The following is a 72089-nucleotide window of genomic DNA, read 5'->3' as shown; positions in this document are numbered from 1 at the left end:
TTGAGGTTAGGAGTTCAAGATCAGCCTGGCTAACATGGTGAAACCCCATCTCTACTAAAAATACAAAAAATTAGCCAAGCATGGTGGTGCGCGCCTGTAGTCCCAGCTACTTGGGAGGCTGAGGTGGGAGAATTGCTTGAACCTGGGGGGCAGGGGTTGAAGTGAGCTGAGATTGTGCCACTGCACTCCAGCCTGGGTGACAGAGCAATACTTAGTCTTAAAAAAGAAACACACACACACACACACACACAAAAACAAAGATCATTACGGTCATAGTCACTGTTGGATCCTGAGTACCTAGTAGGTATCAGGTGCTCCAGACCCACTTCTGCATCTAGTCTCCCAGCCCCCAACTTACCACCTCTGAGGAGTTGTTATTTGTTGGTTTTACTGCAGAATGCTATTTTTCCAGTGGGTAAAGCTACTGTAAGTTCAAATTAGGCTCTTAGGTTTGCTTCCCTCTGGTACTCTATTCATCCTTTCCTGCTGGCTGCAGAAGGGGTAATCAGACTGCTGGTCTACCTCTCCCTCCAACAGCCCCATCGCCACTCCATCGCATACAACCCCTGGCCCTGTCCCCATCTCCTGTGGCTGGTGTGATGTCAAGCAGGGAACTCTGCCTTCTCTTCTCTTGGTTGTGCCAGACACTCTTATCTCTTGTATCCACTGCTCTACTTGGAGGAAGGCTAAACCAACAGATTGGTTTTGGGGCCTTGCCACTATTCCAGACTCATGGTGGGGGCGGTTACTTTCATTTTATTTGCCATTGCCATTGAGGTTTATCTGTCCCACAGGGATCTGTGTGTAAGACTTCCTATGTTTTGGGCAGGATTCAGGTGTTCTTGGGGCCCTTGGCCTGGTACTGTCAAGGGCTCATCTTAGCCTGTATCTGATTCTTTACCTTTCCCATCTTCTAGTGGTCCTGCTGGGTCTCAGCATCTTTATTTGACAGATGAGGCAGCAGGTTCAAGATTTGCTGGATTTCCCTAAATGGGAAAAGAAAAAACAAAAATGTAAACAAAACAAAAAATGTAATTTCAGCATTTATCAGCACTATAACAACTATGAGGCGGCCTGGGGCAGAGTTAATGATGGGGCAGGGTTGTGAGTTTGGATTGTTGGGAGAGGCTTAGAAGCAGCAAAGATCATTCTGGCTCCAAGTTTATTGCATCCTGTGTTGAGGGCACAACAAACTGATTTAACTCTCAGCCGTGTGATTCAATCAACGAATATTTCTAAGAAATTTTATCCACCCACTATACAAACCATGCTTGCACTTATGAAAACCTTCTCATTCCATGGACATTTATATTTCTGTGAATTAAAAATTTAGGCTATATTTGCATGGGCTAAATAAAAAAGAATCATGTCATTTACCCAAGGTGTAGTTTTCCAAGATATTGTAGCTTGATGTCAGAGCCCAGTGTAGATTGTAACAGGAGCAAGTGGAGGCCCGAGCACTTACAGCTTACAGAAATGCTCAGTGATGGAATGGCTCCAAGAATTGCTTTGACATACTTTGCACATTTGCACACACTGTTAGTAGCCCATTTGGTGCCTTTGCGCAAATTAGGAAAACATGCTCCTTTCTCCAGTGATGTCCCAGGCCCATGCCCAATCACAGGGCTCGGTGAGCCCAGGGTGGGCTGTATTTCAGGTATCCTTGGACAGGGCTTGTCCACAGCTCTATGACAACCTCTTACCTTCCAGGCAATAATAATAATTCCCTATCTTCCCGTGATGCCTCAAAGCAATTGCACAAATGCCATGTCATTAATTCCCGGAGCAATCTTGAGTGATGAATGGAGCAAACATCCTTATCCTCATTTTAGAGTTATGGGAGCAAGGTATAGAGAAATTAAGTGACTTCCCCAAAGCCACACCCATCCTAGGTGATTCTGACTAGAAACAGAGGCTTCTTGACCTTTCACTGTATTTTTCTAGTTCATTGAGCATTGTGCAGGCCACAGGCATGCATCCATTCATTCATTTAGTCATTAGCCATTCAGGATTGCAAGTTCTTGAGGGAAGGAGCTTTGCCTCATTCGTCTGTGTGTTCTGCAGACTTATCATATTATTTGACATATACTAAGCATGCAATGAGTGTTTGTTACATGAATGACAGAAAGCATTGGTTGTTCTGCTTGTGTTGTTACAAAACGTGTTCTGTTAATACATGTGGCTGCAAATAAGGACTGTAATGCTTCGCCACGTTTTTTACTGTCAGAACTGTGGGTGTGGTCAGCATCATCTAAACCCATTTGTTGTGCTGCAAAAGCCAGTTCCTGGCTGAATTGGTCAAAGCTCCATGGAAAAGGGAAGAAAGCAGGTGAACGCCTGGACTACTAAATAGACCTGCAGTTCTGAGAGGCTGCTTGGAAAGTAATGAATTACACTTTCTGCCACCTTCAGAAAACTGATGTTATTGAAAGAATGAAACCACGGAGGCAGTATCTGAGAACTTGGGCTCCTTTTAGAGAAGATGTATGATCACTGAGGTTTTAGGCAGCATTCCCCCCTGCTTATTGCCTGATAATTTACCTATCATATCTGTCAGCTCCTTCAGAAAACAGAAAGATAACCTTGGAAGGCTCAGAATAAGCCAGCTCAGAACCCTCCCCCTGCCATTGGTTGGGTTATTAATAATGTTTAGTTAGAATCTTTGGAGTTTCAAAGAGGAGGAGACTTGACTTTTCAGAGTGTCCTCAACAACGTGAGTTCTTCTTTGAAGATGCTTGCAAGATCAAAGGTGAAGCATCAGAGTTCATTAGCCAAATGGGTGCAGTCAGTCCTTCTAAAAATGAAGGGCCTTTTGTGACTAAGTCGCAGTCAAAATAGCGAAAATCGCACCCAAGTTTATTTTCCATAGGTCTAAAAATATGGGGAACCAGTGAGTTACTCTTATGCAGCTCATAATAATGTCATAATTGAACGATCTATAAACGGCATTATGCAAAGGAACATGGAACAAATGCAGCTGAATGCTCTTCTATTGGAATCTTTTCTTTCTCACAATTAAATGTCATTATGAGGGATTCTACTCTATTTTATATGTAATCAGGACTTGTAAAGTCTCAATATAAACAACATTTTTATTTGATCAGAGTTCATTATGAGAAGCACTACTGTATAGAAAAATGTCTGAAATTACACTTTGGACTAGAAGTCTGAATTTACTAAATGGAAGGGAAAAAATGGCTGCCTCGCCAAGCATGCATACCTTTGCAATCTGGTGCATTTCCTTATGTGGCCTTGCTCAGGCTTATAAACCACTGGAATCAATTTCTTTTAAAAACACGTTTTTCAGAAACTTATTACGCACTTTAGAGATATATTATATACCTTCAGCAGCAAAAGAAGAAAAATTACAGGTGGAAAAGCAGCCCATTTTTTTAGCAGCTGAAAATGATGCTGTGTACTAGTCACAGGGGAACAGTAAAAATTACACTCCGACAGCAACAGGGCAGAAGCCCACAAAGGCACAGCCGAGCGAGTGGCACAGCTAGGGAGTGCACTAATAAATCAAGATAATTCTCTGCCTGCCTTGAACTTAGACCCGGCTACAATTCACTGGTACAGCCGGAAAAAAAAAAAAAAAAGTCTGTTAGTGGAATTCAGCTTTACTGGGGGGACGTGATTAGTCACTGGGCAGATTGAGCCTCGATTGCATCTAAATGGTCCACTTTATGAACCATTTATCTTCTGCTCAGACCATTTTCATTACACCAAAAACTGATGCTGAGCCACCAGCTGTAAGATACAGCCTGGCGAAAATTAATAACCTTTTTTTCCCCCTTCTGCAGGACTCCTGCATATGTGAGCAGGAGCATTTATCCCTGTTTTGTTGCTATTTGCATCCCAGCATCCTGGCAGTCTTTCAATTTTCTCAAGTCTCTTAGCCTTTGCCCCCTGTTTCGCTTTTGCAACACAAACAATCCATCCTGTGCATTTAAAATTCTCTTAGCGCCCTGACATCACGATATAGCCTTAGAGCAGGGAGCAGTTTACACAGAAAGGGCTCTTATTAATTCCTCTGTCCTGCCTTCCTGCTAAAATATAGGGATCTTGAGATTACTGCTGGGTCCCTTAAAGACCATTTAGAGCTGTGCAATTTAAAAAAGGAGACCTTTATTAATACCTGCTTAGGCTACTGACTGCGGGGAGGGCAAAGGAGGTCTGGCTGTGATGGAAGATAGTCTCTTAGTGAAGCAGAGTCACGTGACTGATAATTCAAGGCAGCCTATTGAGCTTTGCGTAGCCACTGAGATATACGCTGATATGATTACAATAACATACAATGAAATTATGGAGTATTAATGGTGCTTAACCACTGTTAGGCATTAAGCAGAATTAACATGAATCTTTTTCTGGGCAGACATAGTTTTGATAGGACTGATTAAGAATTTTGGCTATCTAAGGAAACTCATTATAGTATTAATTAGGATACAATGAGCCCAAACTGTGTTGTTTTGGCATATTTCTGCAGGGGCCCACATGTTTGGTGAGAAGCTTGGAGCTCATCGCATCAGCCCTGGAGTTGTTGGACGCCATACAACTTTTGTTTTCTCAAACAGATTTTGAAGTGTCGTCTGTCTTTTTCCTCTTTTGAAACATGCTGAAACTATTTTGATAACTAGTTTTCTTTATTCATCATGAAGGCCAGCCTGTCACTAGAACTGCTAATAAGTTTATAGAAAAATATTTTATGTCTGCAGGCAGATTATGTGATTTTTTTAACTCTTCAAAAGAGATTTGTTTTTTTTTAATCTTGTAAATTTTAGGCAGTAGAGGGAATGGGCACCTTGGTTGTTTTAGGGGGAATGGGCACCTTGATTGTTCTACATGTGTGACTATATTACATTTTACAAGTTTTTTTCTTCAATATTTAACATGTGATGGAGCAAATAGGGTAAATACTCCTTTTCCACTACAGCCTGCATTTGGTAAGGAAAGAGACTCAAGGTCTCTTGAAATCTCTTTGGAGTCTTGAGTTGGTTTCCTCTGCTGGACCAGATGCTCAGCAATGACATTTTAGGAAATGCTTCTTGAGAGAGACTTTGGTGGTGGGGACTTGAGGTCACAATGAGTCCCTGACTAAAAGGAAGATGAACAACAACAGTTGTGGAGCAGCTCTTCCCCTTTCTCAGCACAGGTGTGTGGAGCCCACCCTGCAGCCAGGACTGTGGTGTGGCTGTCTGCTTCACTTTGATGAGCTCCAGGCTCCCTTGCTCATCTCTGTAGTTGCAACGAGCCCAGCTGATCTGCATCAATTGCTGTGATGGCCAAATGGAACTGATGGGCTGTGTCCATTCATTTTGTCTAGACATGGCTTCAATTGACCAGCTGGGTGTGCGCGGCCTGTTCGCCTGACAGCTGCTAACTGTCAATGGGCCATATGTAGCCATGGGAAGTTGCAGGCTTTGGAATGCTCAAGGGCACAGACCAAACTCCTTAGGGAGAGAGTTCTTCCACAAGGATGAGTGGAGGCTCTGATGAACCCACTCTCAGCAGTCTTCCTTTTCAAAAACTTCTGGCCGAAAGGGCAGTGGCTAACCCCAGTTAAATACCTTTGTGACCAAACAACCATTGTCAAAACTTTACAAAGTATTAATATCTCACAGCGAAGGAAAGCCCAGGAGACTTGACACGCGTTCCTAAAATCCTTGGTGCCTCTCGCCTTGGAGGCCTCTCCTCAAGTGTCTGGATCTGGCTTTAAGTTTAGAAGTTGAAAGAGTGAAAGACAACTTTCTAGCCTCTTAATACAATAAGCTACTTGAAGTTGTCCACAGGGAGAGAATGTAAAAGTACAGCTATTCTTTAAAAAATAGATAATTACAGCATGAAATTTGGGGATGCGAAGTAAGCATTAACATTGATCTTGCTTTTTTTGTGCCGATACTTTTCTTTAGGTAAACTTGACGAAACATGAGGGCACTCCCAAAGAATGCCTCCTCTTTGTATCATAAAATATGACAATTGAGGAATTGCCTTTGAGAAGAAATGTTTATTACATTTTAATATTTGTATTAAAATAGTGCATAGTTATGATGTGGCATTTAGAAATCTATATAGCAGCAACACTAGAGGTGCCAGAAAATAATGCTTTTTCAGGTAATGACTTTCTTTGCTCCCACCACCAATAGGAGATTTCTACCCATGCTAGGAGCAGTTAACTGGTAGTAATTTTGGTGGCCAGACCTTGATGAATACCTTGGTGAATAACAAAGAGATAAGAAGGACCCAGGGAGATACAGTAGAAGCAAATTAAAAACAATAAATTGAGCCCAGTGTGGTGGCTCATGCCTGTAATCCCAGTACTTTGGGAGGCCAAGGTGGGCAGATCACTTTAGGTCAGGAGTTCGAGACCAGCCTGGCCAACATGGCAAAACCCCATCTCTACTAAAAAAAAAAAAAAACAAAAATTAGCCGGTCGTGTTGGTGGGCACCTGTAGTCCCAGCCATTCAGGAGGCTAAGGCAGGAAAATCACTTGAACCCAGGAGGCAGAGGTTGCAGTGAGCCGAGGTCGCACCACTGCACTCCAGCCTGGGCAACAGAGAAGGACTCCATCTCAAAAAAAAAAAAAAAAAAAAAACACCAACCAACCAACCAACAAAAAAAAACCCAAATGAATTGGACACGGCTTCATCTGACTCAGAATATGAAGATAACAAAAGCAGGCTGGGGATGGTAGGTGGGGCAGGATGGTGGTGTCTTCCTCTTTCCATATTTATGCATGCGTGTTCCACCTGTTCTTCCACAGAGGCATATGCCATTTCAGCAGGGTCCAAGGGCCATCACCAGCAAGGGCTGGACTACTAGAGACGTCATGGAAGGTGACCAAACACTCCCTCAGAGGCGTGGCCGGTTCAACGTAGAAGCTGCAGGTAAAGCAAAGTTCTTTGCTGGGGAACTGTTGGGGGTGGCCAAGGGCACTTAAAGGGGGTGAAGTAGGAGAAGTTTCTTCCTTTTGCTTCTGGAAAAGTGTCATTTTATTGCCTCCATGAAAGCATTAGGGTGAGGGCTCCTACCTGTTATTTATATATGCCCATTTGAAAACTAGATCTTTACAGTCATTCTTGGAAACCATGTGTGAGTTAGAGGCGACTCTCTGAAATTATGAATCAAATAAAATTAAATCCTTCCTATGACAGGCATCAACTCAGTAGCTCGGTAGGCAAATGCCACTTTGGTCAATGTTTATACTGAGTTCTTGCTACATTTCAGACACAAGGCTATGGTCTGGAGATACAGAGAACAGATAAAATTTTATTGTTCTCAAAATGACCAGTCTAGTAGGAGAAGAGACCCCTATATCACTAATCACTACACCATAGAAAAAGTACCACAACAGAGTTAAGTAGAGGGGCTCGTTGAGCATATCTGGCAGACAATCGGTGAGGCCGTAGGGTCAGGATGGGCTTCCAGGAGGCCTCAGGTGGGCTGAGGGGGAGTCTGTTAGGATTACTAAGAAGGCCCCAGGCAGAAGGACCAGCACGTGCACAGGCAGAGTGCTGGGGCTCTGTCACCCTGATAGGAGCCAACAGTTCTGGGTTGTGGAGGGAAGCAAAGCTCATAAACGGTGTTCACCCAGAGGAGATGGGAGTCATGAGGAATTTTACAAAGTGGAGAGACATGCTCAGATGAACGTGTTAGCTTTCTGGGAGCTGCGGGGTAGAGAAGGCAGTGTGCTGGGAGGATGCAGTTGCATTTCTTAACTCCTTGTTGCCACCAGGACTCCTGTAAAATGCTGTCTTTTGAAAATCATGCTATCAGCTCAGCCCTCTCCATCCCTTAGCTTTTATGTCCTCCTCCCCTTGTCCACTGAGGGCTTTCGTCTCTGCTTTCAGCCTTCTTTTCATCTCTGTTTCTCCCAGCATACTGGGGGACTATAATAGTCATACTATTTAACATTCCTTCCATCAACCCAAGCTTCTGTCCGATCTCATGATCCTCCCACTCAAACCTTTCAGTGGATCCCACAGTTTGCAGAATGGCACTGGCAGGATATCCACAGATATTCATGATTTCGTCCCTACCAACCTCTCTGATGGTGTCTTCTGCTTCCCCAGTGCAGCATGTCAAGATGCTGGGACCCTGGGTCAGGTAGAAGCAAGAGTCATGGCTGAGCAGAGGCTTTCTGTTGTGTACATTATCTGATAATAAACACATATGGGTTAGTAGGTTTTTAGGCAGAGTCAAAATGTTCTTGAATCCAAATTATCCTCATCAAAATTTTAGATACTCATGCTTAGGAAATACAGGGTCAACAGATTAAAAAAAATAGTGTGAATAAATAAATGATGGCAACATTGCTCTTAAAAAATAAATGTTGAATGAATGAGTAAATAAATGGGGACTTAATAAAAGAGGAGAGTCCAGTTAAGAGTCATTTAATAGCCTTAAGAGAGAAAGAACGAGGACCTGAATTTAATTTGTGTCAATAAAGTGACATGAAATTAAAGTGGGTATTAATTTGGATTCAAAAATTTCTTGTAGATCAGTCTGAGCATGGCTCTATCACTTTGAATTTTTTTTGCTTATCCATATTGATACTGGACTTGATGGTGTGATGGTGTGGACTTCTTATCATCATGTACTATATTGCTATGAGACCATCTGGAAGATTTCTGCCCTTTGTGCAAAGCACACTGTTTCAGTCTAGGCAGGCTCTCTGGCCTGTGGAACACAGAAGCAGTGCTCTGTAGAGGTTACAGTTGAGTTTGTGGAAGGCCAAGGCTGCTGAAGAAAAGAACCATTTCCCATTGCTTTTAAAATGTGAGCATCATGTCTGCAAGAGCATAGGTTATACATCAGTTCTAAAGATGGAATAGTGTATATTATAAAAACTAACCTTGAAAGGAAAAGGAAAAAAATAGAAGTTGAGAAGAGAGTTGCATTTACACAGACTAAAGGGGAAAAGCAATTTTGGTTTCCAAAAGCCTGAGGATTTCTGGAAGTTCTTTGAGACCAGAGACCATTTCCCACTTGGTATTTGGCATACTGTAGGTACTTGGTAAATGTGTGTGTGTGCTTTTTTTTTTTTTTAAAGAAAAACATTTAAAAGAATCGAGAAATTAAGATATATAAAAAGTTCAGAAAATCAACCAGGCGCGGTGGCTTACTCCTGTAAATGCCCAAATTTTGGGAGGCAAAGGTGGGTGGATCACTTAAGGCCAGGAGTTCAAGATTAGCCTGGGCAACATGTCAAAACCCATCTCTGTTAAAAGCACAAAAATTAGTTAGGCATGGTGGTGCGTGCCTGTAATCCCAGCTACTTCGGAGGCTGAGGTGGGAGAATTGCTTGAACACAAGAGGCAGAGGTTGCAGTGAGCCAATATTGTGCCATTGCACTCCAGCCTGGGTGACAGAGTGAGACTCTATCTCAAAAAAAAAAAAAAAAAATTCCAGAAAATTATACATTATTTAACTTGTAGGTAATTTTTAGATTAGTCTGACACAAAGTGTGCCTCATTCTCCAAAATCTAAATTGAATAGTTTTACATTTTAAGTTTATTCCATAATATAAGGAAAATAAAAATATTTGTGGCCATTCACTTATCAAACATTAATGTGCCAAGTAGTGTTTTGGATGCTGGGTGGAGAGAAAGCAAATAACAGATCAGCAAAGGCCTGAGGCCTCTCCCTCTAAAGTTCACCATCCATCACATCTATGGTGACAGTGAATGTGAAGAAGCTAATATCCCCCTTGACACCAAAGCATAGCATAAGGAAGGTGGTTTAATACAGGAGCATGGCATATATTTTGCTTACTCTACTCTTTGCTTCTCCTTAGGTTTATAACTGCAACAGTCTACCCTTGGAGATCATACCAGCATTTATTTCAAATCAATGTTGAAAATTAAATGGTAATCCTCAAGGCGAGGGGGGCTCCTCCATAACTATCACTTCCTATTGGAAATCTTTCTTTCATGTTTCTGCTTAGTACTCAATCCAGGGTTTGAAATTAATTAAAAGATATCCTTTCTCTAATCTTTAGATAATTAGCTTCAAAGATTTTCTTCAAAATGTTGTAATAACTTCATCTTTTATGTGTAAATTCAGAACTGTTCCTATCTGGACAATAATAATTCAGTAGTAGTTAGCAATTGAGGGAAAGGAGTGTTTTGTCAGTAATTTGAGTGGTTGGGTTTCAGTCATGAAAAATAATTGTTTATTGTGAAACATTTTTAGACTCTTTGTACAAGACTAAAGTTTGGGTAAAGAGCTCCATACAAGTAGGAATGTACCATATAATTTCTGGATGCCCATACTATGGAAGGAAAACTCCAGTCCTAGATAGGATATAAATGTCTTTAATTATAGAAATTATTGCTACAAAATGAAAGCTTTCTAGTCATCTCTTGTCTATCTTTAAGAAGACAAAATAAGAAAAATAGCTTATGATTACAAGAAAGATTTCACAGAGGTGTAAGTTCAGCCTCTAGAAGGCATTTTTTCTTAGGGAAGATATGAGGAACTAAATATGGCTCAAAATTCTTTGACATTCCTTCCTTTGAGAGGCAGAGTGTAATTCCTTCCCCTTGAATCTGCCCTGGCCTGATGGACCAAATAGAATGTGGTAGAGGTGACACTTTGGAACTTCTGAGGCTAAGTCATAAGAAACCTCTCTGCTTCTGCCTAGGTCTCTGAGAACAGTCATTTTTGGAGCTTGAGTTTTCAAAAGCCTGGTTCTCCCAACAACACCATGCTGTGAAGAAGCCCAAGCTAGCCATGGAGAGAAATTGTGTGGAGAGATGCGAGACTGTGAAAAAGAAGCCTTCAGATGATCCTCCCTGATATGGTCTGGCTCTGTGTGTCCCCACACAAATCTCATCTCAAATCGTAATCCCCATAATCCCCGTGTGTCAAGGGAGGGATCTGGTGGGAGGTGATTGGATCATGGGGGAGGTTTCCCCCATGCTGTTCTCATGATAGTGAGTGAGTTCTCACGAGATCTGATGGTTTTATAAGTGTTTGACAGTTCCTCCTTCACATGTTCTCTCTCACCTGCCACCATGTAAGACATGACTGCGTCCCCTTTCACCATATTGTAAGTTTCCTGAGGCTTCCCCAGCCATGCAGAACTGTGAATGAGTACATTAAACCTCTTTCCTTTATAAATTTACCAGTCTTGGGTATTTCTTTAGAGCAGTGTGAAAATGGACTGATCCACTCCCCCAGCCACATCTACCTGCAACTATATGGGACCCAAGTGAGAATCACCTAATTGAGCTGGTCAGAGCTGAGAGATAACAGCTAATTGATGGCTCATACCACCAAATTTTGTGGTGATTAGTTATACAATGATAGATAACTGGAATAGAAGGTACTTAAAAAACTTGGAAAAATTCTCTTGGGAGTGGCATTGTAAAATATCATTATCTGGAGATTATGAATATAAGAAACAATATCTGACTCAAATAGTTAACATAATTTTTCTTATCTGGGGTCACTTAGATACAGTGCTCATGACCTAAGGTGATAGCCAGCCCTCATTCCTGCTCTTTTGCGCTATTTTTCTCCAGCTGACTTTCTCCCCTCCATTTTCAGATCATTAATTTGTTATGTTTATTTTGATTTTATGAGAACTATTTCTGAAAAAAGTGTACTACAGACTTATTCATATTAAGTCAAATGCTTGCTTGGGCTTATTGCTTTGATCTCTATTCATCTGTTGTGTCACTAGGAAAATTTTTATTTATTGTCTGCCGGGTGCTAATCTCATGTGAATCACTATCAGAATACAACCATACACAAGGCAGTCAGAGTTGGTGCCAGTCTTATAGGGACTTGCTGTCTAAAAGGGATAGACCTAGTTAAATAGGCAGATGGCTTTTGCCCAGGTTAAAGTCTAAAGCCAAAGGAATGTATATGTAGCTGTAGAAGTTTAGATACTTGAAACTTAGACACTAAAAATTTTATTTTGGACCCAGACAGCTTTCCTAAAATCTGAATATTATACCTCCTCCTAATATTTGCTCTTTGGAAAGGCTCCTACTTTTCTTAAATTTCTTCCCAACCTGAGATGCTATAGTTTTGCTTCTGAAACCCATTCTATAGCCCCCAAGGACAGAAAAGATGGAAGGCTTTGATTCTCCCACCTCATCCAGTCTACTTAGCTCTTTGACTGTCAGTGGGGTCTAGAATTGCCACCTAGTCATCAAAATCTGTTTAACAGCTGCTGCGGAACAACCACCATAATGGATCCAGAACAAAAAGAAAATCAGGAAGCTCGGAATCTAATAGGAGACAAAGAAAAAGCAAATGGTTATAATATAGAACAACAAATGCTGTGGTAGAAATCAGGTAAAAATGCTAAGGTAACATCGATATAACAACAATAAGATGGCAAATCATGCAGCCATTAAGGTGACATTTACATATAAAGATTTGATAAGTGACAAAGATGGTCTTCTGAATCAACGGGAAAGAAAGGTTAATAAAAGATACTAGGAAGATGGCCGAATAGGAACTGCTCCAGCATGCAGCTCCCAGCGAGATCAAGGCAGAAGGTGGGTGATTTCTGCCTTTCCAACTAAGGTACATGGCTAATCACACTGGGACTGGTTAGGCAGTGGGTGCAGCCCACAGAGGGTGAGCCAAAGCAGGTGGGGTGTTGCCTCACCCGGGAAGTGCAAGGGATCGGGGAACTCCCTCCTCTACGCAAGGGAAACCATAAGGGACTGTGCCATGAGGAATGGTGCACTCTAGTCCAGATACTACACTTTTCCCAAGGTCTTCATAACCCACAGACCAGGACATTCCTTTGGGAGCCTACACCACCAGGGCCCTGGGTTTCAAGCACAAAACTGAGTAGCTGTTTGGACAGACACTGCCCAAACCGAGCTAGCTGCACGAGTTTTTTTTCATACCCCAGTGGCACATGGAATGCCAGCGAGACAGAACCGTTCATGCCCCTGGAAAAGGGGCTGAAGCCAGGGAGCGAAGTGGTCTAGCTCAGCAGATCCTACCCCCATGGAGCCTAGCAAGCTAAGATCCACTGGCTTGAAATTCTCACTGCCAGCACAGAAGTCTGAAATTGACCTGAGATGCTCTAGCTTGGTGGGGAGAGGGGAGTCTGCCATTACTGAGACTTGAGTAGGCAGTTTTCCCCTCACAGTGTAAACAAAGCCACCCGGAAGTTGGAACTGGGCAGAGCCCACTGCAGCTTGGCAAAGCCACTGTAGCCAGACTGCCTCTCTAGATTTCTCCTCTCTGGGCAGAGCATCTCTGAAAGAAAGCCAGCAGCCCCAGTCAGGGGTTTATAGGTACAACTTCCATCTCCCTGGGACAGAGCACCTGGGGGAAAGGGTGGCTATGGGTGCAGCTTCAGCAGACTTACACATGCCTGCCTGCTGGCTCTGAAGAGAACAGCAGATCTCCCAGCACAGCACTTGAGCTCCACTAAGGGACAGACTGCTTCTTCAAGTGGGTCCCTGACCCCTGTGCCTCCTGACTGGGAGACACCTCCCAGCCATGGTTGACAGACACCTCATACAGGAGAGCTCTGGCTTGCATCTGGTGGGTGTCCCTCTGGGATGAAGCTTCCAGAAGAAGGAACAGGCAGTGATCTTTGTTGTTCTGCAGCTTCCACTGGTGATATTCAGGCAAACTGGGTCTGGAGTGGACCTCCATCAAACTCCAGCAGATCTGCAACACAGGGGCCTGACTATTGAAAAGAAAACTAACAAACAGAAGGGAATAGCATCAACATCAACAAAAAGGACATCCACACAGAAACCCCATCCAATGGTCACCAACATCAAAGACCAAAGGTAGATAAATCCATGAAGATGAGGAAAAACCAGCACAAAAAGGCTGAAAATTCCAAAAACCAGAACGCCTCTTCTCCTCCAAAGGATCACAACTCCTCACCAGCAAGAGAACAAAACCGGATGGAGAATGAGTTTGATGAATTGACAGAAGTAGGCTTCAGAAGGTGGGTAATAACAAACTCTTCCGAGCTAAAGGAGCATGTTCTAACCCAAAGCAAGGAAGCTAAGAACCTTGAAAAAAGGTTAGATGAATTGCTAACTAGAATAATCAGTTTAGAGAAGAACATGAATGACCTGATGGAGCTAAAAAACACAGCATGAGAACTTTGTGAAGCATACAGAAGCATCAATAGCCGAATTGATCAAGGGGAAGAAAGGATATCAGAGATTGAAGATCAACTTAATGAAATAAAGTGTGAAGACAAGATTAGAGAAAAAAGAATGAAAAGGAATGAACAAAGCCTCCAAGAAATATGGGACTATGTGAAAAGACCAAACCTATGTTTGATTGGTGTACCTGAAAGTGATGGGGAAAATTGAACCAAGTTGGAAAACACTCTTCAGGATATTATCCAGGATAATTTCCCCAACCTAACAAGACAGCCCAACATCCACATTCAGGGAATACAGAGAACACCACAAAGATAGTCCTTTAGAAGAGCAACCCCAAGACACATAATCGTCAGATTCACCAAGGTTGAAATGAAGGAAAAAATGTTAAGGGCAGCCAGAGAGAAAGGTCAGGTTACCCACAAAGGGAAGCCAATCAGACTAACAGTGGATCTCAAGGCAGAAACCCTGTGCCAGAAGACTGTGGGGGCCAATATTCAACATTCTTAAAGAAAAGAATTTTCAACCCAGAATTTCATAACCAGCCAAACTAAGCTTCGTAAGTGAAGGAGAAATAAAAACCTTTACAGACAAGCAGATGCTGAGAGATTTTGTCACCACCAGGCCTGCCTTACAAGAGCTCCTGAAGGATGCACTAAACATGGAAACGAACAATCGGTACCAGCCGCTGCAAAAACATACCAAATTGTAAAGACCATCAACACTATCAAGAAACTATATCAACTAACAGGCAAAATAACCAGCTAGCCTCATAATGACATGATCAAATTCACACATGACAATATTAACCTTAAATGTATGTGGGCTAAATGCCCCAATTAAAAGATGCAGACTGGCAAATTGGATAGAGTCAAGACCTGTCGGTGTGCTGTATTCAGGAGACTCATCTCATGTGCAAAGACACACATAGGATGAAAATAAAGGAATGGCAGAATATGTACCAAGCAAAAGGAAAGAAAAAAAAAAAAAACAGACTTTAAACCAACAAAGATCAAAAAAGACAAAGAAGGGCATTACATAATGGTAAAGGGATCAATGCAACAAGAAGAGCTAACTATCCTAAATATATATGCACCCAATACAGGAGCACCCAGATTTATAAAGCAAGTTCTTAGAGACCTACAGAGAGACTTAGGCTCCCAAACAATAATAGTGGGAGATTTTAACACCCCACTATCAATATTAGACAGATCAATGAGACAGAAAATTAACAAGGATATTCAGGACTTGAACTCAGCTCTGGACCAATCGGACCTAATAGACATCTACAGAACTCTCCACCCCAAATCCACAGAATATACGTTCTTCTCAGCACCACATCACACTTATTATAAAATTGACCACATAATTGCAAGTAAAGCACTCCTCAGCAAATGCAAAACAATAGAAATCATAGCAAACACTCTCTCAGACCACGGTGCAATCACCTTAGAACTCAGGATTAAGAAACTCATTCAAAATCGCAAAACTACATGGAAACTGAACAACCTGCTCCTGAATGATTACTGGGTAAATAACAAAATGAAGGCAGAAATAAATAAGTTCTTTGAAACCAATGAGAACAAAGACACAACGTACCAGAATCTCTGGGACACAGCTAAAGTAGTGTTTATAGGGAAATTTATAGCACTAAGTGCCCACAGGAGAAAGTGGGAAACATCTAAAATCAACATCCTAACATCACAATTAAGAGAATTAGAGAAGCAAGAGCAAACAAATTCAAAAGCTAGCAGAAGACAATAAATAACTAAGATCAGAGCAAAAATGAAGGAGACAGAGACAAAAAACCCTTCAAAAAATCATTGAATCCGGGAGGTGGTTTTTTGAAAAGATTAACAAAATAGACTGCTAGCCAGACAAATAAAGAAAACAGAGAAGAATCCAATAGATACAATAAAAAATGATAAAGGGGATATCACCACTGATCCCACAGAAATACAAACTACCATAAGAGAATACTATAAACACCTCTACGCAAATCAACTAGAGAATCGAGAAGAAATGGATAAATTCCTGGACACAAACACCCTCCCAAGACTAAACCACGAAAAAGTCGAATTTCTGAATAGACCAATAACAAGTTCTGAAATTGAGGCAGTAATTACTAGCCTACCAAACAAAAAAAGCCCAGGACCAGACAGATTCACAGCTGAATTCTACCAGAGGTACAAAGAGGAGTTGGTACCATTCCTTCTGAAACTATTCCAAACAATAGAAAAAAAGGGACTCCTCCCTAACTCATTTTATGAGGTCAGTATCATCCTGATACCAAAACCTGGCAGAGGCACAACAAAAAAAGATAATTTCAGGCCAATATCCCTGATGAACATTGATGCGAAAATCCTCAATAAAATACTGGCAAACCAAATCCAGCAGCACATCAAAAAGTTTATCCACCACGATCATGTCAGCTTCTTCATTCCTGGGATGCAAGCCTTGTTCAACATACACAAATCAATAAACGTAATCCATCACATAAACAGAACCAATGACAAAAACCACATGATTATCTCAATAGATGCAGAAAAGGCCTTTGATAAAATTCAACATTTCTTTATGCTAAAAACTCTCAATAAACTAGGTATTGATGGAACGTATCTCAAAATAATAAGAGCTATTTATGACAAACCCATGGCCAATGTCACTGAATTGGCAAAATCTGGAAGCATTCCCTTTGAAAACCGGCAAAAGACAAGGATGCCCTCTCTCACCACTCCTATTCAGCATAGTATTGGAAGTTCTGACCAGGGCAATCAGGCAAGAGAAAGAAATAAAGCGTATTTAAATAGGAAGAGAGGAAGTTAAATTGTCTCTGTTTGCAGATGACATTATTGTATATTTAGAAAACCCCATCATCTCAGCCCAAAATCTGCTTAAGCTGATAAGCAACTTCAGCAAAGTCTCAGGATACAAAATCAATGTGCAAAAATCACAAGCATTCCTATACACCAATAATAGACCAACAGCCAAATCATGAGTGAACTCCCATTCATGAATGCTACAAAGATAGTAAAATACCTAGGAATACAACTTACAAGAGATGTGAAGGACCTCTTCAAGGAGAACTACAAACCACTGCTCAAGGAAATAAGAGAGAACACAAACAAACGGAAAAACATTCCATGCTCATGGATAGAAATAATCAATATTGTGAAAATGGCCATTCTGCCCAAAGTTATTTATAGATTCAGTGCTATCCCTATCAAGTTACCATTGATTTGCTTCATAGAATTAGAAAGAACTACTTTAAATTTCATATGGAACCAGGAAAGAGACTGTACAGCCAAGACAATCCTGGGCAAGAAGAACAAAGCTGGAGACATCAAGCTACCTGACTTCAAACTATACTACAGGACTGCAGTAACCAAACAGCATGGTACTTGTACCAAAGCAGATATCTAGACCAATGGAACAGAACAGGGGCCCCAGAAATAATACCACACATCTACAACCATCTGATCTTTGACAAACCTGACAAAAACAAGCAATGGAGAAAGGATTCCCTATTTAATAAATGGTTTTGGGAAAATTGGCTAGCCATATGCAGAAAAATGAAACTAGACCGCTTCCTTACACCGTATACAAAAATTAACTCAAGATGGATTAAAGACTTAAACCTAAGATCTAAAATCATAAAAATCCTAGAAGAAAACTTAAGTAATACCATTCAGGACATAGGCATGGGCAAAGACTTCATGACTAAAACACCAAAAGCAATTGCAACAAAAGCCAAAATAGACAAATGGGATCTAATTAAACTAAAGTGCTTCTGCACAGCAAAGGAACTATCATCAGATTGAACAGGCAACCTACAGAATGGGAGGAGATTTTTGTAATCTATCCATCTGACAAAGGGCTAATATCCAGAATCTACAAAGAACTTAAACAAATTTACAAGAAAAAAACAAACAACCCCATCAAAATTGGGTGAAGGATATGAACAGACACTTCTCAAAAGGAGACATTTATGTGGCCATCAAACATATGAAAAAAAGCTCATCATCACTGGTCATTAGAGAAATGCAAATCAAAACCACAATGAGATACCATCTCATGCCAGTTAGAATGGTGATCATTAAAAAGTCAGGAAACAACAGATGCGGAGAGGATGTGGAGAAATAGGAACACTTTTACACTGTTACTGGGAGTGTAAATTAGTTCAACCATTGTGGAAGACAGTGTGGCAATTCCTCAAGGATCCAGAACCAGAAATACCACTTGACCCAGCAATCCCATTACGGAGTATATACCCAAAAGATTATAAATCATTCTACTATGAAGACACATGCACACATGCATTTACTGCAGCACTTTTCACAATAGCAAAGACCTGGAACTAACCCAAATGCCCATCAATGATAGACAGGATAAAGAAAATGTGGCATATATACACAATGGAATGTTACACAGCCATTAAAAAAGGATGAGTCCATGTCCTTTGCAGGGACATGGTTGAAGCTGGAAATCATCATTCTCAGCAAACTAACACAGGAACAGAAAAGCAAACACTGCATGTTCTCACTCATAAGTGGGAATTGAACAATGAGAACACATAGACACAGGGAGGGGAACATCACACACTGGGGCTTGTCAGTGGGTGAGCTAAGGGAGGGAAAGTATTAGGAGAAACACCTAACGCAGATGACGGGTTGATGGGTGCCACAAACCACCATGGCACATGTATACCTATGTAACAAACCTGCACGTTCATGCATGTATCCCAGAACTTACAGTATAATTTATTAAAAAAAAAAAAAGATACTATGACAATTAGGTACTCCTTTTGGGATAAATCACATTGAAGTCTCAACTCACATTATATCAAAAGACAAATTCTGGAGGAATTAAAGAGTGAAACTTACACAAATATCATTATGAACATCTACTTGATCTTTGAATGGAGAAGGACTTAAAAACAAAAAGGATCACTAAGGAAAATATTAATAAATTTAGTTACACAAAGACTGAATAATTGCATGGCAAAAATATATCTTAAGAAAAGAAAACACTGGAAAATCTTTGTAACAAATATAAAAGGTGAAAGTTTAGTACCTCTAATATATGAAGAGCTCATTGAAATGAAAAAAGAAAACTTCAATAGATGATTGGCAAAGAAAATGGAAAGATAACACTCAAAAGAAAAATATAAATTGTTAAATAACAAGTAATGTTCAGTTTTACTGGCAATCAGGCAATCATGAGATTATAGTTTTAATTATCTAAAGTTAGCAAAATTAGTAAAGATTAAATAATTTATTTTTTAAGAGACAGGGTCTCACTCTTGCCCAGGCTGGAGTGCAGTGGTGGAATCATACTCACCGAAATCTCAAACTCCTGGGATCAAGTAATCCTCTTGCCTCAACCTCTGGAGTAAGTGGGACTACAAGCATGCACTGTTTCCGCAGCTAATTTTTAAATTTTTATGTAGAGATGGGGTCACTTGGTTACCTGTGCTAGTCTTGAACTCCTGGCCTCAAGCAGTCCTCCCACTTCAGCCTCTCAAAGTACTGGGATTACAAGTGTGAGCCACCATGCCCACCCTATGGAATATTTTTTAAAAATTTATTTGTAAGTACAGTAAAAATACATAAAATTGATCATCTTAATCAGTAATTGATCAGTAGTGTTAAGTATCTTTACATTTTTTGTGAAACAGATCTCCAGATCATTTTCATCTTGCAAAACTGAAATACTATACCCATTAAACAGCTCCCGCTTCTTCTCTCCCTCAGCCTCTGTTAATCACTGTTCTAATGTCTGCTCCTATGGATTTTGGTACTTTAGGTGCCTCGTATAAGTGGAATAATACAGTATTTGTCTTATTGTGGATTGGCCTATTTCACTTAGCACGTCATCGATGTTCATCTATGTTGTTGTATGTGAGAGATTTTTCTTCCTTTTTAAGGCTGAATAATATTCCATTGCAGGTATATATCACATTTTCTTTATCTTCTTATCCATCAGTGGACATACGGTTACTTTCACCTCTTGGCTATTGTGAATAATGCTGCTGTGAACATGGTTATGCATATATCTCTTGGAGATACTGCTTTCAAGTCTTTTGGTTATATACCTAGAAGTGGGATTATTGGAAAATATGGAAATTCTATTTATAATTTTTTGAGGAAAGAAGTAAGGAATCTTATGATGTTTAATTCTATTATAACCTCTTATTGGTACAGATATGCTGCAGGTGGAAGTACAAATTGGCATCCCCTTTCTGAAAGGCAAATTAGCTGCATATATAAATATCCTTAAAACTATTCATGCCATTTGTCTCCCTTCTCAATGAATTAGTCACAAGGAAAAATCATATATGTGGATAAGGACTCTACACATCAATGTTGATTGCAATGGCAAATAATATGAAATACATGAAAACAATCTAAATGACCGTATTTAAATGAAACATGGTAATGTGCACGATGGGATATTACACAGCTATTTGGAAAAGATGTTTTGATACATTCTTCATGTAATGGAAATGATTCTGATATAGTATTTAACAAAAAAGTAATATACATAATGCTGCCTACCATATGATCTAAATATTTTTAGAAAAATGGACTAAAAAGTTAACTTTTTTAACTGATTGGTGAACTTATCGATGATTTTTATTTATATCTTCTTTACATTGATGTGTGATGCATTTTCAAAAATTTCCAAATGGGTTTGTATTACATTAATTGTCAGGGAAATACAAAATAAAAGTTTCATATTTACAAATAATTGTTGTGGATGGTGAAATGCTTACTGTAAGAATTTATTATCAAACATTTATTCACTTCCATTATATATCAGACATTGTTCCATGTGCTTAGGGTTTGTCAATGAACAAAATAAAGTCCCCCCCACCCCCCACCAATGTGGGGCTTATATTGTAGCAGTGGGAGACAGAAAATTAACAGTAAGCATATCAAATAACTGAGTTATACAGTATATTAGGATGATAAGAGTGTTATAGTAAAAAGAAAAATAGGATAAGAAGGATCAAAAATCAAATAAAGCAGGGGTGTGGGGGTAAGGGAGACAGGTTGAGGTGTTAAGTGGTTGCAATTGGCCTCACTGGGAAAGTGACATAGGAGCAATGATTTGCCAGTGCGGAAATTAACCATGTGGATACCTGGGGAAAAGGGCCTCTTTTTACTGCCAGAGCGAAAGCCCTCGGACTAGGGGTTGCAGCTGGGGGAGAACAGGGAAGCCGAGATGGGTAATGCAGGGTGAGTGATGGACAGTGTAGTAGACAAGATCAGAGCGACCCTTGCAGGGGCCCGGGACAGGTATTAGCAAGGTTTGGTGGCCATTGCAAGTACTTTGGTTTTTATTCTGAATGGAAACAGGAACCAGGAAAGGGTTTTGAACAGATAATTGACTTCTGCTTTTAAAGGCTTCCTGCGGCCATTGAGGGGCTTTTAGATGGCAGTGGCAGGGACAGACACTGGATGTCTAGCAGAAAGCCCGATGTGGTGACGTGGGTAAGTGTGTGGCAGCTCTGCCATGGGGCCAGACGTGGAAGCTATGAGAAACTGGGTCATGAATACATTTTAAAGGCAGTGTGGCAGAATCCCTGATGGGTTGGATGTGGGTGTGAGAGAAAGGGAAGAGTCAAGGATAGCTAAGAGTTGAGCAGTTGGGAGGACGGAGTTGATGTCACATGTAATAGGGAGAACAGCAGTTGGGCAAGTGCTGCCCAGGCCACCCCAGAAATGAGAGTAGAAGCAGAAAAAGGGAAAGGACTGTGCCTGGAGAAGTCACACATGGAGACATCTGGGGAAAGAGATGAAGAAGTCGTGTGGACTGAGAAAGAGCCAAAGGGAGGTGGAAACCCAAGAGACGGCAGGGAAGCACGTGCATCAAGGAGGAGTGAGTGATCCACTGTGCTCCACACAGTTACACCAAGTACAGTTGGATTTAACCATCTGGAGAGCATCTATGGTGGTGGGAATCTGTGGAAGTTCTCTTCTGACAGCTTCAGTTTTCTCAGGGAAGTAGGATGGGGAAGCAGGGAGTGCCGGCTGCAGTGATTTTCTTCTCAGGCGTTCCAGTTAGCATGGTGAGAAGAGCCATCAAGCAACTTTTTGTGTCTTAATTCAATGGAAGTAACATGTCTTAGGGATTGCCATGGGCTGAATCACCATGTAACATTCTTCAGATGTTGAGAGGCACTGATACCTTGCTTGGCTTGAAGCTGGACAGTAAACAAAATGGAAAGTCATAAACTCCTTTCTCTAAGTTTAAACTTGTAGTTTTCATGTAAGTGTCCTGTTATTTCTTTGTTTGTTTTGTTTGTTTGTTGTTTTTTTTTTGAGACCAGGTCTCACTCTATCACCCAGTCTGGAGTGCAGTGGAATGATCATAGCTCACTGCAGCCTCGACCTCCTGGGCTCAAGCAATCGTCCCACCTCAGCCTCCCAAGTACCTGGGACTACTTGTAGCTGGGACTACAAGCATGTGCTACTGTGATTGACTATTTTCTGTGGAGATGGGGTCTTGCTGTATTGCCCAGGCTGGTCTTGAAATCCTGGCCTCAAGTGATTCTCTTGCCTCAGCCTCCCAAAGTGTTAGGATTACAGGTAAGTGCCAGCATGCCTGGGCCATCCCTTTGTATTAATCCAAAGTTGTCCCAGAGTAATAACATTCCTGACTTCATTACTAAGAGACAGGGAACACAGGCCACCAAATATCTCCTTTATCATTAATCTGACATAGAGGGATAAATGATATCAACCATTCAATATAAGCAAAACCACAATTTTCTCATACTTAATAAAAATGATAAGATTTTTATAGTTCATTAGTTTAAACCAAATTTGCTAATCTGATTTGATAGAAAGGAACTGTGTAAGAGATTAATATAACGGACTAACGCCTCTAATATAATTGAAGACTCTAGGATTTTCACATCATATTAGTGACTTCCATGTTCTTTGTGTAGTTTTCTGATGGAATTAATGCCAAACGCAACACACAAACTGCTTCCCTGTATTGGCCGGAGGAATTTTCGTAAAATACTAATACATAATGAGTTTATCATCTTTAAACATTGTTTCAACACATTAAGTGTTCTGTTTTCCCATGTTTAAAAGAAGTCACACCACAAAAGACGATGATTTTGCCTTTTTCTTCACCAACAAAGTTGATGTCCCTTCAAAGTTGAGAACACATACAGTTTGAAGACCCCTGTCATTTTCCACCAGCCAGAAACGGTGCTCACTGTGCTGACTCTCATATTCTTTTACCCCGCCCTCTGACAGTCAGACCTGTGAGCCTGCGAGCTTTATGGCCAGGGTCATTATGGAATTTTTGGTCTTCAAAAAGTATTGCTTTTTAAGAACAGAGCTTATTTGTCCAAATAGTGGTGAAAGCTCTGTTTGGGGAATCTGATGGGTTTGCTCAATGAGTGGCTTCCTATTATTGTTAGGCTCAAGCCTCAAGTCCCCGGCAGAGCCCAGGAGGCAACTGGTGTGCTGGGCGTGGCTCATCATCCAGTCTCTTTTTTTTTTTTTTTTTTTTGAGATGAAATCTCCCTCTGTTGCCCAGGCTGGAGTGCAGTGGCGTGACCTCGGCTCACTGCAACCTCCGCCTCCCGGGTACAAGCGATCTCCTTCCTCAGCCTCCCGAGTACCTGGAACTACTAGCCTACCACCACGCCCGGCTAATATTTTGTATTTTTAGTAGAGACAGTGTTTCACCATGTTGGCCAGGCTAATCTCAAACTCTTGACCTCAGGTGATCCACCTGCCTCAGCCTCCCAAAGTGCTGGGATTACAAGCATGAGCCACCGTGCCCAGCCTGAGTTTCCTATCTGGTCATCCTTCTTCTACCATGCTTCCCCACTCCCCACCCCCTGACTATGTCTTCCCTGAACTATCTGCAGAATGACCTCAGGCTGTGTCAGAACTCTGTGACTTTGCCATGCTGTTCTTTTAGGCTGTGAGAGGTTTTTTTAAAACTCACCTTCGTCTCCCTAGCAATCCACCTTCTCTGATTCTCACTCCCCTTATGTTCCATGTGAGTCTCACTCCCAGGACCCACTGCCTCACTGTGGCCATCATCATGCTTACCACACTGCATGATAATTATACACTTGCATCTTTCTCCCATTCTCGATTGCGAGCTACTTGAAGACAGGGACTAAGTCTTACATCCCTGAATTCCTCTTCAGTTTCTGATACAATAAATGTGTGACAAATAAATGAATGTATGGCTGAATGCCAGGGTCACTAGAATTAAACTCTGTCAACTGAGAAGTTCCTTTCTCATTGGTATAAGTCCGCCTTGATCTACAAATATCGAGTTAGGACAACTTCTATTTTGTGCAGTTAAAAACAATGAAAGTTCTTCCACTTATCTATTTCTACCTATTATCTCTATCTATGTATCTATCTGTCTTTAACTATCTATCTATCTATCTATCATCCATCTATATTGTAGTTCAATCTGATAGTTAACTTGACTTTTCTGCTTGTTGCAGATAAACTTTGAAAAATTATAGAAATGATCTTTCAGGTTACTTTCCTGTCTCTTTTCTTTCTTCACCTTAGAAAGGCCATTGTAATTAACTCCTATATGAATGGGTCCTGCTATAGAAAACACTTAAAGGAAATATCCTGGTAACCAGATGGTGAGACACTTCCACTCTGTGCTGATCTTTTAATAACTGTGTGATAAAAACAAGGTGGTCTAGCCTACCTTCAGTCCAAAGCAGCCTCCATGTGGTTGAATATCTGAAGCAATGGTGTGTACTTGTACACATAAGACTGATAGAGTATTTAAGACCTTCCAAACAAATGGATATTCGCTGAGGGGTACATGGTAATATATGTTACATTTAGTGAGTGTGTCAAAATCTCACGGTTGTGTGTTTCTTTGACCAGCTCTTCTAGGAGAGGTGGCCTGAGGGGACTTTCTTTTACACAAAGCACATGCCCATAAAGGCAAGCATGCCTTGGAATAGACAGCAAGATTCTACAAGGTGATTTGTATTGCATTTCAGATCAATTTCCCAAAAGTATTCAAATCAGAAATTATAATGGAAATCAAGGTGAGAATATATTTGTCTCTCTATATTTTGCTTTACATACGAATCCCTTACTATTGTGACATTTTCAGCTGTATTGCATCTAAGAATGATGATCTCACTTTTGCTCCTGGAATAGATTCCTTTTTCTATGCCGAGCAGCTCCATGAAGCCTTTAAACATACAAAACTAAAAAAAGGTATTACATAATTAAATAAAGCTGTCTTCTAGCTTCTCCTGAAATGGGCAAGAAAGGGAATCAAAAGATAACAGAAATAAGGTTTGGTTTTGTGTTTTTCCCCCTCAGGCAGACCACTCTTCTTAGCTTAAGGTAGCAGTATGAATGAGAGTGATGGACTACTTGGCTGCAGTAATTTATGGTTTTCTATGTGACAGCCTATTTTTGAATGCTTCGGCTTTTTATAGTTTCCAGGATTAGTACTTGCTGCCAAAACAAGAGATCACTCTCCTTGGACAGACTGTAATTCAATAGCACAACTTGGGAGCAAGCCACCTTCCCCTGTGTTCTACCACCCACTTCAGTCACCCTGTGATACACAGAGGCGCCATATCACCTGTCCAGTGGTCCAGTGGGCACGGTGTATCCCACTCGGATGCAGATAAAATGAGCCTGAAAAAGAGTTGAAACCCTGTGAAATGTAACCAAGATTCACATTTACTTGCACTCTCCATACTACATTTGGGTGATTTGAGTAGAGAAGCATGTTCCGTTTTGTAAAAGAAAAGTCAAATTTTCAAAAATAGGCAAGGTGAGAGAATTTGGTCTGTATATAGCTACGGAATTAGCATGTGTATTTCTGCTGGGTTTTCAAAGTACTTTCATGTCATCTTAAGCATCCCTCACTGTCTACTTGTGTGAGTGGGTAATATTATTTTTACTTGAAGACAAATGACTTGTTTGTGATTACACAATCATTAAGTGTAAAAATTCAAGATGCAAACTTGGAGCTTATGATTCCAGATCACCAATTTTTCTCATCTACACGTTTAACATGAAGTAATACAAATGTAAATGTGTATATATACACAGTGCTAAATTCTCTGTTATTAAAGTGGCAGATTCAAAAGTGAAGGCTCCAGTGGACAACATCTTCTGTTACCCACACTCCTGTGCAGTGGTACCAATGAGAATCCTGAAAGATACAATCCCGGATGCCAAAATCCCAAATGCTGAAATTTCTAAAGATCAAAATCCCTGAAGTCTACAGTCTAAAATCCCTAATGTCCAGTTGAATCCCAAACTACAACGACAGATTTGGAATTAGACATGATCAAGGCTTCTGAAAGTGAATTTCAAGTTGCCATCAATGAAGTTTGTTTTTTTCCATTCAGTCCTATGCATTTGATGGAAAATTCAGATGAGTGGCTTACCCACAAGATATGGCAATGATGAAAACTTCACTGTAAAAATTCATTGTTTGTCTACATTGGCATTCCTTCCACCTGATGAAATTCCAGACTTTTTAATAAATTAAAACTGCATTTGCTTGAAGAAGCCAGAGAAGTTATTGACTAGTTCAAAAATAATTATGGGCATGGTAGGATAAGAAGACACTTAAGCAACGGTGGTGCTTTTCAATCACGAGGATTGTTTCTGCCAAATTTGTGGTCTACACAGGCGTGCATGCAAAATGGATCTCCACATGCCCAAAACAACTTAAAAGCATGGCACAGAAGATAGGAAAATTTAATAGGGAATGCTCATGTCGGTGTATATTGAATCATAAAAGAATTTCAGCAAGAGCAGAGCCACATAGAAAATGAATGTGAACATATTCTCCAAGGAGAGCCACGCCCTAAAAGAAAAAAAAAAAGCAGCTGGCAGGGCGTGGTGGCTCACTCCTTAATCCAGCACTTTAGGAGGCCGAGGTGGGTGGATCACCTGAGGTCAGGAATTTGAGACCAGCCTGACCAACATTGCAAACCCCATCTCTACTAAAAATACAAAATATTAGCTGGGGGTGGTGGCATGTACCTGTAGTCCCAGCTACTTGGGAAGCTGAGGCAGGAGAATTGCTTGAACCCAGGAAGCAGAGGTTGCAGTGAGCTGAGAATCTTTCACTCCAGCCTGGGTGACAGAACGAGAGCAAGTCTCAGCCTCAAAAAAAAAAAAAAAAGCAGCTTTTCATCAAGATACAAAACTTCAAAATACAGTTAATGATAGTGAGAGTCAGCCAGCTCTTGTGGCCTATCTCCATGCAATTGTCCATAATCTATCCCCGTAACATAATCTTTCATATGTTAAATTTTCTTTTTCTTGTTCTTTTTTTCCCACTAGTTTAAATTATCAGCATTATTGTTTACAATTCACTGTCCCATATATTTTGTCTTTTCATCCTTTCCAATACTAGAGGTACAAATTATATAAAGACTTTTAGAGAGTTCTAGTTCGTTTTATGCATTTTTTTTTGCAAACTTGACTCTGCATTATCACAATGTTGACTTAGTAAGTGTTTTGTGTGTGCGTGAAAAAAGGTTGAAAATTCCCCAATAAATGAAGAGATGTCCTTTTTGTACATTTGCATTTGTGAAAATTAAAATTTCTCAAAAACTCAGACCTTTGGGCAACTTACATATGCAGTGGTGACCCATTTCATTTTGGATCAATTTTTAACTGTTATTAGTATGTTATTACTGTCTGTTTTATTGTATTAAGTGGCTTATAAAGTGTTCTGTTGTGTTTTTATGTTTCTCAAATAAATCCTCTTTTAAAATGTAAATAAATATCTTTTAAAGAATTTTAAAAATTATTTCTTCCAGAATTATATTTTTGGGATTTTGATCTTTCATAATTTTGATTTTCAGGGTTTCGTTCTGTCAAGATTTCAAAATTTGGGATTATGGTGTTCAGGACTGTGTCTTTCAGGATTATGACCTATCCATTCCCAACCCTAGGCAGCTTCCTCTTACCAAGAATTGGGCTGCCCTCTGTCACTAACCAAAGGAGATGGAAGTAATGCCATGTGACTTTTCTAGGCTAAATTCTAAGGATACTTGGCAGGTTGGGCCTTGGTCCTATGGAACTCTGATTGTTTAGTGAGCCAGCTACCATTCAGAAATTTGACCACACTGACATTACCATGCTTGGAGGAAGCCCAGCCACTTGAGTGGCCACAGATAGAGACGGCTGACAGGGCTCAGCTGTTCCAGTCATCTCAGGCCAGGTGTCAGAAATGGTGGTGAAGAAGCTTCCAGAAAACTCAGGCTTTGCCACTGTGTAATAGCAGCCACGTGAGAGACCTTGAGCAACACCCACCCAGCCAAGCCAAGCTCTGTGAGAGAGCATAATACATTATTGTTTGAAATCATTGAGTTTTGAGTGGTGTGATAGGCAGCCATAGATAACTAGAATAGGGATGTATAAAGCTTTGCCTATTTTCCTTTGAAAACATCATTACATTTCTATCTTATGTAATCTCAAAAGCTAAACAAATAAACAAACACCAAAACTGAAGTGATCATTTTCCTGAGCTGTCTTTTTCCTTTCTTTCCCTTTTATTTCTTTCTTTCTTTCCCTCTTCTTTTTTTTTCTTTCTTTCTTTCTCTTTCTTTCTTTCTTTTCTTTCTTTCTTTTTCTTTCTTTCTTTCTGTCTTTCTTCCTTTCTTTCTTTCTTTCTTTCTCTTTCTTTCTTTTCTTTCTTTTTTCTTTCTTTCTTTCTCTTTCTTTCTTCTTTCTTTCTCTCTTTCTTTCTTTCCTAAAAAACAACAACAAAAAAACACCTTTCCACCCATAAAAGGCAAATAATTTGAACAATGTTTCAGAGCACAAGGAAACTTTAAGTTTATGTATTAAAAATACGAGTGTTAGGATCAGTTCTCCACAGGCCTCTCATGCTTCTAAGCATCTTGTGAGCAGAGGCACTGGCTGCTTTTGTTCTGCACCATGTTTTCAAGGACATTGGATAGCAAAGCAGCTTTGGAAGACAGAGAGGGAAAAGAAGGAGATTTTACCCTACTTGCAAGTGGGTAAGTTAGTCTGTCGTAGTTTCATGGATGTGGGTAGTATAATGAAGATCATGTCTTACTGTGGAGCAAAGGACAGGCAGGCTTAGTGCCTGTTAAAAAAAGGTTTACATTCCCTAAGCTCAGAGGTCCTCTCTTGTAGCACAGTCCATGATGCATACAGGTGTTATGTTGTAGAAATTGAGGCTTAGAGAATCTGTCCAAATGCTGATAATCTGGCTACTTCTACAGTTGTGAGTAACACATTGCCCTTTGTTGCTGACCCAGGAATCTCATGTCTTACACTGGCATCCACGAAACTAAGGCAAACTAAGCAACGTATTTATGATCCAGTTTCTCCGCATCCTCATCAGCATTTGGTGTTGTCACTACTTTTTGTTTTAGCCATTCTGATAGCTGTATAGTGGTATCTCATTGTGGTTTTAATTGGCATTTCCTTAATAATTAATGATGCTGAAGATACTTTAAATGTGCTTATTTGCCATCTGTATACAGTCATGAGTTACTTAACAACATGGATACATTCTGAGGAATGCATCATTAGGTGATTTTGTCATTATGGGATTATTATAATATACTTACACAAACCCAGATAGTATAGCCTACTACATACCTAGGCTATAAGTCTGGTACAGTCTAATCGTTCCTAGGCTACAAACCCGTATATCATGTTACTCTACTGAATACTGTAAACAATTGTAACACAATGGCATTTGTGAATCTAAACACAGGAAATGTACAGCAAAAATATGGTATAGATTGGTGCAAAAGTAATTGCGGGTTTTGCCATTAGTTTTAATGGCAAAAATTGGGAGTATAATGTTAATATTATACTCTTATGGGAGCACCATCATATATGTGATCCAACATTGCCCAAAACATCTTTTTGCAACATATGACTGTATCTTCTTTGGTAAAATGTCTTTTCATGTCATTTGTTCATGACCTAATTGTTTTTTTTAAATTGTTGAGTTTTGAGGGTTTTTTTAAAAAAACTTCTAGATGTTTATTTTTTGTTATATATGCGGTTTGCAAACAGTTTCTCCCACTCTGTAGTTTATCTTTTTATCTTCTTAAAAAATCTCTCACAGAGCAAAAGTTATAAATTTTGATGAATTCCAATTTTTCCAATTTTTCTTTCTTAGCTTGTGCTTTTGGTGTCAAGTCTGAGAACATTTTGCCTAGTCCTAGATCCTAAAGATTTCCTCTTATCTTTTTTCTGAAAGTTTTATATTTTTACATGTGACATTTAAGTCTATGATCCCCTAGTACCTCAGAGTGTAATCATACTTTAAGATAATGTAATCATACTTTGAGATAAGATCTTTAAAGGGGCAATTAAGTTAAAATGATGCTGTTAGGGTGGGACCCTAATTGGACTGACGCCTTCATAAGAGGAAGAGACATCAGGGATGAACACAAACAAATGAATGACCATGTGAAAAGGCAGGAAGAGGGTGGCCATCTGCCAACCAAGGAGAGAGGCGTCAGAGGAATGCAATCCTGCTGGCACCTTGATCTTGAATTTTTAGCCTTCAAAACTCTGAGAAAATACATTTCTATGGTTTAAGCTATCCAGCCTGTGGTGTTTTGTTTTGGCAGCCCTATCCAACTATTATGCCTGTGTATCAATTTGGAAAGAATTGATACCTTCACCTGGTTCAGTCTTCCAATCCGTGAACTAAGTATATCTCTCCATTTTATGCAGATCTTTGTTTTCTGTCATCAGCATTTGCAGTTTTCAGCATGCAAGATCTATACATGTTTCGTTAGGTTTATACCTAAGTATTTCATTTTAAGTAATCACAAATGGTCTTACATTTTTAACTTCTATTTTTAGTATTTATTGCTAGTGGATGAAAATATAATTGATTTTTGTGTATTTATCTTGTACTCTGTGACCAAGCTTAGTTCACTTATTAGATCTAGAAGTTTTTTGAGGGTGGGTTCCTTGGGGTAGTCTATATAGGCAACCATGTTTCTGCATATACAGACAGTTTTATTTCTTCTTTTCTGATCAATATGCCTATTATTTCCTTTTCATGCCATACTGCACTGTTTAGATCTTTCAACATTATGTTCAATAGCAATGGTTAGACACATCTTTGCTGTGTTTCCAGTCTTTGCAGAAATAATTCAGTCTTTCACCTTTAAGTATAATGTTAACCATATGTATTTTGTAGATGCTTTTTACTTGGCTTAGGAAATCCTTATCTATTTCTGTTTTTTTCTGAGAGATTTTATCATGGGTGGATATTCAATTTTGTTGAATATTTTTTTCTACATTAATTGGTGTGATCATGTGTTTTTTCTTCTTTACTCTGTTAATATATGGTAGACTACATTGATTAATATTCAAATACTAAATCAGTCTTGCATCCCTGGAATAAACCCACTTAATTGCCTTTTACAATATTAACAAATATTGTTTTGTTAATATTTGTTAAGATTAGTTAATATTTTGTTTGTTAATTATTTGTTAATATTTTATTAAGAACTTCTGCATCTACATTCATAAGAAATATTGGTCTATAATTTTTTGGTTTGTCTTTATTTTGGTACTGTCTTTATCTGGATTTGTTATCAGAGTAATATTAGTTTCATAAAGTGAATTAGGAAGCATTTTCTCCAATTCTATTTTCTGGAAGAAATTGTGCAAAATCAATATTCATCTTTTTTTTTTTTTTTTTTTTTTGAGATAGGACCTTACTTTATTGCCCAGGCTGGAGTGCAATGTCTCCCTGCAGCCTCAATCTCCCGGGCTCAAGTGATCCTCCCATCTCAACCTCCCAGGTGGGCACCACCATGCCTGGCATTTTAAAAAACTTTTTTTTTTTGTAGCGATGGGAGTCTCACTATGTTGCCCAGGCTGGTCTGGAACTCCTGGGTTCAAGCGATCCTCCTATCTTGGCCGCCCAAAGTGTTGAGATTATAGGCGTGAGCCACTGTGCCCAGTGTTAATTCTTTAAATATTTGAAACAAAATCCCTAGTGAAACCATCTGGGCCCAGAGATTACTTTTTACAGAATTTAATATACAAATTTAATTTTCTTGAAAATTATAAGGTTTTTAAAATTATGTATTTTATATAGGCAAGTTGTGATAATATGTAATTTTTGAAGAACTGTTCTATTTCATCAAAGTTGTCAAATTTACATATGTACAGTTTTTCTTACTGTTCCCACATTATCTTTTTTATATGGCAGTCTCTGTAGTGATATCACATTTTATTCTTAATACTAGTAATTTGCATCTTCTCTTTGTTTTTGTCAGTCTTGTTAGAAGATTGATTGTATTGATCTTTTCAATTAACCAGCTCTTTGTTTCATTGATGTGTTTTATTGTTTTTCTGTTTTCAGTCTCATTGATTTCTGCTTTAATCTTTATTTTTTCTTCCTGCTGCTTGCTTTGGATTTATTTTGCTCTTTTTCCAAGGTTCTTGAAGTGAGGAGTTGAATTGTTGATTTGAGACACTATATCTTTCCTAGTGGATGAAAATACAATTGATTGTTGTGTATTTATCTTGTATTCTGTGACCAAGCTTAGTTCACTTATTAGATCTAGAAGTTTTTTGAGGGTGGATTCCTTGGGGTAGTCTACATAGGCAACCATGTTTCTGCATATAGAGACAGTTTTATTTCTTCCATAAATTTCCTTTTGAAAAGTACTTTACCTTTATTCTATAAATTTTGCTATATATTTTTTATTTCAGCTTCTTGTATTTTTCAAGTCCTGGATATCCTTGTTAACCTTCTGTCTCGTTGATCTGTCTAATATTGACGGGGGGTGTTAAAGTCTCCCATTATTGTTGTGTGGGAGTCTAAGCCTCTTTGTAGGTCTCTAAGGGCTTGCTTTATGAATCTGGTTGCTCCTGTATTGGGTGCATATATATTTGGGACAGTTAGCTCTTCTTGTTGAATTGATCCCTTTACCATTATGTAATGGCCTTCTTTGTCTCTTTTGATCTTTGTTGGTTTAAAGTCTGTTTTATCAGAGACTAGGATTGCAACCCCTGCATTTTTTTGCTTTCCATTTGCTTGGTAGATCTTCCTCCATCCCTTTATTTTGAGCCTATGTGTGTCTCTGCACGTCAGATGGATCTCCTGAATACAGCACACTGATGGCTCTTGACTCTTTATCCAATTTGCCAGTCTGTGTCTTTTATTTGGGGCATTTAGTCCATTTACATTTAAGGTTAATATTGGTATGTGTGAATTTGATCCTGTCATTATGATGTTAGCTGGTTATTTTGACCATTAGTTGATGCAGTTTCTTCCTAGCCTCGATGGTCTTTACAATTTGGCATGTTTTTGCAGTGGCCGGTACCGATTTTTCCTTTCCATGTTTAGCAGCTCTTGTAAGGCAGGCCTGGTGGTGACAAAAATATCTCAGCATTTGCTTGTCTGTAAAGGATTTTATTTCTCCTTCACTTATGAAGCTTAGTTTGGCTGGATATGAAATTCTGGGTTGAAAATTCTTTTCTTTAAGAATGTTGAATATGAGCCCCCACTCTCTTCTGGCATAGGGTTTCTGCCTTGAGATCCACTGTTAGTCTGATGGGCTTCCCTTTGTGGGTAACCTGACCTTTCTCTCTGGCTGCCCTTAACATTTTTTCCTTCATTTCAACCTTGGTGAATCTGACGATTATGTGTCTTGGGGTTGCTCTTCTCGAGGACTATCTTTGTGGTGTTCTCTGTATTTCCTGAATTTGAATGTTGGGCTGTCTTGCTAGGTTGGGGAAGTTCTCTTGGAAAATACCCTGAAGAGAGTTTTCCAACTTGGTTCCATTTTCCCCATCACTTTCAGGTACACCGATCAAACTAGATTTGGTCTTTTCACATAGTCCCATATTTCTTGGAGGCTTTGTTCATTTCTTTTTATCCTTTTTTCTCTAAAGTTTTCTCACTTTGTTTCCTTAATTTGATCTTCAATCACTGATACCCTTTCTTTGACTTGATCGAATCAGCTATTGAAGCTTGTGCTTGCATCACATAGTTCTCGTGCCATGGTTTTCAGCTCCATCAGGTCATTTAAGGTCTTCTCTACACTGTTTATTCCAGTTAGCCATTCATCTAATCTTTTTTCAAGGTTTTTATCTTCCTTGAGATGGGTTCGAACATCCTCCTTTAGCTGGTAGAAGTTTGTTATTACCAACCTTCTGAAGCCTACTTCTGACACCTCATCAAAGTCATTCTCCATCCAGCTTTGTTCCACTGCTGACAAGGAGCTGGGATCCTTTGGAGGAGAAGAAGCACCCTGGTTTTTAGAATTTTCAGCTTTTCTGCTCTGGTTTCTCCCCATCTTTGTGGTTTTATCTACCTTTGGTCTTTGATGTTGATGACCTACAGATGGGGTATTGGTGTGGATGTCCTTTTTGTTGATGTTGATGCTATTCCTTTCTGTTTGTTAGTTTTCCTTCTAACAGTCAGGTCCCTCAGCTGCAGATCTGTTGGAGTTTGCTGGAGGTCCAGTCCAGACCCTGTTTGCCTGGGTATCACCAGTGGAGGCTGCAGAACAGCAAATATTGCAGAACAGCAAATATTGCTGCCTCATCCTTCTTCTGGAAATTCGTCCCAGAGGGGCATCTGCCTGTATGAGGTGTCAGTCGGCCCCTACTGGGAGGTGTCTCCCAGTTAGGCTACACAGGAGTCAGGGACCCACTTGAGGAGGCAGTCTGTTCGTTCTCAGAGTTCAAACACTGTGCTGGGAGAACCACTTCTCTCTTCAGAGCTGTTAGACAGGGACGTTTAAGTCTGCAGAAGTTTCTGCTGCCTTTTGTTCAGCTATGCCCTGCCCCCAGAGGTGGAATGTACAGAGGCAACAGGCCTTGCTGAGCGGCAGTGGGCTCCACCCAGTTCGAGCGTCCCTGGTCACTTTGTTTACCTACTCAAGTCTCAGCAATGGTGGATGCCGCTCCCCCAGCCAGGCTGCCGCCTTGCAGTTCGATCTCAGACTGCTGAGCTAGCAGTGAGCAAGGCTTTGTGGGCGTGGGACCTGGCAAGCCAGGCACGGGATATGATCTCCTGGTGTGCCGTTTGCTAAGACTATTGGAAAAGCACAGTATTTGGGCGGGACTGTCCCAATTTTCCAGGTACAGTCTGTCACAGCTTCCCTTGGCTAGGAAAGGGAAATCCCCTGACCCCTTGCACTTCCCGGGTTAGGCGATGCCTGACCCTGCTTCAGCTCGCCTTCCGTGGGCTGCACCCACTGTTCAACCAGTCCTAATGAGATGAACCAGGTACCTCAGTTGGAAATGTAGAAATCACCCATCTTCTGCATCGATCACAATGGAAGCTGCAGATTGGGGCTGTTCCTATTTAGCCATCTTGGAACGGAAGCAGTTTCTTGTATTTTAAAAATTTTCCTTGAGACTTTCACTTTGACCCATGGATTATTTAGAAGTATATTGTTTACTTTCCACGTGTCTGGAGATTTTTCCTGCTATCTTTCTGTTACTGATTTTAGTTTGAGATCATTGTTGTCAAAGAATACACTCTGCATGATTTCAATCCTTTTACATTTATTGAGGTTTGTTTTGTCACCAAAGATATGTTGTATCTTGGTATATTTTCCATTCCACAGGCACTTGAAAAGAATATACTGCCTGCTTGCTGTTATTCACTGTAGTGTTCTATAAATGATAATTATACCCTGGTGGTTGATGTGTGTAGGTGTTTTTGTTTTTGTTTTTTTTTTTTGAGTTCTATGTTCTTGTGATTTTCTGTATACTTCTACGTCAATTATTGAGAATGAGGTGTCAAAAAGTCTCCAACTGTTACCATGGATTTGTATGTTTTTCCCTGTAGTTTTACCAGGTTTTGCTTTACATATTTTGCAGCTCTTTTGTTTGGGGCATACACATTTAGGATTGCTATGTCTTCTCTGTGGACTGACTTTTTATCATTATTTAGTATTATTTTCTGGTCCTTGTAATTTTCTTTGCTCTGAAGTTCACAGTATCCGATATTCATATACTCATTTCTGCTTTCCTTCAATAGTGTTTGCGTGACTCTTTTCCCATGTTTTAACTTCCGGTCTGCCTATTTTGTTATGTTTGAAATAAGTTTATTGTAGATAGCACATAGTTGGAGAGAGTTTTCACCATGATGGCCAGGCTGTTCTCCAACTCCTGACCTTAAGTGATCTGCCTGCCACGGTCTCCCAAAGTGCTGCACCTGGCCCACATACAGTAATTTCTGATATGTTAGGACTTAAGTCTGCAATTTCATTTTTCGTTTTCTTTTGTTTTATTTTTCATTTTTCTATTTACCTTTTCCTGCTTTCCTATGAATTACTTGAATACTTTCAGATTTCCATTTTGATTTATTTATAGTGTTTTTGAGTGTACAGCATACCTCAGAGATACTAGAGATTCAATTCCAAACCACAAAAAAAAGTGAGTACTGCAATGAAATGAGTCAGAAAAAATGTTTGGTTTCCCAGAGCACAGAAAAGTTGTGTCTACAGCATACTTTAGTCTATTAAGTGTGCAACAGCAGTATGTCTAAAAAAAGGTACATAACCATTTAAAAATACTTTAATTGTTAAAAATACTGATAATTATTTGAATCTTCATCAGTCATAATCTTTTTATTGGTGGAGGGTTTTGCATTCATGCTGATGGCTGCTGACTGATCAGTTGGTGGATGCTAAAGTTTGAAGTGGCTGTAGTAATTCCTTTTTCTTTTCTTTTTTTTTTTTGAGGTGAAGTCTCATTCTGTCACCCAGGCTGGTGCGATCTCGGCTCACTGCAACTTCCACCTTCCAGGTTCAAGCCATTCTCCTGCCTCAGCCTCATGCCTCAGGCTCCTGAGTAGCTGGGTTTACAGGTGCCCACCACTGCGTCTGGCTAATTTTTTCATATTTTTAGTAGAGATGGAGTTTCACCATGTTGGTCAGGCTGGTCTCAAGCTCCTGACCTCAGGTGATCCATCCACCTCGGCCTCCCAAAATGCTGGGATTACAGGTGTGATCCGCGCGCCTGGCCAGTAATTTCTTAAAATAAGGCAACAACAAAGTTTGAAGTTTGCCACATTGTTTGTTATTGTTCAAGAAAGATTTATCTGTAGCTTGTGATACTGTTTGATAGCATTTTATCCATGGCAAAACCTCTTTCAAAATTAGAGTCAATTCTCCAAAACTTCCTGCTGCTTGATCAAACAAATTGATGCAATAGTCTAAATCCTTTGTTGGAATTTCAACAATGTTCATGGCATCTTCACGAGGAGTAGATTTCATCTTTAAAAAAAGCCAGTTTCTTTGCTCATGCATATTAAGGAACTTCTTATCTGCCCAAGTTTTATCATGAGATTGCAGCAATTCAGTCATCTTCAGGCTCCATTTCTAATTCCAGTTTTTTCATTTTGTTTTGTTTTGTTTTTTTGAGAGGAAGTCTCACTCTGTTGCCCAAGCTGGAGTGCATTGGTAAGATTTCTGCTCACTGCAACCTCCACCTCCTGGGTTTAAGTGATTCTCTTGCCTCAGCCTCCCATGTAGCTGGGATTACAGGCTCCTGCCACCATGCCAAGCTAATTTTTCTATTTTAGTAAAGATGGGGTTTCACCATTTTGGTCAGGATGGTCTCAAACTCCTGACCTCAAATGATCTGCCCACCTCGGCCTCCCAAACTGCTGGAATTACAGGTGTGAGCCACTGTGCCCAGTGTAATTCTAGTTCTATTGCTATTTCCACTACATCCACTCAGATCCACCAGAGGAATCACTATCTATGGCAGCCATAGCCTTATGAAATATATTTCTTAAATAATAACACTTGAAAGTCAAGATTGCTGTTTGATACACAGGCTATAGGATGCATGACATTCTATTAACAGACATAATAACAACATTAATCTTTTTGTACATCTCCATCAAATTCTTAGCTGACCAGATGCATTGTCAGTGCACAGTGATATTTTGCAAGGAATCTGTTTCCCTGAGCAGTAGGTCTCAAGAGTGGACTTCAAATATTCAGTGAATCATGCTATAAATAAATGTGCTATCATCCAGGAATTGTAGTTCCATTTATAGAGCACAGGCAGAGTAGATTTAGCATAATTATTAAGGGCCTTAGGATTTTTGGAATGGTAAATGAGCCTTGGCTCATCTTAGAGCTACATCAGCTACATTATCCTCTAACAAGAGAGTCAAGCCTGTTTCTCTGAAGCTTTGAAGCTAGGCACTGACTTATCTTCTCTAGCTATGACAGTTTTAAATGGCCTCTTCTTCCAAAATAAGACTGCTTTGTCTGTATTAAAAATATGTAGCCACCTTCATCAATAATCTTAGCTAAATCTTCTGGATAAGTTGCTGCAGCTTCTACATCACCGCTTGCTGTTTCACCTTGCACTTTTATGTTATAGAGACAGCTTCTTGCCTTAAACCTCATGAAGCAACTTCTGCAAGCTTCAAATTTTTCTTTTGCAGCTTCCTCACCTCTCTCGGCCTTCACAGAATTGAAAAAAGTTAAGATCTTGCTCTCGATTAGGCTTTGGTTTAAGGGAATGTGGTAACTTATTTGATCTTCTGTCAAGACCAGTAAAATTTTTCCTATACCAGCAATAGAGATATTTCTGTTTCACTTTCTTATAATCCGTGTGTTCACTAGAGTAGTACATTTAATTTCCTTCAAGAAGTTTTCCTTTGCATTCACAATCTAAGAAACTGTTTGGTGCAAGAGGCCTAGCTTTTGACTTATCTCAGCTTTTGACATGCCTTTCTCACTAAACATAATCATTTTTAGCTTTTGATTTAAAGTGAGGAATGTGTAACCCTTTCTTTCACTTGAACCCATAGAGGCCATTGTAGAGTTATGTATTGGCCTAATGTTAAAATTACTGTTTCTCAAGGAACAGTGAAATGAGAGAGAGAGAGAGAGAGAGGAGAGACAGGGTAACGTTCAACCAGGGGAGCAGTCAGAACACACAACATTTGTGGATTAAGTTTGCCATTTTATATGGATGCATTTGTGGTAATATAAAACAATTACAAGAACAACATCAGAGATTACTGACAGCAGAACTCCACACAGATATAATAATATAATAAAGTTTAAATATTATGAGAATTACCAAAATGTAACACAGAGACATGAATGAGTACATGTTGTTGGAAAAGATAGAACCAATAGATTTGCTTGATACAGGATTGTCACAAACCTTTAATTTGTAGAAAACGCAGTATCTGCAAAGCTCAATAAAATGAAGCACAGTAAAACCAGGTATGCCTCTATCTCTTCATATACCTGTGTTAGTGGTTGTTCTAGGTCTTACATTATATATATAACTTATCTCACATTACTCTTGTCATCATTTTATCAGTTTATATAAACTATAGAAATCTTAACTCACTTTTGTCTATTTTCTCTCCCTATTTATTATATAATATACTTAAATATTTCCCTCACATAGATGTGGAACAAAATCAGATAGTATCATAATTTTTGTTTCTACTTTTAAAAATTATTTAGAAAACTCACAAGGAGAAGGAAAGCCTGTTGTATTTACTCATGTTTTGCCTTACTATAATTGTGTTCTTTCTCAATATTCCAAATTTCCTTCTTTTATCTTTCCATTTCTGTGTAGGAATTTTCCTTTGGCTATCCTTTTATGTGAGTTTGGCTGATGACAAATTATCTTAGTTTTCCTTCATCGAAGATATTTTGCTTTCTTCTCCATTCCTGAAGGATATTTTTGCTGAACATAGAATTCTGGGTTAACAGTTCTTTTCTTTTAGTACCCGAAAAATATCACACCATTTCTTTCAGCCTCTGTGGTTTCTATTGAAAAATGTGCTTTCATTCTCTTTGTCTCCTACTGTTAAGGTGCCATTTTTCTCTGACTGATTTCAGTACTTTTTCTATGTCTTTAGTTTTCAGAAATTTAATTATGATTTACCTTAGTGTAGATTTCTTTGGATTTCTTCTGTTTGAGTTTCACTCAGCTTCTTGAATCTGCAGGTAAATGGCTCTTGGCAAATTTGGGATTTTCTGCCATTATTTCTTCATGAGCTTTTCAGCCCTATACTCTTCTAGAACTCTAATGACACAAATGTTAGAACTGTTGTTATACTCCCACAGGTTCGTAAATTTCTGTTATTTTTTTCAGTCTATTTTCTCTCTATCTTCCAGATCAGACATTTTTTATTGTTCTGTTTTCTAATTCACTGGTTCTTTCCTCTGTCCCTTCTATTCTGCTATTGAGCTCATTCACTGGGCTTTTATTTCAGCTGTTGTGTTTTTCAGTTTTATAATTTCCATTTGGACTGGGTTCAGTGGCTCACACCTGTAGTCCCAGTTCTTAGAGAGGTCAAGGTGGGAGGATTGCTTGAGACCAGAAGTTTGAGACCAGTCTGGGTAGCATAGTGAGACCCCATCTTTGCAAAAAACAAATAAATAAACAAACAAACAAAAAACAGAAAAAACTAGCCAGATGTGGCGCCACATGCTTGTAGTCCTAGCTACTTGAATGGCTGAGGTGGGAGGATCGCTTGAACCCAGGAATTCAAGGCTACAATGAGCTTTGATTGAGCCACTGCACTCCAACCTGGGCAACAGAGTGAGATATCTTATCTCCAAAAACAAAAGGAAAAAAAAATCCAATTTGGTTCTTCTTGTCTTCTACTTTCTTACTGAGAGTTTCTATTTTTAATAATTTGCTTCAATTATGCTCATATTTGCTCTTCAAAGCACTGTTATATAGCTGCTTTAAAATCTTTGTCAGATAACTCTAACATCTTTACCATTCTTGGTTTTGGCGCCTATTGGTGGTCTTTTTTTCATTCGAGATCCTGGTTCTTAGTTCATGTCAGGTTATGAGATTCTGGATCTTATTTAAATTTTGTTTTACTTGATGTTCTTGAGCATTACTCTGGCAAGAAAAAGTGGGGAGAAAGGAATATGCAGCCTTGTTACTTACAGATGGAAGCAGAAATCCAGGTTCTCCATGTGACCTCTACTGATCCCCAAGGGTGACGTCCTTGTCACTGCTGGTTATGGTTGAAATTTCTGGCTCCCCATGTGGTCTCTCCACTGATACTGCTGTGGGGAGTGACGCTGGGTAGTAATACAAGTCCTGACTCTCCATCAGGCCTCCTCTAATATCACCCCAGTAAGACAAGTGAAAAGTGCCTCATTACTATCAGGTAAGTGTAGAAGTTCAGGCTCCCTAAGTAGTCACCACTGACTCTGCAGGAAGAGGTGCGCTGTTACTTGCTGGCAGGGTTAAAAGGCCCAGCTCCTTAATGGCCTTCTCTGATATCACCCTGGCAGAAGATTTAGGGCATTCATTACAGCCTGTTCAGGGTAGAAGTCTAGGCTCCCCATTCAACATTTACTGGTGTGGATAGGCCTGGGGATGTTCTTTTGTGGTGTTTGGCTGGAATAGAGTGGTTATTGTCTAAAATTTAGTCTTGATAGTGTTCACTTTTTCTGGTCATTTTGGCTAGAAAGAGCAGGCATTTTTGGGGGATTTTGTTTGTATCTATTGACTTTTCCATGTTCCCAGTTTCTTCAGCTCCAACTCTGGGGTATATGAGGCACAAAGAAAATCCGGAGGACTCATCATCATGTCTTTCCTCCGGTCCCAAGTTCACTTGCCATTCTGCATTCTTTCTGCACTTTTCAGACTCTTCTGAGGTTGGTTTTACATCAAGGGCTTTTAGTTGTACTTGGCAGAAAAATTAGAGAAAATGCATTTGTTCCATCTTTCTAAGCAGAAGCCCCATATCATTTAAAAATCTTTTCTCAGGTATACTTAATTTTGAGACTTTGGTTGTTTTTGTCAAGTGAGATTTAGTGTCAAAAGACTGCAAGGTGTCTTTTCTTCCTTTCTTTCTTTCTGTTTTGTTGTTGTTGTTGTTGTTTGTTTGTTTTTAATTTTCTTTTTAGAGACTGAGTCTTGCTTTGTCATTTAGGTTGGATCACAGTTCACCATATTCTTGAACTCCTGGACTCAAGTGATCCTCCCACCTCAGCCTCCTGGGTAGCCAGTACTATAAGAGCACACTCCACCACCCCTGCTAATTCTCTGCTTTTATTTATTTTTATAGAGATAGAGTCTTGCTATGTTGCCCAGGCTGCTCTCAAACTTCTGCCCTCAAGTGATCCTCCTGCCTCGGCCTCTCAAAGGTTAGGGATTACAAGTGTGAGCCATTGTACCTGGCCCTCTTTTCTTATCTTGGTTACAACAGTCAGCAGATCTGATAGGTACTTTCATTAGCAGACATTTTCAGGTGCCCACTCTCATCCCTCTGGCGAGCATTATGGCCATGGTGTGTCACTGATGACTTCTATTATAATTGCCAACATCAGCATTCCACCAGGGTGCTTTCCCCATGTTAAGGTCAGCTTCTCTACTTAGGAGTCAGTGAATTAAAATCCATGGAAACAGCCCTCAAACAATAACTGACTGGAAGGGCTGTATAAATACCCCAGCTCCCTCACCCTATTGGAGTAACTCTGAAGCATTTCATTTTCCAGAGTTTTCATGCTGGGTTAAGTTTTATTTGTTCACAGTGATAGCTTGCCTGTTATTGCACAATGTATTGGCTGCCTTCCCTTCTCTGTCTCATTTCCCATGTTTCTCACACCTCTCAAATAAACTGCTTGCTCTGGGATACTTGCCTCAGGCTCTGCTTTTCATCTTTCTCCACACTAGTCCATTCCAATAGGGCTCATGCTGCACTCTGAGCAGTTCACACACTGGGATGGGCCTCTGCTGTACAGAAACCATATAAAGTCTTTCTGTTTCAAGCACAGCGATGTCACAGTTCCAAGTTAAGGCTAAATGCATTTGAATCCTGGCTTCTTTGCTAGGTTGTTGTGTAACTGTGGAAATGACTCATAGCTTTTCTGAACCTCTATTTCTTCATTTTCAAAATGGACATAATAATACCTGCTTCTTAAGTTGAGAGGTTTAAATGAGATAATAAATTTAAAACGTGTCACATAGTGCCTGGCACATAATTGCTCCATTGCTTTAAATATCAGCCAGTGTTATTAATAGTATTCATGCCTATTTCTACTTTTCCTTTTAACTTTCTGCACATCTTTTCCAGTCTTCTTAACAGCTTTGTGTTATCTCGATCCTGTCTTTGGTGCTCTTCTCATCTCACCTTAAATGTTCTCATGGGTTGACCTCAACTGATCCCACAGCTCCCATTTCTAATGCATTAAGCACGAAAAGTTCTCTTTCTCCAGACTCTCCCTCTCTCCTGGTCTCTAAACCCAACATTTTCAACTCTTACTGTAACTCCAAATGCAGTGTGCACAAAATAAGACTTTGCTACACCAACAAATCAAAATGTATCTACTCCCAGTTATTTATCTGTTCCTATTTTGGTTGAGGACATACTTCATCATCCAGATGCCAAGCTAGAAATCCTAATTTTAATTTTTTCTTTCTTTATATTTTTCATATTCAAACAGTTACCAGATTCTCTGACTTCTACTTTCTAAGCTGGTGTTTCCAAACTGAAGATTGCAACCTGTTAGTGATGGCAGCTCATGGGGACCAGTTAACTCTGATGCTGGCAGGCTCTTTCTGGTGGCCAGCTTTCACAGCTACTTTTCTCCAGCTGCCAGCTGGGGAATGTGCTAATTGAAAACAGAAATTCTCCCTTTTAGCCCTTAAATATAAATTTTAAGAGAGTAATCCTGCACAACAGGAATCCCTAACCCCTGGGCCATGGACCAGTACTGGTCTGTGGTCTGTTAGGAACCGGGACGTGGAGCAGGAGGTAAGCAGTGGGCAGCTGACTAAGCGAAGCTTTATCTGTATTTACAGCTGCTCCCCATCACTCACACCACTGCCTGAGCTCTGCCTCCTGTCAGATCAGCATTCTTATAAGAGCGCAAACCCTACTGTGAACTGCGCATGTGAAGGACCTAGGTTGCATGCTCTTTATGAGAATCTAATGCCTGATGATCTGTCACTGTCTTCCATTACTCCCAGATAGGACTGCCTAGTTGCAGGAAAACAAGCTCAGGGCTCCCACTGATTCTACATTATGGTGAGTTGTATAATTATTTCCTTATATATTACAATGTAATAATAATGGAAATAAAATGCACGATAAATGTAATGTGTTTGAATCATCCTGAAACCATCCTCCCTACCCAGTCTGTGGAAAAATTGTCTTCCATGAAACTGTTCCTTGGTGCCAAAAAGGTTGGAGACTGCAGCTGAACAAGAAGGGAGACCCCAGGATAATCCAATCATATAGATTTTTAGAAACTAGGAGGATAAGAATAAACATTTCTTATTTAAAGATAATGTAGTATAAAATAAATAAATACATGTATTTATTATTTATATACTATTTATCTATATTATATATTTACATATATTTGTATATTACATACCTTTTATATGTGTATTTATTAATAAGAAATATAGCTATCTATGATTTATATATGTCATATATATTTGATCTTTGCCCGTGGTTCCTGGCACAGAGCTTCTGAAACCCTTGGAATCCCCTGAGTGATGAGTGTCTTTTGTATGCTAATGAGATGACTCATGGCTGGGGACCTCTGTAATTTCAGAATGGGGGCTGGTCACCAGAAAGACCAAGCCATGATGAGAGGATTGGAGCTTTCAACTTCAGTCTCCTACCTTTGAAGAGGGGAGTGGGGCTGGAGATTGAGTTTAATCACTAGTGGCCAATGATAGTTTCAATCATGCCCACAAAATGAAACCTCCATAAAAACCCCAATAATGATGGGGTTGGGGATCTTTTAGGTTGATGAACACATAGAGGTGCTGAGAGGGTGGTGCACCCAGCAAGGGTGTGGAAACTTTGTTTCTCCGCTCCCCCAATGACCCATGCATCTCTTCCATTAGTTTGTTCCTGACTTGTAGCATTTAGAATGATGCGCTAATAATAATAAAGTGCTTTCCTGAGTTCTGTTAGTTGTTCTAGTGGATTACCAAACCTGAGAAATCTATAGGCAGTCAGTCAGAAGGATGGGTAGCTCCTGGGCCATCTGGCTATCATCTGAAGTTAGGGTAATCTTGCAGGACTGAGCCCTTTACCTGTGAGGTTTGCGTTAACTCTAGTGGTTACTGTCAGAATTGAATTGAATTAAATTGTTGAATATCAAGTTTGTGTCAGAGAATTGGAGAAGTGGTGTAGAAAACGACAAGTATTTGGTGTCTGAAAAAAACGGCACATTTGGTGTCAGAAGTGGTTTGAGAAAAAAGATATTGCAGATGAGTAATTAGATTTTTTTAAAAGTTCCGCAACCTTAAAGAAAAAGATCATAGAATATGCAAGAGATAGCTAAAGAGAAGATTTTTGAGGGAGAAAAGTTATTCCAAGAAACAGGTATAATTTGGATAGCAAAAGCAAATATAAAATGATAGTCCTATGAAGTAGGAAACGAAAGATGAGGTAATTTTAAAAATTGAAATAAAAATCAATACTGTTGAGATAAAGAAAATATTTAAGAAAAAATAAGAAAAATTTTCTACCATAGCAGAATGTAGAAGAGTTAAAAAGAACATTGACATTGCAGAAAATTGATCAGTCTTCTGGAAGATGAATTTGAGAAGGTTTCTGAAAATTCAAAGGTAAAGAACAACTAGGTGAAAACAATAAGTATAATGCACATGGATGGCCTGGTGCAGTGTCTTACGCCTGTAATCCCAGCACTTCGGGAGGCTGAGGTGGGTGGATCACCTGAGGTCAGGACTTTGAGACCAGGCTGGCCAACATGGCGAAACCCCGTCTCTACTAAAAATACAAAAATTAGCCAGGCATGGTGGCATGCGCCTGTAATCCCAGCTACTCGGGAGGCTGAGGCATGAGAATTGCTTGAACCTGAGAGATGGAAGTTGCAGTGAGCTGAGATCGTGCCACTGCACTCCAGCCTGGGTGACAGAGCAAGACTCTGTCTCAAAACAAAATAAATCATAAAATAAAATAATGCACATGGAGGCAAGGCAATAAAGAACCAACTTATGTATAAAAAGGCAGAACAAGAAATGTGGCACAATAAATAGGAGAATTGGAAGAGAAACATTATTCAAAGTTATAATTGGAAAATGAAGGTAAAACATTTTTTTCCACAGTATACATTTTCCCCAGGATGAGACAATACACAGATCCCTAAAAAGAATCTAATGATAAGAACGGAACTGTAATGACAGAAAAGGCATTGGAGTTTCCTAAAGGCTATGATTTCTCTTCTTTGTTCTTTAGTCACCCTGATTAAAAAGACTCTCTGGGTATTGAGTAAACACCAATACTTGGAAATATCTTGCTCAGACAGTCGAATTTTAAGTGTATACAAATCTCTCAGGCAGGCAAAAACATAAAATATGATTAAAATACAGGTTTGAAAAAATATTTACAAACTCAAGCTAGCCATTGTGTTTTACACAAATTACATGCCAGAAAACAATAAGGCATTATCTATAGAGTTTGGGGAAAAAGTGATATGTCCGTTAAATTCTATACCAAGCAGATGATGTTTATGTCTGAAAACCACAGAAAGATATCAGAGGTAGAAGGAGCCTAGAAGGAAGTTAAGCAATAATGTTTCATTTCTGAAAAAAATATTTACAGATATAATAAAGTCAATTGAGGTACTAAGTGAATGGTGCATTTTGAAACTCATGAGCTTGGAAGTATAAATGTAAAATAATCAGTAGTGAGCATAGTACCATTTGTGTTAGTTCATTTGTATTAGTATAAAGGAATACCTGAGACTGAGGAATTTATAAAGAAAAGAGGTTTATTTGACTCATGGTTTTGCAGGTTGTACAAGCATGGTGCCAGAACCTGCTGGCTTCTGGTGAGACCTCAGGAAGCTTATAATCATGGCAGAAGGTGAAGTGGGGCTGGCACATCACATGGTGGGAGAGGGAGCAAGAGAGGGAAGGGGGAGGTGCCATGCTCTTTTAAACCACCAGCTCTCCCGTGATCTCATAACTGTGAGGAAGTCATCAAGTCACTCATGAGGAAGCTGCCCTCATGGCCCAAATACCTCCCATTAGGCCCCACTGTCAACATTGGGGATTACATTTCAACATGAGATTTGAAGGGGACAAATATACATACCACATTAACATTTAAACAAATCTGTTAGCAACAATTGCTGATTTGTTTGGGGGAATGCAAATATTATAAAGCCTAAAAGAAGAAAGATACAATAATGGAATCATAGTAAGTCAGGATAAAATTCCCAGAAGAAAAATTATATAGAGAGGTCTGGGAAACATGGGAAATCCAGTCATGATGTCAATAGTACTCATTTGGAAAAAGCTGGTTCTAGGCCCAGCGGGATCCTTTAAAACTTCAAGAAACAATTATTTTCCAAATTATATAAACTGTTGTATAGGATAAAAATAAAGCACATTTTGCAATATTTTTATCAAGGTAGAGAAATTCTGATAACAAATCTTGCCAAGAATTGAACAGAAAAGAGGAAACCATTGATTGATATCACTTTTGAACATAAACACAAAATTCCTAAGTAAAGCATTACTACAATGAATTCAGCAGTATTTAATCATTTTAATCCACCCTGCACAATTAAAGTTTATCTCAGAAATGTAAAGATGTCTTCAAATCTATTAGTATCATTTATTTTATCTATAGAAAAAAAGAAACAGTATCTCATTGAAGTTAATGAATCATTATGTAAAATTTAACCTCCATTCTTGATTATAACTTATAGCAAAATGGATATAGAATATCTCAAATCAAATAATAGCATCCTATTTTATAGTGAAGTAGTGAAAGTATTTCTTTAAATGCAGGAGAAAGCAAGCACACACACCTTGTTATTTAATTTTTTAATTTATTTAATTCATTGTAAATTTATTTTTTCAGAAAAAGCCAGCCAATGCAATTAGATAAGAATGCAAAATATGGTATGTAAATATTAAGAAAAGAGAGATAAAATTATTATTTGTAGATGATGTGACTATGGACCTGTGAAATAAAAAGGAGGCAACTGAATAACTATGTGGAATAATAGTAAGAAACTTCAGCTGGTAAGAAAATAAATACAAAAAGTGATAACTTTCTCCCATAATTACAGTAATTCTTTAAAAAAATTAATTTCTTTAGAGATGAGGTCTTGCTTTGTTACCCAGGCTGGAAGGCAGTGGTGTGATCATAGCTCACTGCAGGTTCGAAATTTTGGGCTCAAGCAATCCTCCCTCCTCTGCCTCCCAAGTAGCTGGGACTATAGGTGCACACCACTATGCCCTGTTAATATCATTACAATAATTCTTAAAAAATGGTATAAAACCCTATAGTCAGGAGTATGTTTGGAAAGTAAAGTACCGGACTGATAATAAGATATGAAAACTCTAATGAATAATATGATAAAAAGGCCAGCATGAATAAAAAGATTGCAGTGTCCTGGATGGGAAGACTCAGTAATGGCAAAAACATTAGCTTTTTTCAAGTAAAAACACAAATTTCATAAAATTTTAGTAAAACTGTCAATCAGAATTTGGAATCTAACATTATTCTAAATCATCCAATTGTAAGACTAAATACTCCAGAATGCAAAGGAAATCTTGAAAATATAAATGAGGAAAAATTTGTTTTAACAGATATCAAAATATACCACAGGGATGAAAACTGCATAACAATGGTACAAAAATATTCAGATTATTGGAACCAAATACAAGAAGAAAATATAGGTGTGTGATGGATAACACTGAGTGTCAACTCAATTGGATTGAAAGATACCAAGTATTGATCCTGGATGTGTCTGTGAGGGTGTTGCCAAAGGAGATTAACATTTGAGTCAGTGGGCTGGGAAAGGCAGACTGACCCTTAATCTGGGTGGGCACCGTCTAATCAGCTGCCAATGCAGCTAGAATAAAAGCAGGCAGAAAAATGTGAAAAGAGAGACTGGCCTAGCCTCCCAGCCTACATCTTTCTCCCATGCAGGATGCTTCCTGCTCTCGAACATTGGACTCCAAGTTCTTCAGTTTTGGAATTGGACTAGCTCTCCTTGCTCCTCAGCCTGCAGATGGCCTATTATGGAACCTTGTGATCATGAGAGTTAATACTTAATAAACCATCCTTTATGTATGTATGTGTGTGTACATATATATATATATATATATTCCATTAGTTCTGTCTCTCTAGAGAACCCTGACTAATACAGATTTTGGTACCAGGAGTGGTTCTAGAGGAACAGAATATTAAGGATGGAGTTCTTTTGTTGATTTTGGGGTTTCTGGAGTTGACTACTTAATATAATTAGACCCCTAAATGCTAAGGACTCTTACTTCTAATAGTATGGAGAACACTGAGAATCCTTGGCATGAACTGTTCAGAGAGTTATGCAAAATAAATGCATTTGACACTCCTGATTCATCACTCATGAGAGGCAAGGAGTTTAGTGACTCTATACATAATACCTTTGACCATATGTGGACAACCAAGGAACATAATGAAGCTGGTTGGTTGTTCCTAAGTTCAGTGGACAAAGTGATGACAGAAAATGATGAACTCAGGAATTCTATCTTCCGGCTTCAGAAGCAGATACTAAGCCTCAAATCTGCTAAGATTGCCCTGAGTGAGAGTTTTATCTCCTATAGAGAAAGAGCTGAAATTGTGGAAAAACAGACAGAAGCTCTTATCATGTGAGTGGCTAACCTGCAAAAAAAGGTTCATGCACAGCCTTGCCAGGTGTCTACTGTTAAAGTGAGGGAATTGATTGGAAAAGAATGGGACCCTGCAACTTGCAATGCAGATGTGTGGGAGGACCCTGATGAAGCTGGGGACACTGAGTTTGTAAACTCTGATGAATTCTTTTTGCCAGAAGGAGCAGCTTCCCCATCTCCAGTACTGGCAACATCCCCTCCCTGAACCATGCTGCTATCAGCCTTTACAACTTTGTCTGAGGAGACAAACCCTGTGCTGCCTAAGGCAACAATGATGGCCTCCCCTGAGGCAGTTGCCAGGCAAGATAATGTTGATTCTCCTCAGGATCCACCCACAATACCCGTGTTTGCTTCTAGACCTATAACTAGGCTAAAGTCCTGGCGGGCCCCTAGAGGTGAGGTTGAGAGTATGATCCATGAGGAGGTGTGCTACACTTGAAAAGAACTGCTTGAGTTTTCTAATTTATATTAACAGAAATCTGGAGAACAGTCATGGGAATAGATATTAAGGATCTGGGATAATGGTGGAAGGAACATATAGTTGGATCAGGCTGAATTTATTGATTTGGGCCCACTAAGTAGGGACTCTGCATTTAATGTTGCAGTGTGGGGAGTTAAAATAGTTCTAATAGTTTATTTGCTTGGTTAGCTGAAATATGGATTAAATTATGGCCCACTGTGAGGGAGCTGGAAATGCCTGATCTCCCTTGGTTTAATGTAGAGGAAGGGATCCAAAGCCTTAGGGAGATTGGGATGGTGGAGTGGGTTAGTCACTTTAGACCTATTCATCCCAATGCCTTGCAGAATAGATTTGCAAGGGCAGAACCTGCATCTTTGAAGAGCCCTGTAATTGCTCTTCTCTGTATGTTAGATCTTACAGTAGGAACAACAGTCACTCAACTATACAATTTAAATACAATGGGAATAATTGGCTTTTGAGGTGGAAGGGGCCAAGTGGTGGCACTCAACCATTAAAGGCAAGGTGGGCATAGCTACCCATAATGGATAGCAGAGGCAAAGCTGCAATCAGAATAATCATAATAGTCTGACTCATGTAGAACTCTGGCATTGGCTAATTAATCATGGTGTTCTTAGAATTAAAATCAATAAGAAGTCTACTGCAATCCTACTTAATTAATACAAGCAGAAAACTTCTAGGTTGAATGGACAAAAGACTAATTCAAATTATAACGACAGAGAATCACAGCACCTCAATCAATTTCCAGACTTGAGCTAGAATCCCTTGAATGAAGGGGAGGCCAGGTCCCTTTGAGGAAGAAGCCCAGTACATTACCCACAATTCATTCATTTAATCTTTCTCCCATCCTTCCCCAAGGAGACCTCTGGCCTTTTACCAGGGTATCTGTGCACTGGGGAAAGGGAAATGATCAGACATTTTGGGGACTACTGGACACTAACTCTGAGTTGTCATTGATTCTGGGGAACCCAAAACATCACTGTGGTCTTCCGGTTAAAGTAGGAGCTTATGGAGGTGAGGTAATTAATGGAGCTTTAGCTCAGGTCTGACTTACAGTGGGTCCAGTGTGTCCCTGGACTCATCCTGTGGTCATTTCCTCAATGCCAGAATGCATAATTGGCATAGACATACTTAGCAGCTGGCAGAACCCCCACATTGGCTCCCTGACTGGTAGGTAGAGGGCTACTATGGTGAGAAAGGCCAAAAGGAAGCCATTAGAGCTGCCTCTACCTAGAAAAATAGTAAATCAAACACAGTATTGCATCCCTGCAGGGATTACAGCGATTAGCGTCACCATCAAGGACTTGAAAGATGCAGGGGTGGTGATTCCCACCACATCCCCTTTCAACTCTCCCAATTCGCCTGTGTAGAAGATAGATGGATCTTGGAGAATGACAATGGATTGTTGTAAGGTTAACCAAGTTGTGACTCCAATTGCAGCTGCTGTACCAGATGTGGTTTCATTGCTTCAGCAAATTAACACATCTCCTGGTATCTGGTATACAGCCATTGACTTGGCAAATGCCTTTTTCTCCATTCCTGTCCATAAGACCCACCAGAAGGGATTTGCCATCAGCTGGTAAGGCCAGCAATATACCTTTACTGTCCTATCTCAGGGGTATATCAACTCTCTGGCTTTGTGTCATAATCTTATTCAGAGAGGACTTGATTGCTTTTCGCTTCCACAAAATATCACACTGGTCTATTACATTGATGACATTATGCTGATTGGATCCAGTGAGCAAGAAGTAGCAGACACACTGGACTTATTGGTGAGACAGTTGCATGCCAGAGGATAGGAAATAAATCCGACTAAAATTCAGGGACCTTCTACCTCAGGAAAATTTCTAGGCATCCAGTGGTGTGGGGCCTGTTGAGATATTACTTCTAAGGTGAAGAATCAGTTGCTGCATTTGGCCCCTCCTACAACCAAGAAAGAGGCACAACGCCTGGTGGGCCTATTTGGATTTTGGAGGCAGCACATTCCTCATCTGGGTGTGTTGCTCCAGCCCATTTATCAAGTGACCTGAAAGACTGCCAGTTTTGAGTGGGGTCCAGAGCAGGAGAAGGCTCTGCAACAGGTCCAGGCTGCTGTGCAAGCTGCTCTGCCATGTGGGCCATATGACTCAGCAGATCCAATGGTGCTTGAGGTGTCAGTGGCAGATAGGGATGTTGTTTGGAGCCTTTGACAGGCTCCCATAGGTGAGTCACAGCGTGGGCCTCTAGGATTTTGGAGCAAGGCCCTGCCATCTTCTGCAGATACCTACTCTCCTTTTGAGAGACAGCTCTTGGCCTGTTACTGGGCTTTAGTGAAAACTGAACATTTGACTATGGGTCATCAAGTCACCATGCGACCTGAACAGTTGATCATGAACTGGGTGCTTTCTGACCCATCTAGCCATAAAGTGTGTCATGCACAGCAGCATTCCGTCACCAAATGGAGGTGGTATGCATGTGATCAGGCTCCAGCAGGTCCTGAAGGCACAAGTAAGCTACATGAGGAAATGGCTCAGATGCCCGTGGTCTCCACTCCTGCCACCTGCCTTCTCTCCCCCAGCCTGCACCGATGGCCTCAACGGTAGTTCTGTATGATCAGTTGACAGAGGAAGAGAAGGCTAGGGCCTGGTGCAGAGATGATTCTGTATGATATGCAGGCACCACCCGAAAGTGGACAGCTGCAACACTACAGCCCCTTTCTAGGACATCCCTGAAGGGCAGTGGCGAAGGGACATCTTTCCAGTGGGCAGAACTTCTCACAGTGCACCTGGTTGTGCACTTTGCATGAAAGGAGAAATGGGGCCAGATGAGTGATTATATATTGATTCATGGGCTGTAGCCAATGGTTTGGCTGGGTGGTCAGGGACTTGAAAGAAGCATGATTGGAAAATTGGTGACAAAGAAATCTGGGAAAGAGGTATGTGGATGGACCTCTCTGAGAGGTCAAAAACTGTGAAGATATTTGTATCCCATGTGAGTGCTCACCAATGGGTGACTTCAGCAGGGGAGGATTTTAATAATCAAGTGGATAGGATGACCCATTCTGTGGACACCACTCAGCCTCTTTCCCCAGCCACCCCGTCATCCCCCAGTGGGCCCATGAACAAAGTGACCATAGTAGCAGGGATGGAGGTTACGTATGGGCTCAGCAACATGGACTTGCACTCATTAAGGCTGACCTGGTTACAACCACTGCTGAGTGTTCAGTTTGCCAGACCAACACTGATCCCTTGTTATGGCACCATTTCTCGGGGTGATCAGCCAGCTACCTGGTGGCAGGTTGATTATATTGGACCTCCTCCATCATGGAAAGGGCAGACACTTGTCCTCACTGGAATAGATACTTACTCCAGATATGGGTTTGTGTATCCTGCATGCAATGCTTCTGCCAAGACTACCATCTGTGGACTCATGGAATGCCTTATCCATGGTCATGGTATTCCACACAGCATTGCCTCTGACCAAGTCATTCACTTTATGGCTAAAGAAGTGCAGCAGTGGGCTCATGCTCAGGGAATTCACTGGTCTTACCATGTTCCCCATCATCCTGAAGCAGCTGGATTGATAGAACCGTGGAATATCCTTTTGAAGTCACAATTACAATGCCAGCTAGGTAACAATACTTTGCAGGGCTGGGGCAAAGTTCTCCAGAAAGCCATGTATGATCTGAATCAGTGTCCAATATATGGTACTGTTTATCCCATAGCCAGGATTCACAGGTCCAGGAATCAAGGGGTGGACGGGGAAGTGGCACAACTCACCATCACCCTTAGTGATCCACTAGCAAAATTTTGTTTTCTGTTTCCGCAACATTACATTCTGCTGGCCTAGATGTCTTAGTTCCAGAGGGAGGAACATTGCTACCAGGAGACACAATGATTCCATTAAACTGGAAGATAAGATTGCCACCTGGATGTTTTGGGTTCCTCCTACCTTTAAATCAACAGGCTAAGAAGGGAGTTACAGTAATGGTTGGGGTGATCAGCCCGACTATCAAGATGAAATCAGTCTACTACTGCACAACAGACATAAAGAAGAGTAGGCATGGAATACAGGAAATCCATTAGGGTGTCTCTTAGTATTACCATGCCCTGTGATTAAGGTCAATGGGGAACTACAACAGCTCAATCCAGCAGCACTACAAATGACCCACACCCCTCAGGAATGAAGGTTTGGGTCACTCCACCAGGAAAAAAATCATGACATGCTGAGGTGCTTGCTGAAGTCAAAGGGAATATAGAATGAGTAGAAGAAGGTAGTCATCAATAACAGCTATGACCACATGACCAGGTGCAGAAATGAGGACTGTAATTGTCAGGAGCATTTCTTCCTTCTTGTGTTAAAAACATGTTTGTGCATATATACACTTGGACTAAGAAAATATTTTATTTACTTTCTTCTTTATCATATGATACAAAATTTATTGAGTTCACATCAGCATTTAAGTATTGTTAACTTCATGTAATAATATTTGGGTTGGGGATTGGTACGTTTCTGGTTGTACAAAGCATAGCTGTATTATGTTAGGTGTAATTATGACCTTATTATTGTCTTTATTTGAAGATTATGTATGATCTCTGGAGATGTATATGGGTTCAAGTTGACAAGGGGTGGGCTTGTGATGATTAATACTGGATGTCAACTTGATTGGATTGAAGGATACAAAGTATTGATCCTGGATGTGTATGTGAGAGTGTTGCCAAAGGAGATTAACGTTTGAGTCAGTGGGCTGGGAAAGGCAGACCCACCCGTAATCTGGGTGGGCACCATCTAATCAACTGCCAGTGCAGCTAGAATAAAAGCAGGCAGAAAAACATGAAAAGAGAGACTAGCCTAGCCTCCCAGGCTACATCTTTCTCTGTGCTGGATGCTTCCTGCCCTTGAACATCAGACTCCAAGTTCTTCAGTTTTGAAACTCAGACTGGCTCTCCTTGCTCCTCAGCCTGCAGACAGCCTATTGTGGGACCTTATAATCGGGTGAGTTAATACTTAATAAACTCATATATATATATATATATATATACACACACACACACATATACATACATATATACATAAATATAATATATATTTATTATTATTATTTTTTGAGATGGAGTCTTGCTCTGTCGCCCAGGCTGGAGTGCAGTGGTGCAATCTTGGCTCACTGCAAGCTCCGCCTCCTGGATTCATGCCATTCTCCTGCCTCAGCCTCCCGAGTAGCTGGGACTACAGGTGCTCGCCACCGTGCCCGGCTAATTTTTTTTGTATTTTTAGTAGAGATGGGGTTTCACTGTGTTAGCCAGGATGGTCTCGATCTCCTGACCTCGTGATCCACCCGTCTCGGCCTCCCAAAGTGCTGGGATTATATATGTATTCCATTAGTTCTGTCCCTCTAGAGAACCCTGACTAATACAAGGTGAATATATAATGTTGAAGTGGATGGGAGAACCTACATTGAATTACACTAGAGACAGAAAGTGTAAAGGACAGTCTAATACATTCTACCATACTATAATACACAAAAATTAAGTAACTCCCACCCCTAGTTTCTATATTACAATAACAACTAACAAAGCAAAATTAATTTAAAAACAGAAGGCAAATAACAAACTTGGAGAACATTCTTGTAACTAAATGACAAAAGTTAACATTCATTCTTAAATATAAAACAGCTTTTCTACATCAATAAGAAAAAAAATGAATACCCTAACAGACAAATAAGGTCATGAAGAAGGTCACTAGAGAAAAACACATGCAAAAAACTTCAAACATCAGAAATCAGTTAATTACAACTTAAAGCATGATACAATTTATCACAAATTTAAAATAATGAGAATAATCAGCATTTTTCATATTTGTGAAAGTGGATGTTCTCTCCTAAATGGATATGAAGGGTATTATTTGGTACAACATTTTAGAGGGGCCATTAGATGTGTGTGTGTAGACATATAGTAAATACTCTAAAAATATTTTTTCCTTTTCATCCACTAATTTTATCTGTAAGGTTTTTTTTTCCCTAAGGACAACATTGAATAATGTAGTTTCTTTGTAAATTCTAAGGATCTTTATTTCTATGTCTGTTCTTTTCTTTAGCTTTTCATACATATATATTTTTTAGTCATAGCACCATTACAATTCTAAATGATATGTTTTCCTTCATTATTGTTTCAGGACTGCAAATTCTCATCCATACAGCTCAAAAGCCATGGTTTATAATTTCTTTTCTTTTCTTTTCTTTTTTTTTTTTTTTTGAGACAGAGTCTCACTCTGTCACCCAGGCTGGAATGCAGTGGCGCTATCTCAGCTCACTGCAAGCTCCCCATTCCGGGTTCACGCCATTCTCCTGCCTCAGCCTCCTGAGTAGCTGGGACTACAGGTGCCCGCCACCACGCCCGGCTAATTTTTTGTATTTTTAGTAGAGACAGGGTTTCACTATGTTAGCCAGGATGATCTCCATCTCCTGACCTCGTGATCTTCCCTCCTCAGCTTCCCAAAGTGCTGGGATTACAGGCGTGAGCCACCGCGCCAGGCCTATAATTTCTAAATATATTCAGTGACATTGATTGAATGACAAATAAAACAAATCTAAAGACAATATTAAAAATGTACCAGGAAGACTCTAAAGTTCTGTTCTAAAAAATAAAATCTACTAAAAAATACACCAGCACGTGACCTGGGTTTTAAGTTGAATTAAAAACAAAGCAAAACTTTAAACAATAAACGATTAGTTGCAACTTCATTTGACAGTAGGACTGGAGTAGGTTTTTGGATTAGAAACGTTAAGTGCTGAGATCATGTCTTATCGGTTACAGGTTGATGCCAAGAGGGCACATTCCAGGGAAGGGCCTTAGCAGAGGAGAGGTAGGCAAAAATCAAAAGTGGTGCCTCTGACTTGAAGCACCAGGAGTTGCAAGATTTTGTGTGACACCTGTAATCGGGTTTCTCAGGATAGAACTGCAGAGATCCATGTTGTGGCCTGTTGAAAGCAACAATGCTATGATATGCAAGAGTGTTATGTCTCTGCTAGTGTAATATTAATGTATTGCCAGTAAACAGCCATTATCAAGACTCATAAAAGGAATAATTAATGGTATTGTTAGCTTTTTAAAAAATTAGAAAATAAATGGCCACTTTGGTTTCGAAATGCTAATTAATTACCATGGGATCATTTCCAGTTAGTCAAGTTTATTCCCCGCAAAGCTAGTTTTGCAAATACAGTGCAGAACCTCAGTCAATATTGCTCACATGTAGATCTCTTCAACCTATATGAAAAGAAAAAGGAAGACCCTTAACTGAAGAGACTCCCTTCAGGACCTACTCAGGTGGGGCTCTTGCTGGTCATCACAGCGCAAGGTGCACGTAAATCCCCGGGGATCCTGATTTCTCAGCAGATTTTTGAGGAACACATTCCACACTGAGAAACAGTTGACAAGATGATTTATTAATTTAAGCTGGGGACAGGAGAGAAACAAAAAAAAAATAAAATAGCAGTTTGAAAAGAGAAATTAGCCTTTGGAATCTATTATGATATTTAGAAATCAGGACATCATTTTCCTTTCCTCGGTGGTCCCAATGCAATTTTCCTTCCCTGTCTGGTCAATTTGGGAAAGACTGACATGAGGAGGCTTTCTGTCATGGGATTTGAAGTTGCATGCCTTTAAAACCTTCCCAGCCCTGCACGACCTCTAGATCCTTGCCAGTTGGCTTAAATTCTTCTATGCTCACAATGTGCACATATATATTTTAAAAAGAAAATAATCCCTGGCATAAGGAGGTGGTCTCTCTTTTCCTCTCTTCCCAGCGGTTTCTCTCAAACCCCCACCCTCAGCCAGCCCTGTTCACCTCTCCCCACAGAGGCAAACAAAGGAAATATTACTGCTCCTCCTGGAACCAGAGATTGCCAGCAAGTGGGCGGGCCGGTGCTACCACAGCAGTAGACACATCTGTCACTCAAGAAATGTCACCCTGCCTTGACCAATCCATTGTATAGCTGGAATGGGGAAAGCACTTATTTGGAAAGGTGCAGAGATGAACAGCTGTTGAACTCAGTGACATCTGGGCCAGTCTAGGAAGGGGCTGCGGGCCTGTCCAGCACATCTACTTTCAAAAGAATGTTCATTTGTGGTAGGAAATCTTCTATTATAAATAGGCTCTTGCACACAAACACAAACACACACCTCCCCCTCCCCGCACCCCCCCGCCCCCGCCCACCAAACCACCCTACTCAATCCCCTCTCTCACCTGATTCTGGACTATTTCCCTCCAAATTCATATATGTTAAGAATCATAGCGTTTGTGTGAACCTATCCGCTGTGCCAATGCCTCACTATTCACCGTTGAAGGAAGTTGAAATAAACAGCCTTGTCCCCAGCCCCCTCTGGCTCAGTAAAACCAATTACCAACTGAGCACAAAAGTGCCCAGTGAAAAACAAATAAACAAACACAAAACCTCAAACCGTGGAGCAGTCACATTTTAGGAGAGGTGACAGAAGCTTTTATTTGCGAAGGCCCAGAGCTGAAGAGATTTTTGAAATTAGCAAAGGCTCACCACTGCCTAGGAACACAGAGGATACCAGGAGCCCCTGGGACACCCGGCCACTTCCCTCACTTCACGGTGAAAGGAAAAAGCCGCTTTAATTGCCGAAGTTTATTTTTTCACAGCAGTCTTTAGAGGAAGACCCTTGGCAATCTGCACTTTGAAGATTTATACATGGCACTTACCAACTCTACTTTTATATATTTGAAATAAAAATAGCTCAGCAGCAATTTGCTTCTTTTTTTTTTTTTACCCTTGTTTTAAAACTCATTCCTCTCCTACCTTTGAAGTGTAGAGAACTCTCTCAGTCACCAGCCTTTTTGGATGGTAGAATGTTAATCATAAGAATTTATTTTCTGTGCTAACAAATGTTTTCCTTGGAGATTTTTTTTTTTATCATTTTAGATGGAACTTTTAAAAAAGATATAAATTAAATCAGATTGTTGAGAAATTTTGCTGGGGAACAACGCCTTCATTTATAAGATTCTCCGGATCTCTGAAATGCTCAAAGAGGTTATACTTTCTCCAGAGAGAAGAAAATACTCACCACTAAGACATTAAGCCAAACAGCATTTTCTTCTAAAGAGATTTTATTCCAATGATATGAAAGACCAATAAGGATAATAGTAATAAAGTAAAAAATTGAAAAACCAAAATATCCTATATACCTTCAGGAAGGTCTTCTTTCTGCCCAAACTTCCTGCAAGTGCTTGCCAAGGATTGTGAAGCATTTCTCTAGAGCTCTGATCAGCAGATTTGATATATGGATTTAGATCAATTTTTTCTTGTGGCAAATCTATATGTTATTCTCCGTCTTCATTTGGTGCTATTTGCTGAGTGGCTGTTACTTGGGGGCAAAGGTCACCTCGCTCTCTGGCGGTTGAAGCAGCCGAATAATCTTTTACTCCTCATAAGAGGAGTGTGAGATATTAAATCACACTTGACGTACCTGAGGCACAGCAACTTCATCCATATTTTATCTGCTGTAAATTTAATACCACAGCACTTTTTAGGGTGATGTATTTATTAACTGGCTGGGGATGAGCAGTACAGAAATTCAGTTTGTTCAGGAAAATAAAATGAAGACAGTCTGACAAGTTTATGAAGTAAGCACAATAGCTATTTATTACTTTTTAAACACACAGTTTGCTGAAATGTCTTTAGCAGTGTTTGTTCAGTAAATGCATAATGCTTTCTAAATCATCTCAGCTTATTTTTTTCTTTGAATTTTAATAAAGCCTTTTTCTCTTAAAGCAATCTGCTTTCCTCCCACTGACGGTGGCTGTTTCCGACGGCTTACCTGGCACTCTTAGGTAAAGAAGCGGAGCTTTGTTCTGTGTGAACCACCCTGTGGCATTGTGGGAAATGGAATCACATTTAGGCTTGCTGCAGTCAGCCTCCTGCCCCCAAATCAGTTGATAAACTATTTCAGAGAGACAGGGCTGTCTTTGCCAGAGGACTGTTTCTCTCAATTACCCTGCTCAACTTTTCTTTCTTTCTCTCGCTTTTTCTCTCCTTATCTCTCTCTCTCTATTTTAACATCTCCTGTGTTTCGCAGCATTTGTACTCTGAAATGAACCTCACAGCATTTTTTGTGATTATAATAGTTGCCTTTTATACTTATTTGCTCATCACTGTCATTTGTGATCTTTGGCCTTTAGTCAATTTGATCACCAGCTTGTAGCTGGTGTCTCTAAAGAAATCAGGGAGGTTCTACACCTTAATCTGATATTAACTTTAAGTGTCCTAACTCCACAGAATGGGACTAGAGCAGTGATTCTCAAAGTGTGTTCCAGAACATAGCAGGCAGCACCTGGTAATTGTTGAATATGCAAAGTCTCTGGCCCCTCCCCAGATCCACTGAATCAGAACCCTGGGGATGGGCTCAACAGTCTGGGTTTTCACAAGCCCTCCAGGTGTTTCTGATGCCTGTTCAAGTTTGAGAATCAATGGACTAAAGTCTTCATGAACCACAAACAGGTGATCTATTTGCAGTTTTAGCGTCTTTTGTCGGCCCTTCCCTGACTTACCCCAGGCTTCCAGGAAGATCCTCAGGGAGTGGAGCACACAAATTTGCCAGCTTTAGGAGCACTGCTCTGATAAAGTGGACTCAGTGCTGCGTATAAATAACGTGTTGGATGAGCCAGTGCCAGTAGAATCCTCTCTCGGCATGGCTCATCCAAAGACGACTGTAACTTGCTTTAGGAAGAAAGAAGAGCAATGGAACTAACGTTGTTTTGAGGGAAAGGAAACTGATATCAATGGGACTCTTTAAAAAGGAGTTCTCACAACTTTTAAATTCCGTGGTGATATGCTTACTTGTATGCCTCTGGTCTTCATAAAACATTTACTCCTCTAAATATTTTCAGGAAACAACATTTCAGTTCAACTGGGTGTGCACTGGTTCCTTTTCTTTGGCATATTTAAAAATAATATATAAATAGGGAATGCTTCAAACCTATCTCTTTATCATCCTTTTTAATATATTAGCTCTTCCTAGGCTATTACTGTTCTATACCTGCCTGTTAATATATCTCCTTCCTGAGGACACCATTCCAAGACATATCTTAATTTATTCCTTTATTTATTCTTTTCTCCACAGCATTGGAAGATCAAATCTTCCATGTCGCACTATTGCTTCTGACAATGTATCAAACCGCATCACTTTTTCAGCTTTGGATCTTACCCTCTGCAGAAGTTCATTATGTAATAGATTTCATGTTAAGAAAACAGGGTTTTCTGCAGTTCTGAACATTCACAGAAACTCGGATTCAGCACCAGAATCTTAGGAGGCATTTTGGTGTCTGATGCAATTTAGAACTTAAATGGAGACACAATCTGATGTCTGACCTGAATTGTTTAACTATAAAATAAGTTCCTATTAGGAAAGTCACATCCAACAAAAGGAAACATACTGTGAGAGAAGACTGGGGAAAAATTAAATGACTTCCCAAAGCCTAAACGTCTGAAATATGTTAGTCCCTTTTACTTTAGGGTAACAACAAAGCATTTTTTTAAACATTCTGAAAGCTTTAAAATGTACACATATTATAACATCTTTATACTCCTGAATTTCAGCAGCTGAGGGAAAAAGAAAAATCTACTTATTAGGTGTATATGTGCATGTGTATGTTGTTGAGAAAAATGTAATATGTATATAAATATATAATATAGATGCTATATATGTAATACATAGATGCTGTACATACATAGTAGTGTTGTTTTTCAAACAGCTGACTGTGACTGGATTGTGGCTCTTGAAATCTCTACTTGGTTGGTCATGATCTGCATTAAAAACTTAAATTGAATAGACAAACTAAATAGACTAAAATAGAATACAAGAGAAAATAGCAGAGTACATTACCGTATATAGTAAGGCTAAATATTATTTTTGGGAAACTTGTTTTAGTATAAGTATGTATACTGGGTAATGATATAAATACACTGATATAAAGAGTTGAATACTTATAGTTAGTGACTTTATTATTAGTGTGATTTGCCTGGTATTCTCTTACCTTTAACAACAATAATCAAACAATAACAACTCCTCCTAAATACATAAAAAATCTATATCCAAATATTGTAAATAAAATAAATGATATGGCTATGCAGTGTTGAAGCATAGAGCTTAGAGCAGTCTTTAAATATCTTGATCCATTCTCTCATTTATACATTAATGAAACGAATAAATTAATAAACTTCCCTGTGCCTTGATTTATTTTTTATTTTTTACTTTTTGAGACGGAGTCTTGCTCTGTAGCCCAGGCTGGAGTGCAGTGGCGTGATCTTGGCTCACTGCAAGCTCCACCTCCAGGGTTCACACCATTCTCCTGCCTCAGCCTCCCGTGTAGCTGGGACTACAGGCACCCGCCACCGCGCCTGGCTAATTTTTTTTTTTTTTTTTGTATTTTCAGTAGAGACAGGGTTTCACCATGTTAGCCAGGATGATCTCCATCTCCTGACCTCGTGATCTGCCCATCTCGGCCTCCTAAAATGCTGGGATTACAGGCATGAGCCACCGTCCCAGCCTCCTTGATTTTTTTGTCTGCAAAATGCCACTTATACTAGAACCTATCTATGAAATTATAGTGTGGATTAAATGACTTAATATATGTAAAGCACTTAGTACAAGTACTAAATACAATTTTGTTATTAATATTACTAGTATCTGTACTTATGCATGCTTACTCTGTGTAAGACCAGCGCTGGGTTCATGGGGAATCCAACATGGGTTATGCATTTTGTTTGGTTTCTGCCTCAAAGGAGACTGTAGCTCAAACTCCTATATATTGTCTTTAGGCATAAGTCAAAATGAAGCAGTTGCCATCTATGTTTGCTTATTTAAGAGATATTTATTTATTTTTCTGTGTTTTGAGAAGAGTAAAGCAAAAGGGAAAGTTGAAAGACTCAACTTGAGGCTCTAGCAGAGTGGAGGAGCATCAGGAACATGAGACCCTTTCCAACCAGAGAGACCTTTATCAAATCTCTGGACCTGGCAGAACAGTCCTCATCAGTGCAATGACTTCCAAGGTTCTGTCTGCTATGACTGAATTGCATCCTCCCCAAACTCATATGTTGAAGTCCTAACCCCCATTGTGACTGTATTTGGAGACAGGGCTTTTAGGAGGTAATTCAGGTTAAATGGGATCAGAAGGGCAGGACCCTAATCCTATAGGACTAGTGTACCTATAAGAAGAGAGGTACCAGGGATGGGCACTCACAGAGCAAAGGACATGTGAGGACACAGCACGAAGTGGGCCATCTGCAGAAAAGGAAAGGAGCCTCACCAGAAATGACCATTCTGGCACCCTCAACTTGTCCTTCCAGCCCTCAGAACTGTTGAGAAAATAAGTTTTCATTATTTAAGCCACATGGCCCATGGTATTTTGTTATGGCAACTCAAGCTAATGAAGACACCTTCCAACTCTGAAATTTTAAAGGGGGTCACCAGGGTGTAGAGACCTAACCCTTTCTATCCTGTCCCTTTCCCTGACTGTCTTGGCTCCATGACTCGAGGGTCTTCTCTCTGTGATGAGACCCTCCTCCCAGTGCAGATGGACACACTCTTGAATGGTCATCTCATTCATCTCCCACCCTAACACCTTCCTTCAATTAATTGTTAAGGTCAAGGCTTTTGGGAAATATAAAACTGCTTTTCCCCCATAAAAGAACTGGCTGAGGAAAATTTCAGTGTACTACACATTCACAGTTCTCAGGTCAAGAAGATGTCTGTACTGGGTTGAATAGTGTTACAGTGTCCCTCAAACTTCATGTTCACTGGGAACCTGTGAATACAACCTTATTGGGAAATAGGGTCTTGCAGATATAATCAAGCTAAGAAGAGGTGTATTTGGAGACAAGGGTTTTAGGAGGTAATTCAAGTTAAATGGGATCATAAGGGCAGGGCCCTACTTCCTGTAGGGCCCAAGGTGTGCCCTATTCCAATAGGACTGGTGTTCTAAGAAGAAGGAAATTTGGACACAGACACACAGAAGAGAAGGCCACGTGAAGATGGAGACATAGATTGAAGTGCTGCATCTACAAGCCAGCCACTAGGGATTGCTGGCAACTACCAGAAGCTAGAAGCATCCAAGAAGTATTCTTTCCTAGAGACCTCAGAGACAGCATGGTCCCACCTGCATTTTAATTTCAGCCTTCCGGCTTCCAGAACCATGCAGAATACATTTCTGTTGTTTTAGACCACGCAGCTTGTGGCAATTCTTTATGGCAGCCCCAGGAAACAAATATAATGTTCAAGAGTTAAATAAACCACAAACGCAAGTTATTTATATTTGGAATCAATATATAAAATTTCGCATAAATCAATTGCCCCCCATATTGCAAAAATTCCCAAACAACACCGTGTAACCAATGACTGTGGCTTTGAAGGATACTAATAAAATGACAAACATGCATGGTTATTCATTTTATAAATATCTATTGGGTACCCATGGTGTGCTAAGCAATATCCTGGGCACTGAAATTGTTTGTAACAGGGACATAGGCCAGGCAAGGTTGCTCACGCCTGTAATGCCAGCACTTTGGGAGGCCGAGGCTAGTGGATCACCTGAGGTCAGGAGTTTGAGACCAGCTTGGCCAATATGGTAAAACCCTGTCTCTACTAAAAATACAAAAACTAGCCGGGTGTGGTGGCGGGTGCCTGTAGTCCTAGCTACTCAGGAGGCTGAGGCAGGAAAACCGCTTGAACCCGGGAGGCAGAGGTTGCAGTGAGCTGAGATTGTGCCATTGTACTCCAGCCTGGGCGACAGAGTAAGACTCTGTCTCAAAAAAAAAAAAACACACACACAAAAAACACAGGGGCACATTAGGCCTAGCTACATCTGGGGAGGTTGTTTCTACCTTTCATTTCCTGAGTCATTGAAGAGCTAGATTCTTCTCAGCCTGTACTGTAACTATGGGGGGAGTGAAGCATGCATTTGTAATTAAGCATTGCAACTGAAGCATTGACTGAAGTGGGAGGAGATGTGGCTAAAACCATGAAAGAAGAGTTGTTTTGTTTTTGCTTTATATATCGGGTGCCCTCATCCAAATGTTAGGTATTTCCCCAGTACTTTTTTCATTTCTCACTTCTGATCCTAAGGAGTCAGAAGTTCAGGTCCTGTTTACACATCACTGAGGGTCTAATGCCCATCATGCTGCAGGTCAGGAGCTGGGGGTTGAGGGCTCCTGTGGACGTGTTTCCTGTCCAGAGAGTATAGAGAGAGTATGCTAGGCCCAGGGGATGAGGTGGATATGTACACTGACAAAAAAAAAAAAAAAAAAAAAAATCAAAAGACTAGAAAATGTGGGAAAAACACAGAGGAACCCAAAGTTATATGAAATTGTGAGGAAAAGAGCTACAGATAAGATCTGCACAAGACATTTGAGCTGGGCATTGAGCACAAGGGGAAATGCATCTGGGAAGAAGAAAGGAGGTGAGGGTTGGGGAATGGAGCTTAGCCAGATGAATTGAGGTCATTTCTTGGACTTTATTCCTTACATGATGAAGAAGATTAGAACTAAAGGCCAAATGCAAATGTATTATTGCCTTTAACAAAGACGACTCTTGCTCACATGGAAGAGTTGACAGAGAAAAGTGATGTTGGAAGTAGGAAGGGGTCAAAGGAATCCATTTCCCTCATTAAAGTTCCTGAGTTTCAGGTCTGGTGCTTCATGGAAGAACATTGACGTTAAGGCAAAAGTTTAATTTCTTAGAGTTTTATTTTCTCTTGAAATCACACTCATCAGAAACAATTGCTTGATTTTTGAGAATGCGTGTAGAACAGCTGAGATGATAATAAAGCGACTGCCTGTGTAGGCCAGGCCTTGTGTGGGTGCTTTATATGATGCTCTCATCTAATCGGTATCCTGGCCCCATGAGGTGGGTGTGACGGGAATCCTCACTGGACCAAAGCAGACATCGAGAGTTCAGAGCTGGTGATTGAGCTTCTGGTACTAAGGTTGCAAACAGGAACCCGAGGGCTCTGGGACCACATCAGCCTTCTTTGATGTCTATTCCTTGGGCTACCTGCATTATAATCCCTTTGTGTTCTGTGTTCTTTAAACCTTTGGGCACCCACCTTATACTCACTGAATCAAATTCTGTCCAGTGAAGCCTGGGGGTCTGCATTTCTACAAGCTATCCAAGGTGACTTTTTTTTTTAGGTTTGCAGAAGTTTGAGAATCACCAAGCTATACTTTGTACAGGGAGTGGCCTGGTTGGGACCTCAGGACAAAGCCACTTTTTGAGTTTCCTGAAGGGTGGGTCCTTGACCTGCATCATGAAATACCAAGTGTCTGACATACAGTAGTCATTTTCATTTTTATCCAGGTGGATTTGAGTAGGGGAATGGGAAGGTGAGAGGGAAATGGGACCAAAAGCAGTCCGTAAACGGGGAAAATCTATAAGATGAGAAAGGCAAATGAAGCAAAGAAATGACATGAATGAGCCATTGAAGCGGCAGGAGAGGAAATGTTACAGGGCCTCTATCAAAGACCTGGGGAAAAAGATCAAATATTTCAACTTCGTTGGCTTTCCTTTGTTTCTATATGAGCGCCCACCATTCTTCCGCTTTCTGGCTCCTTTACTTAATCGAAGATCGTGAGGGTGCGGGGAATTCATACGACAAAATAAAAGTGAAAGGAGCAACCAACATTCATGAACAATTTGTGCTTTTTCCCTTTGCAGAAAATGACAATGATAAAAATAACCTCCTTCCGCCACCCACCCAAATAGTGAATGCAAAATACAGCATCCACTGGCAACATTTTAATTCCTTTAAAATCCAGCTCGAATTAGTGAATCAGAATCTCTTGCTCAGGTTGAAAAACCTCCTCAGGTGATTTTGATGTCTGCCTCTACTTAATAATCCCTGGGCTAGGTCATCCCAAGGGCCCTTTTTAACTCTGACAATCGATTTTTACCAAGTATTCTTAGGATAAATGTCACAGGTGTGTGGGGAGGGATTTCATCCTGCTTAGATCTCAAATTGAAGGCTCCTAGAGTTTCTTAATATGTAGGCCACTGTTTTCCTCCCACGCTGTCTGCGACGCTGTTTGTTTTAAGCGTGGCCTAATTTCATGTGAAGAGCGGGTCTACGGCACACAGTAATTCTCACGAGGAACGTCGTGCATTTATAATAGGACAGGGTGGACACACCGATCTCGGCTCTGGGAATGAGGAGACTGATGCTGAATTCCCCAGAGAGCTTGCTCTCTGGTGAAATGAATTACTGAATCATTTAAACATAGGCTCCAAAGGAAAAAAAAGTCAAAAAAGAAAGTGCCCAGGGAAGCACGAGTCATTTAGCTTTTGATCAGTGGATGAACTGATATGCTTTAGGCCAGGGACCTGTCTGTCAGCCCTGCATGGGCTGAAAGGACCACACAGGCAAACGAGTGGAAGAAAAGCAGAGAGGGAAAGTGGGTGGTGGGAAGGGAGGGCTCCTACCAGGCGAGGCTGGAGCTGCTCAGAGTGGATTCCCAGGGGCTTTTCTATCCCAGTGCCCTGGGAGTATGTGCTGGGACCAGCAGGAGCCAAGAAGTGCGAGGATGGCAGTGAGGAGGCTGCTTTTGTCAGGGATCACAGCAACAGCTCCTTCCCAACTATTTCCGCCTGAGACCCTGCAAGAGACATTTTTACACTGGCTTATGTGTAGGAAACGGAAGCAGTTTTGGCAAGGATGACTTCTGCCAAAATGGTCTCTTGAGGTTTTTTCTGCCAGCACAAGCTTGGGAAGGACACGTGTGTGTGTGTGTGTGTGTGTGTGTGTGTATGTGCACACACATGTACTTGCTTGTATGTAAATGTAAAATTGCATGTATCAGACCAGGTGCCCACTGTGTGTCCATTCCTCATGCAGACTGACCCCTCAGTCCACCTCACCACAACCCTGAGAGACCCCATCTCAAAGATGAGCCCATTGAGGCCAGGAGGCTTGCAGAGTGGGGGTGGAATTGGAGTACAGCTTGGTCTTTAAAGCCCATGCACTTTCTACTTATCCATTCCAATGCTCCAGGGTGAGGCCAATCTTGTCATTTAGGAGGCACCTGTTTTATGCTGAAGGTGTTGAGGTCCATCAGAAATAGCACAAAGCTTGGCCTTCAGCCTCTGAAAGAATTTTCATCTCACTCCCTTTTCTTGTCTCAGTGTCCCAGGTGTTTTGTTTTTTAACTCACTCACTATCTAGCTGCCTTGTCAGTTGGGTGCTGTTTCCTGATCCTTATCTGACTGGGAAAGGGTAACAGACATGTGACCCTGCAGTTGTGCCATGACACTCTGTCACAGCTGCCCTCCAGCAACACAGATAATTCTCATTGTCCTCCAACTTTGCTGCATGTTATGGTCTCCTGGGGATCTCCAAGGAAGGCTCCCTGGGGGACAGCAACATGCAGCCAACATTGAGAACCTGTGCACAACATCACAAACCTGTGCTTTCAAAACATTTGTTGAGCATCTACTCTGTGCTACGCACTTGGGAGGTAAAGATGAATAACTTTACTACTGTCTACACCAAGAGAGGGGAAAAGCTACAAAATGCAAATTGCAATGTTTGTCACCTACTTGCTTCACAGGAACACTTTGAATGAAAGCATTTTAATCTTATTAAATGTGCATCCAGGTCTTGTTCATCCATGATGATGAGGAACAGGGGTACCATAAATGAGTGATCTCCAGATAATTTAGGCATCTTATTGCACCATTACTTTTGACCTCCTGCCTTGTCATAGCTTCAACAAAAGCTGGTGACATGCAGCAAAATGGGCTCATTTGAGCCTCATCTCTATTTTTCTTGCTCATCCTTTTGTGGAGATGCCAAGGAGGAAGGACTAGATTGCCCAAAAGGTGGGCAGCTCCTGAGGGCTCACAGAGATTGATGGAGCTACCATCTGTCAATCAAGATATCCTCTAAGTTCTATTTACTTCCAAGGAAATAATCACAATGATAAACAAAGGGCTGCTCGTGTGAGGGTTTACATTATATTATCACATAGCTCAATTAGACTACATTTTACTACTGATAAAGTCAAGCCACTGAGCTCAAAGAAGAACACTCAAGATTGATGGGAACTGACCATATTGTGAAGCTCAGGCTATCTGCAGAACCCCTGTATATGATGAGATCGTGGATGCACACTCCGCTTCTGGTTTCAGTAATACTCTGACGGGGCTTCTCCATGCACTGGGCTTCTCACCTCTACCGATCTGTCTCCTTGCTTCTGCATTTGCACAACTTGTTCTGACTCACACTGGCTCTGTGACCTTTATTTCCCCCTTTCGAAATTGAGTAAGTTTCCCTAATTCTCAGGATGATAAGTAGATTAAATGAGATGAAGCAATTAAAATTGTTCAACACAGCACCCAGCCCCATGCCTGAGATCTGAGCTCACAGCCAGCATACGCTCCCATCTCTTCCTTGTGAGTTTTCTCCCTCTGGACTTTAAGAACTGAGGAAACTCAAGCTTCTGATTGTTTCAAATGGCAACAGATACATAACTTGTTCCACTTCTTTCCATTCCTTAAGACATTTATAGAAAAAAACAAAAGGCTGATTGGCAATTAATTAGTTTTTTGAGCATGATGACATTTAAGGAATTAAACTAAGGGCATCAACTCTTTTGTTCAAGACTTCAGCTGAGAGACTTAAGTTGTCGTTTATTTAATGTTCAGCGCGCTTCTGGGACAGAATTACAAAATGGCACCTCAACAAAAACATCAACATTTTGAATCTTGAGTTTTACAAACAGAAGCAATATTTCAACAGGATTTCCAGCTGGAAGGCAAATACCCAGAGACCAGGCTTCCGGAGAAGGAAAGGGGGGATGAGCTGAGAAAATTTCAGCAGAACCTTTATTCATGAGCTTCGAGGCTGGCAGGAAACGGAGCACTAGGACTGAGGAGACCTGCCGTAGGTCTCCCATTTAACAGGTGAGCCAGTTGAGGCTCCACCCTGTGGTGCATGGCTGGGAGCATCCAGGCAAGAGCAGGCAGTTGGTTCAGGAGGCCCTCAGTCCAGAGGACAATGCAAGAGGAGCCTGGGTTTGTCCTTGGGCCGTCTTCTGGGGGGTGCCTGAGGCATCAGCAGGACATGTGAGAGGGGATCTATTAATCTTTTGATCATGAGTCCACTCCACAGAGAAGAGCCTCTTCCAATTCCCAGGTCTACCTGAGTGGCTGCACATGTAAATAGAATGGCTATTTTTGTTAAACAGAGCTTAACTATTTCTGAAACAGCCATTTATTTGTGAAGACTATTTTATGTTAATTTAATTATAAGAAAATTGAAAAGTGTAATACATAGCTAAGCCCTTAAGGCCGGTTAATCTATTTGGATTGTAACAAATATAATTTTTATTAGCTCAGCCTATTTGGATGGTAACGAGTATAACCTTTTCATAGACATTACAGACTCTGAGTTATGGTCTATTTTTATGTAAAACCAGCCTTGAGTAGAATTAAAAAAGAGTTCTTTTATCTGTCATTGTGTTATGGAATCATTATATTAATGAGTAGAATCTGAGCCATTCCTATTATCTTAGAGTGGAGCTCATGTCTTCTCTAGGTGTGATTGGAAAAAAAAAAAAAAAAACCCAGGTAGTTATTAGAAAAATGATCAGCCTTATGGAGAGGTAGGATATTCTCAATCCTCCCTTGGGTAAAATATGTTGATTTTTTAAGAGGGAAAGTTAATCCTTTCTTCCAGCCAACCACACTACTTATCCAGAACCTAACTCTCTTAGAACATAGTTGAGTACTTGGAAAGAAACAATAGAAAGAGACCCCGAGGGGTCAAAACTGTGTCGCAAAGTCTGAGCTCCACAGAAGCACTTTTCGTTTGTTGAAGGGTGACTTATTTTACCTGGTTTCCCAGCCCTTGACAGATAAGAAATGTTATAACCAATGGGGTAAAAGTTTCCTTGTTAACATATTCAGCAGAGTCAAAAGCACAGACTTTGGAGTCAGACTGATCGTGTTCCAGTATTAGCTCTGCTGCTGACATGGATGACCTACATGCCTCAGTTTCCCTTTCCATAAAATGGTGATGATTCAAGTGCCTCCCTCAGACAGTTGCGTGAGAACTAGGAAGTGTTAATAAGTGTAAAGCACTTTGAACAGCTCCTGGCACATAGAAAGCCCAGTGTAGGTGTTAGTATTCCATCATTACCACACAAATGAAGATGGCATTATGGGTGCTTTCCTTTTCCAAAATGACATTTTATTTTACAGGCTCTGGTGCTCAAGTGGCATGGCAACATGGCATATTCTTGAACTTTTTTGTGATATCATTTTTTCTGGCACTATGCTAAAATGATTTCAAAATGTATACATTTAAAAAAATTAATGCAAAGTTTAGGAAAAGGTTAGTATATTAAGCTGTGGGTACTTCATAGCTGTGTGTGAGGCCTGAAGCTAAGTAGTTTCAGTATTGGGTGGGTGTATAGTATTTCATGCAAACCAGGAAAACTTTGAGACTGAATGTGGGCCTACGGATAATTATTCCACAACTATCCTTAGGCTCACTGGGATATGGTATCATGTTGAATATTTACCACAATTCCAAAAGACAGGCAGTGCTATGTCTATTTTGTATGCGAGGAAACAAAAGGCTTAGTCTCAAATGCTATGCCCAATGTCACACCCCTAGAAGGAGTCCAAGTCAGAATTCAAATGCAAGTTTGCTCCACTTCATTGTGCCTGCCTTTAACTGCTGGACTTTACTGCCTGTGGTAGTAAACTCAGGCTTCTGTAACAGAAGACCACAGGCTTGGGGCTTAAACAACAGAAACTTATTTCTCACAGTTCTGAAGGCTGGGAAGTTCATGATCAAGG

General features: G+C 40.2%; 1 long non-coding RNA gene across 1 annotated transcript; it reads right to left on the bottom strand.

Moving 5' to 3' along the window:
* Nucleotides 1–20877: 20877 nt before the first annotated feature.
* LOC134759662 (uncharacterized) lies at nucleotides 20878–59656 on the bottom strand. The gene is made up of 3 exons (XR_010136211.1): nucleotides 59428–59656; nucleotides 57542–57674; nucleotides 20878–22315 (listed from the first exon to the last, which is right to left on the bottom strand). It is a non-coding gene; the product is annotated as an uncharacterized LOC134759662 (long non-coding RNA).
* Between the last annotated feature and the right edge of the window lie 12433 nt (nucleotides 59657–72089).

The sequence above is a fragment of the Pongo abelii genome, chromosome 12 (assembly GCF_028885655.2).
Source record: "Pongo abelii isolate AG06213 chromosome 12, NHGRI_mPonAbe1-v2.0_pri, whole genome shotgun sequence".
Lineage (NCBI taxonomy): Eukaryota > Metazoa > Chordata > Mammalia > Primates > Hominidae > Pongo > Pongo abelii.
Note: the sequence above shows the minus strand (reverse complement) of the source record. Positions and strands in the feature narration are given on the sequence as shown.